Source organism: Salvelinus namaycush, chromosome 8 (genome assembly GCF_016432855.1).
Source record: "Salvelinus namaycush isolate Seneca chromosome 8, SaNama_1.0, whole genome shotgun sequence".
NCBI classification, from domain to species: domain Eukaryota; kingdom Metazoa; phylum Chordata; class Actinopteri; order Salmoniformes; family Salmonidae; genus Salvelinus; species Salvelinus namaycush.
In genome coordinates, this window is record NC_052314.1 from 24,915,864 (window position 1) to 24,976,811 (window position 60,948).

At 40.9% G+C, this 60,948-nt stretch overlaps 4 protein-coding genes and 1 pseudogene across 5 annotated transcripts; 1 reads left to right on the plus strand and 4 right to left on the minus strand.

The window, feature by feature from the left end:
* Nucleotides 1-10,719: 10,719 nt before the first annotated feature.
* LOC120051840 (polymeric immunoglobulin receptor-like) lies at nucleotides 10,720-13,629 on the minus strand. Its single transcript, XM_038998726.1, has 6 exons — nucleotides 13,459-13,629; nucleotides 12,578-12,907; nucleotides 12,126-12,452; nucleotides 11,635-11,899; nucleotides 11,326-11,426; nucleotides 10,720-11,152 (listed from the first exon to the last, which is right to left on the minus strand). Exons 1-6 carry the CDS (start codon nucleotides 13,505-13,507, stop codon nucleotides 11,097-11,099), a joined length of 1,128 nt encoding a protein of 375 aa, XP_038854654.1. The 5' UTR covers nucleotides 13,508-13,629; the 3' UTR covers nucleotides 10,720-11,096.
* Nucleotides 13,630-19,154: 5,525 nt separating this feature from the next.
* On the minus strand, nucleotides 19,155-32,774 carry LOC120052538 (zinc finger protein 768-like). Of its 2 annotated transcripts, none has more exons than XM_038999512.1 (6): nucleotides 32,370-32,774; nucleotides 25,906-25,975; nucleotides 25,572-25,757; nucleotides 24,876-25,112; nucleotides 21,416-21,503; nucleotides 19,155-21,255 (listed from the first exon to the last, which is right to left on the minus strand). In XM_038999512.1, the coding sequence occupies exons 2-6, from the start codon at nucleotides 25,915-25,917 to the stop codon at nucleotides 20,636-20,638; spliced, it is 1,143 nt and encodes a 380-aa protein (XP_038855440.1). In that variant the 5' UTR covers nucleotides 25,918-25,975; nucleotides 32,370-32,774; the 3' UTR covers nucleotides 19,155-20,635. The 2 variants fall into 2 exon arrangements, with proteins under 2 accessions (XP_038855440.1, XP_038855439.1); XM_038999511.1 differs by having other exon boundaries at nucleotides 25,886-25,975.
* Nucleotides 32,775-36,458: 3,684 nt separating this feature from the next.
* On the minus strand, nucleotides 36,459-37,415 carry LOC120051842 (dolichyl-diphosphooligosaccharide--protein glycosyltransferase subunit DAD1-like). Its single transcript, XM_038998727.1, has 3 exons — nucleotides 37,105-37,415; nucleotides 36,797-36,957; nucleotides 36,459-36,689 (listed from the first exon to the last, which is right to left on the minus strand). Exons 1-2 carry the CDS (start codon nucleotides 37,313-37,315, stop codon nucleotides 36,827-36,829), a joined length of 342 nt encoding a protein of 113 aa, XP_038854655.1. The 5' UTR covers nucleotides 37,316-37,415; the 3' UTR covers nucleotides 36,459-36,689; nucleotides 36,797-36,826.
* Nucleotides 37,416-37,552: 137 nt separating this feature from the next.
* On the plus strand, nucleotides 37,553-39,831 carry LOC120052077 (annotated as a pseudogene).
* A 5,586-nt stretch (nucleotides 39,832-45,417) lies between these two features.
* LOC120052078 (protein-glutamine gamma-glutamyltransferase K-like) lies at nucleotides 45,418-59,931 on the minus strand. The gene is made up of 13 exons (XM_038998935.1): nucleotides 59,664-59,931; nucleotides 55,867-56,058; nucleotides 54,729-54,980; nucleotides 48,796-48,914; nucleotides 48,559-48,666; nucleotides 48,223-48,400; nucleotides 47,977-48,115; nucleotides 47,643-47,835; nucleotides 47,358-47,511; nucleotides 46,925-47,209; nucleotides 46,649-46,809; nucleotides 46,361-46,497; nucleotides 45,418-45,565 (listed from the first exon to the last, which is right to left on the minus strand). The coding sequence occupies exons 1-13, from the start codon at nucleotides 59,929-59,931 to the stop codon at nucleotides 45,421-45,423; spliced, it is 2,331 nt and encodes a 776-aa protein (XP_038854863.1). The 3' UTR covers nucleotides 45,418-45,420.
* Nucleotides 59,932-60,948: the final 1,017 nt, after the last annotated feature.

Genomic DNA, 60,948 nt, shown 5'->3' on the forward strand with positions numbered 1-60,948 from the left:
AGTGTTTACAGTCTGCTGTTTTATTCGATAAAAAAAATATGGAAGATACACACTGCCAGATTACTGCCAGATTGACTATAAAAACAGCCTGTCCCGCCAAAATGGAAAGAGACAGAGCTGAATTTGTTATTTCCAGGAAGTCAACACAACATTGGTGAAAAAGATCATAAAAAAGAAAACAAATGTTATGTAAGGCAAGGACTTTTTTTCATGCACCAGTGAGATGATACTGAATCTCAGACATTTCGGAGAGGGAGGCCATGTCAGTTCTCAAGTTCTTTGACCTTGATTTTTTTTTCTGTATTAACAGAATGTCTAACATCCGTGGGGATTAGTGGAACGTCGTTCCTGGCAGTAAGACTGAGCTTTTGACATTCACAAGAATCACAATGGTTTATTGCAACACCAGAACCCTGGAAGAACCTATAAACTGTGAATACAAATAAGTACAGTCATAAGCTATGCTAGAAAGATAAGAATGATTCCCACGTGGTTTTTTTTTTTTTTAAACCTCAATCACAATATGTCCAATGCACAATTAATTGAAATGTATTTAAGTGTGATAGCCATGTATTTTCTGCTACTCAAATAAGAAACCTGGGGTTGAGATTTGGAGTACAGACATTTTGTAAAAACAAGGGAAAACTATTTAAAACAGTATTAAAACATTCTTCAACTGCAGTTGTTTTGTTATGATTGAACTTATCATTAAAACACTTGTATGAGATCTTTTTATATTATTTAGTCAATGTATTTATTCATAGAGTATGACTGCCACAGCCTTTCTTTAAGTCTTTAACATTATTGTCAAAATAGAAGGAAGAACCCACGAGATTTAATGTGTTCATAAATCACATGCACAGGGTCCCAGATGTAATCGTCCCAGATGTAAAGGTCAAAGGTCAAAAAGAGCAGTGAATGAAACAATAATAATAATAATACAGTGCCTTCAGAAAGTATTCACACCCCTTGACTTTTTCCACATTTTGTTGTGTTACAGCCTGAATTTAGATTTTTTTGTGTTACAGCCTAAATTGAGATTTTTTTACACACAATACCCTGTAATGCCAAAGTGGAATTGTTTTCCCGAAATGTTTACATAGTAATAAAAAATGTAAAGCTGAAATGTCTTGAGTCAATAAGTATTCAACCCCTTTGTTATGGCAAGCCTACAGTAAATAAGTTCAGGAGTAAAAATCTGCTTAACAAGTCACATAATACGTTGCATGGACTCTGTGTGCAGTGATAGAGTTTAAAATGATTTTTTAAATGATTTTTGAATGACTACCTCATCTCTGTACCTCACACATACAATTATCTGTAAGGACCCTCAGTCAAGCAGTGAATTACAAACACATATTCAACCACAAACACCAAGGATGTTCTCCAATGCCTGGCAAAGAATGACACCTATTGGTAAATGTTTTTTTTTTTTTTTTTAAAGCAGGCACTGAATATCCCTTTGAGCATGGGGAAGTTATTATGGTGTATCATTACACCTAGTCACCACAAAAAAAACGAATCCTTCCTAACTCAGTTGCCAGAGAGGAAGGAAATCGCTCAGGGATTTCACCATGAGGCAAATGGTGACTTAAAAACAGTTACAGAGTCATTTAATGGCTGTGATAGGAGAAAACTGAGGATGGATCAGAAACATTCAAAACTCAGCAAAAAAAGAAACGTCCCTTTTCAGGACCCTGTTTTTCAAAGATAATTCATAAAAATCCAAATAACTTCACAGATCTTCATTGTAAAGGGTTTAAACACTGTTTCCCATGCTTGTTCAATGAACCATAAACAATTCATGTGGAACGGTCATTAACTTCTCTAGGGTAGGGGGCAGCATTCGGAATTTTGGATGAAATGCATGCCCAAATTAAACTGCCTGCTTCTCGGGCCCAGAAGATATGATATGCATATACTTGGTAGATTCGGATAGAAAACACTCTAAAGTTTCCAAAACTGTTAAAATAGTGTCTGTGAGTATAACAGAACTGATTTGGCAGGCGAAAACCTGAGAAAAATCCATTCAGGAAGTAGTTTTTTTTGTTGGTTTTGTAGTTTTCTATTCAATGCCATTACAGTATCCATTGACTTAGGACTCAAATTGCAGTTTCTATGCCTTCCACTAGATGTCAACAGTCTTTAGAAATTGTTTCAGGCTTGTATTCTGAAAAATTAAGAAGTAAGAGCAGTCTGAATGAGTGGACCCTAAAGTGTCACAGAGCTTTTTCATGCGCGAGACCGAGATAGTGCGTTTCTTGTTTACCTTTTAAATTGATGACGTTATTGTCCGGTTGAAATATTATCGATTATTTAGGCTAAAAACAACCTGAGGGTTGAATATAAACATCGTTTGACATGTTTCTATGAACTTTACGGATACAATTTGGATTTTTTTGTCTTCCTGTTTTGACTGCGTTTGAGCCTGTGGATTACTGAAGAAAATGCGCAAACAAAACAGAGGTTTTTGGATATAAAGAAACTTTACCGAACAAAAGGAACATTTATTGAGTAAATGAATGTCTGCTGAGTGCAACCATATGAAGATCATCAAAGGTAAGGGATTAATTTTATCTCTATTTCTGACATGCGTAACTGTTCTACTTGGCTGGCTACTGTTTGTAATGATTTGTCTAGTGGGCTATGTTCTCAAATAATCGTACGGTATGCTTTCGCCGTAAAGCATTTTAAAAATCTGACACCGTGGTTGGATTCACAAGAAGTTAATCTTTAAACCTATGTAAAATATGTTTTGTTTTCTGAATTTTTATAATGAGTATTTCTGTATTTGAATTTGGCGCCCAGCAGTTTCACTGGCTGTTGAAGAGGTGGGACGCTACCGTCTCACATGCCCAAGAGAGGTTTTAAGACACTAACAGCTTAGAGACAGTAGGCAATTAAGGTCACAGTTATGAAAACTTAGGACACTAAAGAGGCCTTTCTACTGACTCGGATAAACATCAAAAGAAAGATGCCCAGGGTCCCTGCTCATCTGCGTGAATGTGCCTTAGGCATGCTGCAAGAAGGCATGAGGGCTGCAGATGTGACCGGGGCAATAAATTGCAATGTCCGTACTGTGAGACGCCTAAGATACAGAATGGACAGCTGATCGTCCTCGCAGTTGCAGACCACGTGTAACAACACCTACACAGGATCGGTACATCCGAACATCTATGGTGGCAAAAGTGCAAGATTATGTTATAATACTTCTATTGCATCAAATAGTTGTTTTATTCAACAGAATAGAGTATTGTTAACTATTGTGTGTGTGTTCTACTGAGGATGGGCCTCTGGGAGATAACACTGACAGGAGATTTACAATGCCTTTTGGGTGATAAAGCGCATTCCAGAGCATGGGTTAATGTTTCTGTTCTATACCGTACCAGGGAGAGATGGTTCCAGTTTGGAGTTGTAGGGCCAGACACTGGTCTATACAATGAAAACTGTTGACACAGCAGATACTGTCTGCTATTTATTATAGGTATCTTTCATACAAATCTTAACCTTGTGACACATTCTATATATCTGTTGTTCGTCATGTAGGTTGAAAGGGGTGTAGCTTGGCTATAAAAGACCTTTGTACTTTTGTCTCGGCGCTCTCAACGGATAATCAGAGATGGTGATTCGTCGACAAGCCATCGCTATTGCAAAGTACTCACTATTAAAGATTTAGTTTAAGTATAACTCTGACTTGTGTGATAAGTTTGTCTCTCCTCATTTGATTGTAAAGAAATGAACCTGCACACATCACACCTGTGATACAGGTACAGGATGGCAACAACAACTGCCCGAGTTACATCAGGAACGCGCAATCCCTCCATCATTGCTCAGACTGTCCGCAATAGGCTGAGAGTGGCTGGACTGAGGTCTTTTAGGCCTGTTGTAAGGCAGGTCCTCACCAGACATCACCGGCAACAACGTCGCCTATGGGCACAAACCCATCGTCGCTGGACCAGACAGGACTGGCAAAGGTGCTTTTCACTGACGAGTCGTGGTTTTGTCTCAATAGGGGTGATGGTCGGATTCGCGTTTATCGTCGAAGGAATTAGCGTTACACAGACGCCTGTACTCTGGAGCGGGATCGATTTGGAGGTGGAGCTTGTTGTCATTGCAGGCAATCTCAACGCTGTGCGTTACAGGGAAGACATCCTCCTCCCTCATATGGTACCCTTCCTGCAGGCTCATCCTGACATGACCCTCCAGCATGACAATGCCACCAGCCATACTGCTTGTTCTGTGTGTGATTTCCTGCAAGACAGGAATGTCAGTGTTCTGCCATGGCCAGTGAAGAGCCCGGATCTCAATCCCATTGAGCACGCCTGGGACCTGTTGGATCGGAGGGTGAGGGCTAGGGCCATTCCCCCCAGAAATGTCCGGGAACTTGCAGGTGCCTTGGTGGAAGAGTGGGGTAACATCTCACAGCAAGAACTGGCAAATCTGGTGCAGTCCATGAGGAGGAGATGCACTGCAGTACTTAATGCAGCTGGTGGCCACACCAGATACTGACTGTTACTTTTGATTTTGACCCCCCTTTTGTTCAGGGACACATTATTCAATTTATGTTAGTCACATGTCTGTGGAACTTGTTCAGTTTATGTCTCAGTTGTTGAATCTTGTTATGTTCATACAAATATTTACACACGTTAAGTTTGCTGAATATAAATGCAGTTGACAGTGAGAGGACGTTTCTTTTTTTGCTGAGTTTAGTTGCTACACAGTACTAACCTAATTGATAGAGTGAACAATGTGTGTGTGTGTGTGGGGGGGGGGGGGGGGGTCTACATACTGAAAAAGCTGAATCAGCTAATCTGAAGCGGTGTCTGCAGTACATACTTTTGTATATATAGTGTTTTTAACAACTGTAACAATGATACATATCCATTGGGGGTGGGGGCAGGGTAAAATATCTGTTGGGGGGGGGGGGGGCAGGTAGCTGCCTAGTGGTAGCTATTCAGTAGCCTGGTGGTGTGGGGGTAGAAGCTATTGGCCAGTCTGACAGCTATAGAGCCTTGCGGTCAGTGGCTGAGTTGCCGTGTCAGTATGAACTCGATATTGTCATAAACAAAACAAGCAGCATTTTCCTAAACAACCAGAAATGGTCAGGCCTCAAACCATGTTCTGTTCACTTGGAAATAATAATTTGAGTCGCCAGAGACACAGGTGGACCTGCAAATGGAAAACAAATTGAGCAGTAGCACTATTGATATTTGTTTCTGCTCACATCAGGAAACCTTGAAATCCAATATTCTCAAGCACTCAAAATAGAGTGGTCTAGCAGCTACTAGAACTTGGTATTCTACAACCAACCTACTAGTGTTACCGACAAAACTCGTGGGTCCTTTTTATCACAAGTGTTGGACCGTAGCAGTTTTTTTGTTCATTTATGAGAATTTCACAGGAAGTACTGTATCTAAGTGATGACAATGATAATGCTGTGTGCTGTGTGCTCACATATCGTGTGTGTGTGTGCTCCTGTTGTGTTACCATGGCAATTATGCTTCCATATGACAATACATTCTGTGGTGTGAGGAAGGATAGTAGTACTTTGCTGGCAGAGAAGATTTGTGTCTCCCATGACCTGCAAACTATGAGGGGTGTAGAGTCAAATCTGAGAGTGAGGATTTCTGGTTAAAATACAGTGGGCATCTTCTTTCAATTTCTTGATGAATCAGGTAAGTAATATAGCAACACGTATTTAATCGTCATTAGTAGTCATAGTAATGGTATAGGGGTAACAAAGTAATAAAATAGTAGTCTTAGTAATAAACATATATGAGTTTGTCTAGTTGCAGGTTAAATAACTATGTGAATAAGGGGCCCAAATGGACATTTGTCGTTCTTCTGATTGTCTACCCCAGCAAAGTGGCAGAAGCTCAGGGAGAAGGTAGTAAAATATTTTCAGTAGTTTATCCTTATATAGTTCATTCGTTATGTTACACTATCATCAAGTTTGTGACAAACAGATTTTCTTTCAGTTTTCCCACAGGGAGTGAAGGCTGATGTTGTTATCCTGATGGATGAATCTACTAGCATACAATATATAGACTTTATGATGATGAAGAAGTTTCTGGATACCCTGGTGCACTCTTTGTTTGTGGTTTAGTAGTTTAGTACATCACCAGAAGTTGTGTTCTGGCTCAATGATCATATGAATAGAAGTGAAATCCTGAAGGGTATTTACTCTGTTGTACAAACGGGAGGTGACACATATACTGGAAAGGCCCTGAGGCTTTATGATGGCTCTGTTTCAGAAGGTTAAAGGCAGCAGGGCAAGTGAGGGTGTTCCCCAAATTGGAATTGTCATCACAGATGGAGAATCCACTGGTCCCTATGACATGGAAGTGTCAGCACATCTTCTAAGGAAACATGGCGTTTCTCTCATGGGCACATTGGTATTCAAGGCGCTTCAAAGAAAGAATTGTTAACGATCACTGGCAATCCAGAGAATGTGTTCCTTATTGATACATTTGGAGACATGAAGAGCAGTGTCCCGTATGTGTCCCGTATGTCGCCCAGAGGCTCTGTGACCTGGCAGAGGAGAGGGTGTCCAGCAACCTGACAGGTACTTATGTGGCCGATGTGAAATGGCTAGCTAGTTAGCGGTGGTGCGCGCTAATAGTGTTTCAATCGGTGACGTCACTTGCTCTGAGACCTAGAAGTAGTTGTTCCCTTTGCTCTGCCAGGGCCGTGGCTTTTGTGGCGCGATGGGTAATGATGCTTCGTGAGTGACTGTGGTTGATGTGTGCAGAGGGTCCCTGGTTCGAGCCCAGGTTGGGACGAGGAGAGGGACGGAAGCTATACTGTTACATTGATGCTGTTGACCCGGATCACTGGTTACTGCGGAAAAGGAGGAGGTCAAAAGGGGGGTGAGTGTGGCCGATGTGAAATGGCTAGCTAGTTAGCGGTGGTGCGCGCTAATAGTGTTTCAATCGGTGACGTCACTCGCTCTGAGACCTAGAAGTAGTTGTTCCCCTTGCTCTGCAAGGGCCGTGACTTTTGTGGCGCCATGGGTAACAATGCTTCGTGGGTGACTGTTGTTGATGTGTGCAGAGGGTCTCTGGTTCGAGCCCAGGTTGGGGCGAGGAGAGGGACGGAAGCTATACTGTTACACTTACACCAGCCTGGAGTGTGAATGAGTAGGAGTTATATTCAGGTTTCCTTCCCCTGAAATGTTTGTTGAATTAGTTTCCATTTCCATCCGTAGTGTATTCTAAACATATAAGTTTTGCTATATTACAACATAATGCCATACGTTATGTTTTAAACATTTAGGTAGACTTGTAATTCAAGTTTGTTCTGCCAGTCTGTTCCCAGGGAGCATCCATCGATATCATGATTATTCTGGATGACAGATCCCAGCGCATCATGCCTCAGGAGTTTGAGCTTATCAAAGACTTCCTCCGATCACTGCTGCACTGCTTCTACCTGGGGCAGGACCAGGTTCGAGTGGGCCTGGTTCCATATAGTCAACACAGTGACACGGTGGCGTTCAACCTCAGCACTCCCCTAAACAACAGGGAGATCCTAAAGCACATCTGGAATCTGAGACAGTCAAACAGTTCGACCACAGAGACTGACCCACACCTGGAGATGATGAGTGAGCTTCTCAGGGAGGAGAGGGAGGGTGTCAGAGGAGAATCGGTGACTAAAGTTGGGTTGGTCATTATGGGCAGTGAGCTCCATGAGAATGTGAGAGCGTCATTGGAAGAGCTCAAGAATCATGGTGTATCTCTGTATGCTATCGGGGGCGCCAATGCTTCACTGATGGGTCTGAACAAGATCACTGGCCGTCGCGAAAATGTGTTCTTCGTCCAGAAATTCTCAGGCCTGCAGGAGATCTCTGAACGTATCAGCCAGGAGATCTGTAGCTCAGCAGAGGACAGGGGACAACAGGTCATCCACGTGCCACCACCAGGTAATCTGCCCTCTTGTTATCTTGTCTTTGTCCACAGTACCCCAAGTCTTTATTACAACTACTTCCAATGAAGAACTGAGTGTCATCATCATGTCTCCCATAAACCCATGTTGATTTTGATTCAATCACCCTCCTGGTTTTTAGTGATTTAGCCCAATCTCTGCCAACATACAGTATGTAGTTGTTCTTCTCACAGGTCCAAAGAACAGTAAGGTGACAGACAGCCAGGTCACTCTCTACAGGGGCCAGTCTCTCTCTGCTCTCTGTCCCTATGACCAGAGGTACAAGGAGGATGTGAAATACTGGTGCAGGATGAAGGGAGAGTTAGACTGCGCTACCATAGTGCGTACTGACTTTCCTTTGCAACGAGAGGATGTGTCCATCACAGATGACCCCAGCCAGCATGTCTTCACTGTGACCATGCAGAACCTACAGACTCAGGACACAGGGGAGTATGTGTGTGCTGTGGAAAATGGAAGAAACCCCCTCTACATGGCATCTCTGTCACTGACTGTCACTGCAGGTGATATAATATTTATCATAGTCCTGCTTTGTCATGGTTGGATTTTAGCTACGCTTTCAAAAACAAAATGTCATTAACATCTCTGCAGGGTAAATTCCATTTCAATTGCAGTCAATTCAGGAAGTACACTGAAATTCCAATTATTTTCAATGCAGCTCCCGAGTGGCGCAGCGGTCTAAGGCATCAGTGCAAGAGGCATCACTACAGTTGCTGGTTCGAATCCGGCCGTGATTGCAAGTCCCACTGGGCGGTGCACATTCGGCCCATCATCATCCGGGTTTGGCCGTCATTGTAAATAACAATTTGTTCTTAACTGACTTGCCTAGTTAAATAAAGGTTCAATTAAAAAAATATAATAATAATTCTATGAGGAAAATTGGAATTGGAATTTGTAAGTAGCCTGCTTGAACAGCAACAGCATCCTCATTAACGGTTACAGAAACGTTTTACTTGCTATGACTGTGATATGTTGTTTATCTACCTTAATGGAATGCACTAACTGTAAACTGTAAAATTCAATATGTAAAGCTATACAGATTCCGTGATAGAAATGTGAAGGTAATTTCCGATTGAGCCAACATACAGTATGCAGCGTTTAATCTGAAGGTAGTCTCCGATAAAGCGGGAACATTGCCTTAAATTTCAGTCACGCTTTAAAGCTGAACTTCCGCGATGCGGATTGAATAGAGCCCTAAGACACTCTGGATAAGAGTGTCTGCTAAATTACCAAAATGTAAATGTATATGTGAAAATGAACATACCAAAATTAACTGCAAAATTAACTGCATTAATGGGTATTAATTATTGGCTTTGTTTCAGGGCATAGAATAATACTCAGCATCCTTTGCAATTGTTAATTTTTACATTACTACATTTCTATGTAGTTCATTTAGCAGATGCTCTCAGATGATCACATCATAGTGCCAACAGGATTCTGATACCAATGTAGGGTGAAAGGGGGCCACAGAAGTATCTTGTTACAAAATACATTGGAGTCTAGATCAGCCCAGTGTATTATAAATTACAAAATACTCTGAAGTAATTTAAATATATGTAACAGATATAATGCCCACCTCTGAATATACATTTAATTCACCCCAACCCTGGATCTCTGTGTGATGCGCGAGACAGAGCTTCCTTTGTCTGTATCGTTTCTGTGTTTCCATATTCCGGGCTTCCCAGATGTGTCAGTGAGGAGCAACATGGTGTCTGGTAAGGAGGGGAACAGCACCACAGCCGAGTGTCTCTACAGTGACATCATGGATGACAGTGAGAAGATGTGGTGTAGGAACGGGACACCTGCAGGGAACTGGAGCTCCTGCTTGACTGCAGAGGGAGAACGGGCATCTCAGGACCGCATGGATTTGATCATCAATACATGGAGTCGCACCTTCACTGTGACGATGAGACATCTGGAGATGAACGATACCGACTGGTACTGGTGCATAGCAGGAGACGAGCAGATCCCGGTGTACATCTCAGTCCTCAATGCATCTAACGCATGTAAGCTGATAGACTGTCACAGATCCACTATCCCTCACATTTAAGGCTTTGTAGCCCCCTTCAGAATACAAATAATGCAGACGAAAAACCATTGTACCTTGTACATCTTTCATTTTCAAGAGACATTTATTGAAACAAGAGAATAATAATAATTATAATAACAATAATAATAATACTTGTTTATATTTCATTTACAAGTGCTCTGCATGTGATGCTTGCTACACAAATCAATGATTCAAAGGTCCTTTCCCTCACAGCAATATCTCCTCCAACCATGAACCTGATTACTTTCCCTTTGGTCTTGACTCTGAGAGGAATGGAGGATGATAACTCAAGGTGGAGGTGAGACTATTGCTTTGTTTATTCATTAGTGTAGATATACTGTAACAGAGAGGCTCATTTAGATTTTTCTTTTAGGTTTTCTAGTTGGGACTGGGAGAGATATCTGGATATTCTGCTGAAAGGTGCTGTTGGCCTGGTATTTTTAGCATGCACCATCCTAGCAGCTCTGGTGATGAGAGACTACCAAAGTAAGTGCTATGTATTTTTTATCACTTAAATCGTTGAGTCCAAATATCTCATTAAAAATGACCATGTATGATTAGATTATACTTATTGACTTATTTAAGTGAAATTTAACACACTATTTATGTCAGACAAAAACAGGAAAGAACTCAAGGAAAACAGGAAGCAGGTAAATCAACGTCTCTGAATTTGTATTTATTCTTCATTTAATGTACAAAATTAACAGAACATGACAATGTGTGTCATTTTAATAATTTTAATCCCCCTCACGTAGGATCCATAAGATCATCTCAGTCTCCAGTATGTCAGGTTTTTGAAAGACATCTTCAAATGTTTATAGCTCTTTCAGTTCTGTTATAAAGATACACACCTTACCTAAAGATGAATGCTATTGTACAATAATGTGTAGTCACATTGCTTTTTCCTGAACTTTTAATTCAGTTATTGATTTGTTTTGTAACGTTAGCTAATTACACATGATATCTATTTGTGTGTATGTGTGCTCTTATGATTGTATGTTATTGCTACAATCCATTTACTGTACATGTGATTATTTTGGTTGATATTAAAGCAAACGTAAAGTCATTTTTATGATCCAAATGAATTTTTAGGCTCTTTGAATTTATATTATTGATCTTGATTTATCACCAGCTCAGTCATCTCTCCTTCCACAGGTCTGATATCTGACAGGAGATAAGAGAGAGACAAGTCAAGGGATGGGGTAGCTTTATAACAGTGATGAAATGGTCAGGTTAACAAATGAAACAGTATGTTCCCAAGAAAACATACTAAAAATGTATTTATTTATTTTGGAGCCGAAAGAGAAATGATAAAGTTGAAGGAGGAGAGCACTTACTATTCCTGGAAGATCTATAGATGTTAACTGCAGCCATAACAACAATAACCAACAACACCATGGCCAACACAATGAGAATAGGAGCATGCCAGGGCAGGTTTCTAAAATTGAAAAAAACATAAGATCAAAGAATGGTAACAAAAGGAAAAGTTGTAATTTGATGAAGCAGCACAAGTTAGAAACCGTAACTTGACTCACATGTAAATCAATTTTCATACAGAGGGTGACATCTTGTGGCACAACATAGAAGTAATGCAGCAAAAACAGTGAACTTTGAATAGAATTCTTTGAGTATCAATCAAAACATACCTGATTGTCTTGTTAGTAGCTGTAGATTCAGTAGCAGGACAGCATGTAGGTAGTACTGTTGTTAGTGAAGAAGTCAGTGTGGAAGAATGGATTGTGATGTATGGAACTGAGACGGATGGATATGGAGTTGCAGAGCCATAGGATGTTGTCAGAGCAGAGTCTACTGTGGCGGAAGGGTTTGTCTTTGAGGCAGAGGTAGCTGTGGAGTCTGTGAATGTCGAGAATGCGGAGTGTGACATGGGCAGCGTTGGAGTAGTCACTGCTTCTGTGGAAGGAAACATGGGTAGGAAGTCAGAAATGAAACAAAAAAAATATCTTATTTTGCTTCTGAAATAATACTGCAAATATCAACTTCAGTGTTGGTGTTTTCAGTATAACAATGTTCTCAATGATGAAGAAAAAAAACTTCAACAGAATACTACAGCACAAGCATAAGGTGGTGCAAACAAACTACAGTGTAACAGTGCTTCACTCTACCAGCATCAACTGACCTGCAGTGTTCCTGTGTGCTGTGGATCTCTGAGTGACGTTGATATAAACTGCAGCCTGTAGGTCTCCAACAGAGCACCAATACCAGCCTGCATCTTTCTTCTCTAGTTCTTTCATTGTCACATTGAACACTCCCCTCTTGCCATCACTGATCACAACAGATGCATTCTGGCTAGTGTCTGTCTGTGTCTGACAGGAATGCCGGTCCCCACTCCTGCACCACTTCTTCTCTTTGCCTCTGAGTGTGTCACTGTAGAGACACTGTACACTGACACTGCCCCCCTCCTCACCAGATACCAGCTCATCAACCACTGACAGATCAGGAGAGCCTGATGGAAAAGATATACATTATTATTACTTCTGTAATATGCTACATTTCCCCAGACTTTTTACAGAAATTATGCAATGCAAAAAGTAGTGTAAGGTCAAAAATGTACATTCAAGTGGAGCTTACCTTGGGTGACTGTGAGGTCCACGGAAACTTTAACATCCGGCTTGCCTATCCTGCCCACTTTCAGAGCACACCAGTACCTGTTGGTGTCAGTCTCCTGTAGGTTCTCCATGGTCACAGTGAAGACCAGCTCCTCTGGGATGTCTGTGATTGACATGCCTCCTCTGCTCCGCCTTGGGTCGGTGCTTGCCATCACTGTACATAAGGGCCAGGTTCTGCCCTTACACCAGTATTTGGCATGGTCTCTGAACATGCGGTGGTAGTGACAGGGGATCGTGATGGCTCCACCACTCTTTGCAGTACTTTTTGTCACCGTCCAAAGGCTGTTGCAACCTGTGTTGAATGAATAGATAGTAGACTGCTCAGTGCCATCCATTTCAAATATATTTGTGAAAGCTGTATTAGAATAAGCTGGATAATGGTTTATTCTGTCTATTGAAAAGCTAAAATATCAAATATTTGTTTGTATCTCTAAAAACATGATTTATGAGTATAATACAATTTTTACTCAAAAGAAAAGGGGGGATATCGGGTGGACAGTGAGGTATTAAGGCACCACAGGCCAATAAAACATTGCACAACAATTTCCTTTTTCTTCACAGTATGCTAATACTGCTTCCTCTAATACAAGAGAACAGTATTGAATGTAGCAACTATTTCTAAAACATAGATTATTTTTCACTATGTGTAGGCCTATATTTTGTTGTTTAGGGAATGCAATATTTAGAAAGTACCAAGGCAATTATTTTAGGGCTTTTGATGCAATTACCACACCCAAGACTTAAAAACACTTTAGAATCTGATTAACTATGAAAAGTTAGAGACCCCCAAGACATCCATCAACATACAGTATAATACATATTCATTGTAAATGAGAGGCTCACCTGATGGTCCATGGACAAAGACAAGGATGAGAAGATAAAGGGAAACCATGTGTACTTATTTGTTCTAATTGTGTCAATACCAATGTTAGTCTTCTCTCTCCTTAGTCAAATAGACGTGTACAGCATGTCAAAGTAATATGTAAATGTGTGAGCTGGTGCAATCCGCATCAGTGTGTCTGCTCACAGTGTCTCCTAGTAAATCAATCTTAACATATCAGTGGGTCTGATTGCTTTTGCAAGAACATTGACTCTCACTTCCTAATCAGTGCGTCAGACACACAATGAAACTTCCTGTGAGTAACAGGTCCGTGCGTTATAGTAACCCATTACTGGGCAACACTGTACTGGAATGTCTACATGTGTTCATAAGTGTTGCAACTTACAAATACCACAGTCTGTTTGGTCAGAATGAGGTTAGAAGATTATCAAGTTAGTCAATGGACAACCACCAATGGAAGTCTGTCTAAATCACATCACAATGAAAGATAATTGTCTTTTAGTGTATTGGGAACCGAATTAGATGATTTCACTTAATGATGATCCAATTCATACCACTCTAATATAACTAATGTTGTGTTATTGTAATTCATTATAATTCATAATAAATTGTTTATTCACCTACTACTCACATTCATCATCATATCTGTACTTCTACAGATGGAGGTTCATTACAACTTTACTCTAATGTTGATTTTCTACGTTTCATTCCTGATTGAGCCTTTTCCCACAGTTAGAGCAGACTAGTGTTTTGGTTCCACTGTGACTGAGGAGATGGGTTTTCAGGTGAGCCGCTCTGAAGAAACTCTTGTCACACTGACAGCATTGACACGTATTCTTCCTTGTGTGGCTCTGCTGGTGGCGTTTAAAATCTCCCCTTTGACATTTTCTCTGCTTCTGTGCTGGAGCTGTCTCCCTGTTGCAACTTGTATGAAAGTAGATTGATTTTGATAGACTTTATATGCGACTGCTCTTCTCTTTTATTCACCTTGAAATCCCCATTATAGATGGCGATGAGGATGGGATGCTAAGGTTTTCACCAGTGCTCGGTGAGCAACGCTTCAGAATTAGCTTTCTGGAGGTGAGTCAAACGTGTTCTCTTCTTTTGTGGAGCATTCCGTGCATGGTTTCTCTCACTGAGAGGTTGTCTTCCCTTGGTACAGTGCCTTCAGAAAGTATCCCTTGACTTATTCCACATTTTGTTCGTTATACAGCCTGAATTCAAAATGGAATCTTTTTTTTTCTCACGCATCTACGCACAATACCCCATAATGACAAAGTCAAAACATGTTTTTTGAAAATGTTAATCGTGTGAATAACAATTTACATACAGATTCACACCACTGAGTCAATACTTCTAGAAGCAACTTTGGCAGCAATTACAGCTGTGAGTCTTTCTGGGTAAGAAAGACTAAGAGCTTCCACTCCTGGATTGTGCAAAATTTGCCCATTATTGTTTTCAACATTTTTCAAGCTCTGTCAAATTGGTTGTTGATCATTTCTAGACAACCATTTTCAGGTCTTGCCATAGATTTTCAAGTAGATTAAGTCAAAACTGTAACTCAGGGCCTCCCGAGTGGCGCAGTGGTCTAAGGCACTGCATCACAGTGCTAGCTGTGCCACTAGAGATTCTGGGTTTGACTCCGGCCGCGACCAGGAGACCCATGGGGCGGCGCACAATTGGCCCAGCATCGTCCGGGTTAGGAGAGGGCTTGGCTGGCAGGGATGTCCTTGTCCCATCGCGCATTAGGTACTCATGTGGTGGGCCGGGCTGACACGGTTGCCAGGTGTACAGTGTTTCCTCTGACACATTAGTGCGGCTGGCTTCCAGGTTAAGTGGGCATTGTGTCAAAAAGCAGTGTGGTTTGGTTGGGTTGTGTTTTGGAGGACGCATGGCTTTGACCTTTGCCTCTCCCGAGTCCGTACGGGAGTTGCAGCGATGAGACAACTAACTACTAATTGGATGTTGTTGATCCATCCTCAGTTTTCTCCTATCACAGCCATTAAACTCTGTAACTGTTTTAAAGTCACCATTGGCCTCATGGTAAAATCCCTGAGCAATTTCTTTCTTCTCTGGGAAAATACAGGCGTCGTTCCTCCGGTGAGGAAGGACGCCTGTATTTTTGTAGTAACTGGGTGTGTTGATACACCATCCAAAGTGTAATTAATAACTTCACTATGCTCAAAGGGATATTCAATGTTGGCTTTTTTATTTTGAACCATCTACCAATAGGTGCCCTTTGCGAGGCATTGGAAAATATCCCTGGTCTTCATGGTTCAATCTGTGTTTGAAATTCACTGCTCAACTGAGGGACCTTACAGATAATTGTATTTGTGGGGTACAGAGATGAGGTAAGCATTCAAAAATCATGTTAAACTCTATTATTGCACACAGAGTGAGTCCATGCAACTTATTATTTGACATGTTAAGCAAATTTGTACTCCTGAATTTATGTAGGCTTACCATAACAAAAGGGGTTGAATAATTATTGACTCAAGACATTTCAGCATTTAATTTGTAATTAATTTGTAAAAAATGTGGGGGAAAAAAATCCAATTTAAAATTATGGGGTATTATTGTGTCTAGGCCAGTGACCAACAATCTAAATTGTATCCATTTTAAATTCAGGCTGCAATACAACAAAATGTGGAAAAAGTCAAGGGGTGTGAATACTTTCTGAAGGCACTGTAGACTACATGACCAAAAATATGTGGACACCTGCTCATTAAACATCTCATTCCAAAATCATGGGCATTAATATGGAGTTGGTCCCCCCTTTGCTGCTATAACAGCCTCCACTCTTCTGGGAACACTTTCCACTAGATGTTGGAACATTGCTGCTTCCATTCAGCCACAAGAGCATTAGTGAGGTCGGGCACTGATGTTGGGTGATTAGGCCTGGCCGCCGTAACATAAAGCTCCCGACTAACAGTTATTTTAAAGTCTTGTGCTGACGTTGCTTCCAGAGGCAGTTTGGAACTCGGTAGTGAGTGTTGCAACCGAGAACAGATACATTTTTACATGCTACACGCTTCAGCACTTGGCGGTCCCGTTCTGTGAGCTTGTGTGGCCTAACACCTCGCGGCTGAGCCGTTGTTGCTCCTGGACGTTTCCACTTCACAATAACAGCCCTTAAAGTTGACCGGGGCAACTCTAGCTGGGCAGAAATTTGACGAACTGACTTGTTGGAAAGGTGGCATCCTAAGACGGTGCCACATTGAAAGTCACTGAGCTCTTCAATAAGGCCATTCTGCTGCCAATGTTTGACTATGGAGATTGCATGGCTGTGTGGTCGATTTTATACACTTGTCAGCAACGGGTGTGACTGAAATAGCCAAATCCACTCATTTGAAGGGGTGTCCACATACACTATATATACAAAAGTATGTAAATTTCGGTATAAAGAGCCTCGTTGTATCATCAAGTAATAATATTGGTCTTTAATATTGGTCTTGTTGTAGTCGACTTGGTTAAAAATGTATACCAGTATCAGACACCAATGGCCTTTCTGTACCGTGGCAGTCTGAACAAAGTCAGGAATTGTGTAAGTACAAGGTCAGCAAAGTGGAAAACCAAATCAGCTGTGTGGTTTGTGCGGTGGAGCTGCAAAACTACATCTTTAAAACTCGAGTGACATCTGCCTTGGCGGTGTTGGCCTGGTGGAAAAGTAACCAATCGGTTTACTGACCACACAATCGTTAGAGCTCTCCGGGACCAGCGATTAGCAACCACCGGCTGATCTCCTTTGTGATACTGCTATACCAAAAAAAAGTGTTACTGTGTGTATTTTGTTTAGCAGGGTAGTGAAATCTTGTTCAGATTAATTTTTAAAAGTCAGCCATAAAGAGCCTGTGTTCAGTGTCACGTTGTTGGTTCATTTTAGTGACTAAGGTTGAGAAGCCCTGGGGGCGGCGTGACCACTCGATCTGGTTCTGTGAAACCAGACCGGCCCGTTTAAGGTAGAATTGTGATTACTTCACTTCAACAAGCCGTTTACATCTCTAGGAGGTGCAATCTGCTGGGTTCTGTCTCTAATCTGAAGACTGATGGTCACAATTGTGAATTCTGTGAGTTTCGCTGTCAGGGACCAGGGTTTAGCAACCCCCGGTCTCCTTTTTGATACTGCTATGCAACGCTTGCAGTTAGCCACTGATTCCTTCCAAACCAATCATTGTAGAATTTGCTATTTCCAACTTGTTGTGTAATGTTTATGGCCGATGAGCACCAATACGTTTTATCTATAATTTCTCTTCATATGACAAGGATTTTCCAGTAGATTTTCAACTTGAATCATGAAGATGACTGCTTGTCTAGCTTGCTAGCTAAGATTTTGAAAGTATGATGTTGACATGATCAATCCAATCAAAGCTTCGGTAGATATAACGTGACTTGACGTCATTTTATCTGTGGCCAAACTTCTTGGATGGGGACTTCTAATGTAAATCTATGGCAGAACCCAAGGGGCTTGAATTTCCGAGCTCTCCCTGTAGATTTTGTGGTGACGTAGTGTCCCCATGAGTGACAGAACACTGAGCCAATCACAGCACAAGTAGAGAACATTACCAACCCCTACTCTCTGTATTTTCCGCTGGCTGCCCCACCACCACCGAAAGCACTGAGCTAGGCTGAAACACCTGCATTTTGGAGCTGCCTTACTCAAGAAAGCAAAAAAGAGACCATGTTTGTACGCGGCTTTATTAACTCAATGTTGTTCTTTTACATTGTTTGCGAACTGATATGTGACACGTATTAATGCCAAAATAACATGCAAAACCGGCAACAACAAAAAATATATATATAATCGTATTTATTTTTTGCTAAACAGGTAGGCTCTACCCCACATGCCCTGAATGATGGGTTGCCACTGGTCTACTTTCGGAACTATGGTTCTATATTTGTGAATTGCCTTTCACCCTCCAATATTAGATGTCTGCTTCTTTTGTCATGGTAGAACAAAGTTACAAAAACATGGAGAAAAGATGGTGGTTTGTGAAGGGCCAGCCGTGCGAATGGCTGGAGCTTTTGGTCGAAATATAAGATTAGGCTGAGAAGGCAGCCGTGTTGATATGTGAAATTTCTCTGACAGGACAATAAATAAATAAAAATTTCACTCAAAAAGACAAGAGTATTGAAGCCCTTGAGCTGCCTGACAAATTGCATGACTGTGATTGGTTTTGAAAAGCTGTAAGGAGTAGTTCCTTACAACTTGATAGTTACGTTTTTAATTAGTTGAACATTGATATATGGCTGATGTATTTTATAGTTACATATGAATCAAAAAATAACAGACATTTATAATATAGCAAATAAAGAATATCCAACGGAGATTGGTAATACATATCTACAGTAAAACTTTAGACTAAAATACAAACCATGCCTTCCAATAATGAGAAAGTAAAGGGTGCTGTCCTCCCTGTGAACAAAAGTGTTTCGTTTTTTTTTAAATCTGTTGGGAGCCACACTTGGGGCTCCGGGTTAGAGTAAATGAAAATAGGAGTATGTGTAATTTGAGACACTTATTGGATAATCCTGGAGTATGGAATGTTTTACTTTTAGGTGGACAAATGAAATAGAAATTATAACTAATATGACTTTTTGTTTGGTAAAAAGGATATCATTATAAATAAGAATTTGATCTTAATTGACCTGCCTGGTAAAATAAAAGTAAAATAAAAAATATACAGACAGCTCAGCACTGTGTACTTAAAATGTAATATATGCTGTATTTGTTTATCCTGAAGGAGATATACAAAAATGATATTACATTTACATTCACATTTTAGTCATCTAGCAGATGCGCTTATCCAGAGTGACGTACAGTGCTGAGTGCATACATTTTCATATTTTTTCGTAGCGGTTCCCAGTGTGAAACAAACCCACAACCCTGGCTTTGCAAGCGCCATGCTCTACCAACTGAGCCACACAGAACCATATCTACATATCTAATGAAAAGGGGTTTAACCTCGTTCAAAACCAGGGGAAAAAATAAAATCAATGGGGGATCTGACAGTTCCAGTGGGAATGGTAGATAATTTTGTTGTGAGACAGAGTATAACTATGCCTGTGTTTAATCAAGAACGGAGACACGTGTTGATGACTAATCATGTGTATCTTGTTAAAGATTATTGTGTCAAGAATGTACTTATGGTAATATGTATTTGTAATGGTCTAATTAATCTTTTCATTTTTTCGAGGTGATGGCCATACAGCCCCCAGAGGGTACCTATATGCATCCGATTAATTTGACCAGATCAGTGCAAGACCCCAGCCTCCCTAACCAGCTGAAAAACCGCATCCACAAGTGCCCTGTCTCTCAACTACTAGCCTGAGTGAAGCAACCTGTGTACAGCATCTGAGCTATCGATGCATGTGTCCTGAGACTAAGAACGTGGAGCTGGCATGGGGAGATCTAATCGAAACTTCTATCATGCTACTGGTGTGTGGGAGAATCTGACGAGGCAGAATGTGCAGCAGGTGATGGTGGTGAAAGCTTGTCTGGTTGGTTAAATACAATCTCCTGGACATTGACATCGGGACATCATCATCAAATCCCATCTCTAATAGTCATACATTTCATTTGTGCTGTTGTGAGTCTGAACTGTAAACAATTGGAAGAAGCCTGCCTGTAATTGATTTGGGATTGCAAACAATGTTGTTGTTGTTTAAATGGCAGGTTGATTGTGGGGGTCTACACACTGAAATGTGTAGTAATCTATATGCATTAAGGCATCTGTGGTCATAGGGCGCGACACGTATGTTTTATGTCTGTTTGACCAAAGGGGGACTGTAAAAATTAATTGATAAATTATTTCCCAGTATTTGATTTACTGATTATATTAATTGGTATGTAATAAGCATGATTGTATGTGTGGGAAGACATTTCCCTTATTAGTCTACAATTATCTGTTGGAACTAAGTAAAGATGTTCATACTTTTGACCTGTTTAACTACCAATATCAAATGTCTACCAGTGTTGAATGTTATGGTTAAAGTTTGACACCAGACTGAGTCGAGGGCACACATCTGTGACACTTTGCGATTCTGTAGCAGATGATATTGTGACTTCCTTCAAGCCTCTCAGGCTGGTGTTTATAGGACATTAGGTGCTGTGTGAACGATTTCTCCCCTGTATGTGTCAACTGATGTATGGTATGGTCTCTGAAAAATCCAAAACAATTGTCACACAGAGCATTGAAAAGGCTTTTCTCCTTTGTGTGTTTTCTGGTGTGCTTTGAGAGCTTCTAGCTGGCCAGAGGACTTCTTACACCTGTGGACATTATAGGGTCTATGTCCAGTGTGGGTCTTCTTATGTGTCAACTGATGTCTTTTAAAGTCTCTGGAAAAGCAAAAACATTTGTCACACTGAGCGCATTTATATGGTCTTCCTGTGTGGATCATTTCATGTCTAATCCGTTGGGATCGTTCTCCAAATCCTTTCCCACACTCAAAGCATTTATATGGTCTCTCCCCAGTGTGAGTCCTTCTGTGTGTTTTAAGTGATTCAGCGCAGACATAGCTCTTCCCACAGTCTACACAATGATAGGGTTTCTCCCCTGTGTGAGTCCTCTGATGCGTTTGCATGACATATTTATTGTAGAAGCTTTTGCCACATTGCGGGCAGGTGGCTGGGGTCAGCTGTACACTGTTTTCTTTTTTTGCTATGATTTTCCCAGACTTCAACATTGAAATGTACTCTTCAGGGTGGTCCCTCTTGAGGTGCCCATGGAAAAAGCGCTCTATGGTGAAGCCGAGCGCACATTGGGGGCATGGATAGAAGGAGGACACACCTTTAGAGTCACCTAAAGGAAAGAGAAAAACAAAATACATTTTAGTTCTATTACATTAAAGAGCCGTAGCTAATGAGCTAATGTAACGCAATCATATCTTTACACAATAACTGCAATCCACCCCACTTATGTTACACACTAATATCAACATTATTCGCTTTCTCATCTGTACCTGGTGCAGTCCCTTGATCCAATGATGTCCTGCTGCAATCTTCAATCTTCAATCCTACTGAAACGTCATGCTCATCGTTTTCACAGTCCTTTGAAGCAGAGATGAGGGTGAATTCAGTTGAGTCCGAAAGTCAGTTAACTTCAACAATTGGCTAAATACTAACTAGCCCCAGCACTCAAGCTAGTATCTGCTCAAGAAAGCTATGCTTTGTGTTTGTGAAATCTTAACTTTATTATGAAGCTATAGGCTTAACAAGCGACTGAACGGACCGATTCCACGTTTTTCTGTTGCTCATGAAGAAAAACAAGATTTCAGTCTTGGGGGTGTGGTTCAATGTGGCGGTTACTGATGTTTGTCCCCCATGAGACACCATAGGAACAAAGCTAGTACCACTTCCTCAAAACAGTCAGAATGAATCTAAGATAACTCAAGAAATCTGGAATCAATTCTTACCGAGGAGGTTTTAGTGGCCCAATTTTACATCTAGCTAAGGTGTTTGGTGCAGTATATCTTAAGTACAAAAACGCGCTACGTGTTGCCTTATGAAAACAAATTCCCAGCCAATCTGCTGCGCTGCTGGACAGGTCTGTCTCACTAGGCAGGTTTCTATTGAACCAGGTTAATTTGACAAAAGAAATGTTGCAGCAAAAAAAAGCTCTAAAGAGCGACATTTCTCCATTTGACAGGGGTGAATTTTCTTTATCACAACAAATGATGATGGAAACAGTGTTTTTCGAATAAACGCTTGACGAATAGTTTTGATGGTGCACGTGATGTCATCGCTTGACATAAAGCATCCACTCCACTCCACATTTAAATCTAAATTCCTACTCCTTTCTACAGTTGAAGTTTACATACACCTTAGCCAAATACATTTAAACTGAGTTTTTCAAAATTCCTGACATTTAATCCTAGTAAAAATGACCTGTCTTAGGTCAGTTAGGACCACCAATTAATTTCAAAAATGTGAAATGTTAGAACAATAGTAGAGATTTATTTATTTCAGCTTTTTTTATTTCATCACATTCCCAGGGGGTCAGAGGTTTACATACACTCAATTAGTATTTGGAAGCATTGCTTTTAAATTGTTTATCTTGGGTCAAACGTTTCAGGTAGCCTTCCACAACCTTCCCTCAATAAGTTGGGTGAATTTTGGCCCATTCCTCCTGACAGAGCTGGTGTAACAGAGTCAGGTTTGTAAGCCTCCTTGCTCACACACACTTTTTCAGTTCTGCCCACAACTTTTCTATGGGATTGAGGTCAGGGGTTTGTGATGTCCTCTCCAATACCTTGACTTTGTTAAGCCATTTTGCCACAACTTTGGAAGTATGCTTGGGGTCATTGTCCATTTGGACCAAGCTTTAACTTCCTGACTGATGTCTTGAGATGTTGCTTCAATATATCTACATAATTTTCCCTTTCCTCATGATGCCATCTATTTTGTGAAGTGCACCAGTTCCTCCTGCAGCAAAGCACCCCCACAACATGATGCTGCCACCTCCGTGCTTCACGGTTGGGATGGTGTTCTTCGGCTTGCAAGCCTCTCTCCTTTTTCCTCCAAACATAACGATGGTCATTATGGCCAAACAGTTCTATTTTTGTTTCATCAGACCAGAGGACATTTCTCCAAAAAGTACAATCTTTGTCCCCATGTGCAGTTGCAAACCGTAGTCTGGCTTTTTAATGGCGGTTTTGAAGCAGTGGCTTCTTCCTTGCCGAGTGGCCTTTCAGGTTGTGTCGATATAGGACTCGTTTTACTGTGAATATAAATACTTTTGTACCCGTTTCCTCCAGCATCTTCACAAGGTCCTTTGCTGCTGTTCTGGGATTGATTTGCACTTTTCGCACCAAAGTACGTTCATCTCTAGGAGACAGAACGCGTCTCCTTCCTGAGCGGTATGACGGCTGCATGGGTCCATAGTATTGTTTGTACAGATGAACGTGGTACCTTCAGGCATTTGGATATTGCTCCCAAGGATGAACCAGACTTGTGTCTTGGCTGATGTCTTTTGATTTTCCCATCATGTCAAGCAAAGAGGCGCTGAGTTGGAAGGTATGCCTTGAAATACATCCACAGGTACACCTCCAATTGACTCAAATGATGTCAATTACCCTATCAGAAGCTTTTAAATGCATGACATAATTTTCTGGAATTTTCCAAGCTGTTTAAAGGCACAGTCAACTTAGTGTATGTAAACTTCTGACCCACTGGAATTGTGATACAGGGAATTATAAGTGAACTAATCTGTCTGTAAACAATTGTTGGAAAAATTACTTGTGTCATGCACAAAGTAGATGTCCTAACCGACTTGCCAAAACTATAGTTTGTTAACAAGAAATTTGTGGAGTGGTTGAAAAACAAGTTTTAATGACTCCAACCTAAGTGTATGTAAACTTCCGATTTCAACTGTATATGTATATTTCAACTATAAAAACAATGCTTCATTGCAGGATAAAGATTGCCTTGACTTTCATGAATGCCTAAATTGCTTCAACTTTGTTTTCTTGTTTGCTTAATGCATGTTCCACCATCCAAGTATCATTTCAGATCTACAGGAGTGCAAGTCTCACCATGGAACAGACCGTAGCGATACGTTGGCTCATGAGAATTATTAGAATATGGCAAATATGAGTAAATTCTCACATTCTATCCATTCTGGCTTTTGCTCGCAACCTGAGACATGAAACAGATAGGTGGGAGGGCACACAGGCTGTCGACAATTTCTTTTCCTAAATGGATAATGAAAACACTTTAACCGCTTAATTTTTATTCGACACTAGGCTTTTGCAAAACTTTATTTTTTTGTTGTTGATGTGATTTCATTATGTCCAGCTGTTTTTAATCGACACAAGACAGTTCAATGGAATTTTCTATGTGAACTTTCTAAATTTCAACAGGACAAGTTAATGACAAAATAGCTAGAGTCTGTGTGCTCTGCCGTGCAATTGGATAGAGCGCAATCACCGCAGCTCTTTATCCCATGTTAGTGAGCATTGTTGAAATCAAAACCCAACCCTCAAGTAAGTCATGACGAACTCTTGTACTCAAATCTCACAAAACTCAGTATTGGAAGATACTGACTTTATGACCAAAATGTACCTACTGGCAATTTTTTGGCAATTTTGGCAATGGAATAAATGTTCCTGACTAATCTCGATGTCACATATGCTGTTTTCAATGAGAGAAGTTGGTTCTCGAGTTCAGATCTGGTTTAAGTTTAGACATTTTCGCTACACCTATAGCCTACTTCTTGTATGTCAGTAGCACACTCCAAATGCAGTCACATAGTGTCAGAAAACATGAAGGTTGAAGGTTAGTTTTGTGGTTTGGTGTACACAGCTTATAATAGGTAGGGTAAAGAATGTTCAGAACAACTAGTGGAACAAAAAAAACTTTCAGTTTGACCATACAAAACATCTCAAAGTGTTTATTTCACTGTTATTAAATGCTTAAACTCACCTGCACATTATCACCTTCCATCTCACTGTCCTCTGTATCATCTGTATCCGAGTATGATGGTGATGTTTCCAACGGCTCCCAAGGCACTGACACTTTCACAATATTCTCATCTGCTGACTTCAACCCATCTTCATTCTCTTCTTCCTTCACTGTAATTAAGGTAACCTCCTCTTCATCTACTGGCAGAAGGGAGCATTCTTCAGACTCCTCTTTGACTGGGACTGGTGAAGGCAGCACCTTGCACAGAGAAAACATCATTTATTCAGTCTCAAGCTTATATCATAAAATTCATGAAATGTTGATGTTAGCTAAAGGGCAAATCCATAGTAACGGAATGATGATGAGACTCCAAGCATTAAAGATATACATGCATGTACAATTATATTCGTATTCCTGGATTATTTTACTTCTGATGCCTTGCATTCTTTTTTCAGTAATCGAAAACCTTCATAAAAGGCATTGGGTAAAGGTAAATTAATTTACAAATATAATTGTATGTATATCTATACATCGGCTAATGTAAAAATGCCTTTATAAACACATTTGATTGACGCCATTTTCATGTATTTGGTGATAAAAGCTTCAAAAACAGTTCAAAAACAGTATGAGACTTGCACCAGGAAGCAGGCGGGACTTTTATAGGGTATAACTCCTGGCTTTGCAACGGTGCTTGCACAGTGTTGAGGAGCTACTTACCTTGCCTTTAGGTCCACGCTCTTGCTCTGCGACTCCATGGACGTCTGAAACTGTTTCAAAGGAAGGATCTTGTCCATCAGTGTCCTCTTTTTTAAAAACCTGTGACGTTTCAACTCCTAATGGCACAGCTGAAATCTGACATTCTTCAGCCTCCTCTTTAACCTCACTCCAATGCAATGATTGATCCTAGAACAGACCACGTTTGGTGTTAGAATAAACCATATATCAATAAAACATGTAGCTGATTATTTTAGATATTGTATAATTCAATTGTTTCTCATTTTGAAGAATGGATCAAATTTGGCTCAACCTACAAAAAGCTCTTCTGACTGACCAATGTTTCCATATCTCACATATTGTTCCATTGGATCCAATTTTCAGCAGATGATGATCAGACTCGTGACCTGTCAATAACAAAATAAACCACCCAAATGTTGAGTTAGATCAAAAGGCTTAACAACAAAGCCAAAATAAAAGGCAACAACGGCACCAATGTTGATGTTAGCTAAAGGGCAATTCCATAGTAACGGAATGATGATGAGACTCAGATTTTTCACTTGAAACATACATCAAACAAAACAAATGAATTGCAAGTTAAGTTTAAGTCAATGTGTTTTTGTAAAATCTTCAAAGCTATACATAGCATTGTGAATGCAAAGAGGACTCGGCCCACCAAATAGGTTGAGTGAACTGGCAAAAGAGTTGATTCCTCATTCAAAGTCAAGGGCAGTGTGAATAAAATGAATAATAGTGAAGACATCAAAACTATGAAATAACACATGGAATCATGTAGTAACCAAAAAAAAGTGTTAAATCAAAATATATTTTATATTTGAGATTCTTCAAAGTAGCCACTCTTTGCCTTGATGACAGCTTTGCACACTCTTGGCATTCTCTCAACCAGCTTCATGAGGCAGTTACCTGGAATGCATTTAAATTAACAGGTGTGTCTTGTTAAAAGTTAATTTGTTGAACATATTTCCTTCTTTTAATGTGTTTGCGCCAATCAGTTGTGTTGTGACAAGGTAGGGGTGGTATACAGAAGATAGCCCTATTTGGTAAAAAGCCAAGTCCATATTATGGCAAGAACAGCTCAAATAAGCAAAAAGAAACAACAGTCCATCATTACTTTCAGACAGGAAGATCAGTCGATTCGGAAAATGTCAAGAACTTTGAAAGTTTCTTCAAGTGCAGTCGGAAAAACTATCACGCGCTATGATGAAACTGGCTCTCATGAGGACCGCCAAAGGAAAGGAAGACCCAGAGTTACCTCTGCTGCAGAGGATAAGTTCATTAGAGTTACCAGCCTCAGAAATTGCAGCCCAAATAAATGCTTCACAGAGTTCAAGTAACAGACACATTTCAACATCAACTGTTCAGAGGAGACTGCCTGAATCAGGCCTTCATGGTCGAATTGCTGCAAAGAAACCACTACTAAAAGGACACCAATCATAAGAAGAGACTTGCTTGGGCCAAGACACAAGCAATGGACATTAAACCGGTGGAAATCTGTCCTTTGGTCTGATGAGTTCAAATTTGAGATTTTTGGTTCCAATTGCTATGTCTTTGTGAGACGCAGAGTAGGTGAACGGATGATCTCTGCATGTGTGGTTCCCACCGTGAAGCATGGAAAAGGAGGTGTGATGGTGCTTTGCTGGTGACACTGTCAGTGATTTATTTAGAATTCAAGGCACACTTAACCAGCATGGCTACCACAGCATTCTGCAGCGATACACCATCCCATCTGGTTTGTGCTTAGTGGGACTATCATTTGTTTTTAAAAAGGACAATGACCAAACACACTGCCAGGCTGTGTAAGGGCTATAAGACAAATAAGGAGAGTGATGGAGTGCTGCATTAGATGACCTGGCCTCCACAATTACCAGACCTCAACCAAATTGAGATGGTTTGGGATGAGTTGGACCGCAGAGTGAAGGAAAAGCAGCCAACAATTTCTCAGCATATGTGGGAAATCCTTCAAGACTGTTGGAAAAGCATTCCAGGTGAAGCTGGTTGAGAGAATGCCAAGAGTGTGAAAAGCTGTCATCAAGGCAAAGGGTGGCTACTTTGAAGAATCTCAAATATAAAATAGATTTTGATTTGCTTAACACTTTTTGGTTACTACATTATTCACCATGTGTTATTTCATAGTTTTGATGTCTTCACTATTATTCTACAATGTAGAAAATAGTACAAATATAGAAAAACTCTTGAATGAGTGGTCGTGTCCAAACTTTTGATTGGAAATGTATATATAAATCATTGCTTAGAACGCAGCTGTCATTTTCTGACCACGTGGCTAGAAAAACATTGGGTGCTCCTACCATCTCCCGCCTCACATGAATTCATGGATTTGAGGGATAGACTAGCATTCAAATGAAAGCCAACCCTGTTGTTATTTAGAAACCCAAATAATTTTTGAGAAGTTGATAAATAGCTTCAACTGTGTATGTATGTATGTATGTATATATATATATATATACATACACAGTTGAAGTCGGAAGTTTACATACACTTAGGTTGGAGTCATTAAAACTCGTTTTTCAACGACTCTACAAATTTCTTGTTAACTATAGTTTTGGCAAGTCGGTTAGGACATCTACTTTGAGCATTACACAAGTAATTTTTCCAACAATTGTTTACAGACAGATTATTTCACTTATAATTCACTGTATCACAATTCCAGTGGGTCAGAAGTTTACATACATTAAGTTGACTGTGCCGTTAAACAGCTTGGAAAATTCCAGAAAATTATGTCATGGCTTTAGAAGCTTCTGATAGGCTAATTGAGATAATTTGAGTCAATTGGAGGTGTACCTGTGGATGTATTTCAAGGCCTACCTTCAAATTCAGTGCCTCTTTGCTTGACATCATGGGAAAATCAAAAGAAATCAGCCAAGACCTCAGAAAAAAAATTGTAGACCTCAACAAGTCTGTTTCATCCTTGGGAGCAATATCCAAATGCCTGAAGGTACCACGTTCATCTGTACAAACAATACTACGCAAGTATAAACACCATGGACCCACGCAGCCATCATACCGCTCAGAAAGGAGACGTGTTCTGTCTCCTAGAGATGAACGTACTTTGGTGCGAAAAGTGCAAATCAATCCCAAAACAACAGCAAAGGACCTTGTGAAGATGCTGGAAGAAACAGGTACAAAAGTATTTATATCCACAGTAAAACGAGTCCTATATCGACATAACCTGAAAGGCTACTACTCAGCAAGGAAGAAGCCACTGCTCCAAAACCGCCATAAAAAAGCCAGACTACGGTTTGCAACCGCACATGCAACTGCACATGGAGAAATGTTCTCTGGTCTGATGAAACAAAAATAGAACTGTTTGGCCATAATGACCATCGTTATGTTTGGAGGAAAAAGGAGGGATGCTTGCAAGCCGAAGAACACCATCCCAACCGTGAAGCACGAGGGTGGCAGCATCATATTGTGGGGTGCTTTGCTGCAGGAGGGACTGGTGCACTTCACAATATAGATGGCATCATGAGGAAAGGAAAATTATGTGGCTATATTGAAGCAACATCAAGACATCAGTCAGGAAGTTAAAGATTGGTCGCAAATGGGTCTTCCAAATGGACTATGACCCCAAGCATACTTCCAAAGTTGTGGCAAAATGGCTTAAGGACAACAAAGTCAAGGTATTGGAATGGCCATCACAAAGCCCTGACCTCAATTCTATAGAAAATTTGTGGGCAGAACTGAAAAAGTGTGTGTGAGCAACGAAGCCTACAAACCTGACTCAGGTACACTAGCTCTGTCAGGAGGAATGTGCCAAAATTCACCCAACTTATTGTGGGAAGCTTGTGGAAGGCTACCCGAAACGTTTGACCCAAGTTAAACAATTTAAAGGCAATGCTACAATATACAAATTGAGTTTATGTAAACTTCTGACCCACTGGGAATGTGATGAAATAAATAAAAGCTGAAATAAATCATTCTCTCTACTATTATTCTGACATTTCACATTCTTAAAGTGATCCTAACTGACCTAAGACAGGTCATTTTTACTAGGATTAAATGTCAGGAATTGTGAAAAACTGAGTTTAAATGTATTTGGCTAAGGTGTATGTAAACTTCCAACTTCAACTGTATATATAGTATGACTTTACTCGCATAAAAACTATGGATGGAAACGTGGTTAGCAGCTTTGTTTCCATCCAATTGGTGACAGATTTTCATGCGAATATTCAAAAGAAATTATGCACATTTTCCCACCAGTGGTGTGTTTTCACCAAACAGACATGCGGATAGACGTCACAAAATGTGTACATTTTCATTTACTGAATAGAAACCTCAAGTTCAATGTTTTTCCATCGCATTTTCAACTCTACCGATAGTTTTGTCACAAAAACTGTTGCATTAAATAGCAAATGTGCCTACTCTAGCCAACAACTCACAGATACAGTGCAGGTAGGCTAGTCTTAGTCTACATTAGATTATTTTGGATAAGAGCGAGAATATTTGTATTTGTCAAACTGCAGCCAAGCATCAATCATCATGTCACCAGAATAAGAACCTCTATACTTATTGGAAAGAAGCATCAAGATCACCAAGCACTTTCACCACACTGTGAAGTTAATACTTTAATTCATCTGTATCATAATAAACTGCATGGTTTCACTAGTCATAGTGGGAGGACCTCACACCATATCACCACGTGACTCCAAATTTACTTTGATATGGTTATATCAATATTTGTGCATAATTAATTTTACCAACACAAAACGATCCCAACATGTCAAACGAACCAATTATCTGTCTGCGTTTGTAAAACTGAACCGAAACTACCTGTTTCCTTTCACAGCTGTTGTGATTTTTTATATGGTATGAGTCTACTCACATAAAAACTGTGGATGGAAACGTGGCTCTTGGCTATGACTGGTTGCCATCTATAGACAGACATACACTACAAGTATGTGGACACCTGATCCTCAATTATCTTATTCCAAAATCATGCGCATTAATATGGAGTTGGTCCCCCCTTTGCTGCTATAACAGCCTCCACTCTTCTGGGAAGGCTTTCCACTAGATGTTAGAACATTGCTTTGGGAACTTGCTTCCATTCAGCCACAAGAGCATTAGTGAGGTCGGGCATTGATGTTGGGCGTCAGGCCTGGCTCGCGGTTGGCGTTCCAATTCATCCCAAAGGCATTCGATTGGGTTGTGGTCAGGGCTCTGTGCAGGCCAGTCATGTTCTTCCACACTGATCTCGACAAACCATTTCTGTACGGAGATCGCTTTTGCACGGGGGGCATTGTCATGCTGAAACAGGAAAGGGCTTTCCCCAAACTGTTGCCACAAAGTTGGAAACACAGAACATTCTAGAATTTCATTGTTTACTGTAGCGTTAAGATTTCCCTTTACTGGATCCAACGGGGTCTAGCCCAAACCATGAAAAACAGCCCCCAGACCATTATTCCTCCTCCACCAAACTTTACAGTTAGCACTAGGCATTGGGGCAGGTAGCGTTCTTCTGGCATTCACCAAACCCAGATTTGTCCGTCAGACTGCCAGATGGTGAAGCGTGATTTATCACTCCAGAGAACGCATTTCCACTGCTCCAGAGTCCAATGGTGGCAAGCTTTACACCACTACAGCCGACGCTTGGCATTGCGCATGGTGATCTTATGCTTCTGTGCGGCTACTCGGCCATGCAAACCCATTTCATGAAGCTCCTGATGAACAGTTATTTTGCTGACATTGCTTCCAGGGGCAGCTTGGAACTCGGTAGTGAGTGTTGCAACCGAGGACAGATGATTTTTACGCACTACACACTTCAGCACTCGGCAGTCCCGTTCTGAGCTTGTGTCCTACCACTACACGGCTGAGCCGTTGTTGCTCTTAGACGTTTCCACAGCACTTACAGTTGCCCGGGTAGATCTAGCAGGGCAGAAATGTGATATACTGACTTGTTGAAAAGGTGGCATCCTATGACGGTGCCACAATGAAAGTCACTGAGCTCTTCAGGAGGGCCATTCTGCAGCCAATGTTTGTCGATGGAGATTGCATGGCTGTGTGCTCGATTTTATACAACTAGCAACAGCTGAAATAGCCAAATCCATTAATTTGAAGGGGTGTCCACATGTAGTGTATATAGTATACACAAGTTCATTGAGGGTTGTCTGTTAGAAGAGCGCAAACGGTACATGTCGCTGCTGTTATTGTCCCAGTTCCATTAATTTCAATATCGTGAGTGATTCATTTGGGCGCGCTATTAATTATACAGTAGAACAAGCTAATCAATTCCAGAATTGAGTGACCATTTGGTAAATATTGGTGCGTATGCAGTTTCTAAAATACAAATTCAGAAAAACACAAGTAATCTGAAAACGTGTCTTCGAATAACTTATGTATTGGTCTTAAAAATATCACGACTTGTTTCAGCATATTGATTATGAATTTAAAAAACAGTTACTCGGCCATATCATAAAGCCATGACAACAGGAAGCAGCAACAGTATCATTTAATGCATGTTTAAGCAATATAAATTATTTTTAAATTCAACAGGATACTACATTCAAGTAAAAACTACTGAATGAGCCCAAAAACGTACTTTGATTTATTGATTTTGATGATATTAATTCAATTATAATGTTAAGTGTACGTGGAATTGCCCTAAACTAACTATAACGTTAGCTAACGTTAACGTAGCTAGCTAGTGTAGATAATTAGTTCTAGATGGCTTTTATAGTTAATGTTAGCTACACACCCAACGTATCAAATGGCAATATTATAAAGCTCATATGTTTAGAAAGATATATATGCAGAAAATGTATTTACCTGTCTGTAGCTAGCTACATGGACGCTTTTCAGAATTATCTGTGAGGGTCGGGTAAAAGCGGTTATGTCTAGAAGGGATACAGCTTTTGTCAAATGGAATTTTCGTAGTAGAGTTTAGGGGAATATACGCAGCAGGTTATGAGAATTAAAGTAGCACGTTAGGGTCATTAGATTAAGGTTAGGAAAATAGTTGGGGTTAGCTAAAATGCAAAAATATGTACGTCAGTTTGACAGAATCTGTATCCCATCTAGACATGGCCGGGGAAAGCAGGGTAAAACAGATATCTGTATATAATGACGAGATGCTCATGTCTCCGCCCTAACAATGGGAGTTGGTTGTCCGAAAGTCGTGAAGGAAGGCGACAAGCTTAGATCCAAAATAAGCCCATAGAAACGCATCGTGCTTATTTTTGGACAGACGTTGGCGAGAGTGAAACCTCTCACTTTGCCTCTTCCTCTTTGATGAAAAGTGTATTATTTACATACGGAAACTCGAGAAGACCAAATACCACCGAGTTTGAAAATACTTTCCTATTTTACTGCCAAGTGCTGTGCATACATGAAAGTGAATCCTACTGCCCTACATTTGTCATAGAACGAAAAGGCCCGTCGAATGATTTAACTAGAGACCAATGTACGAAGAAGAACATACTTATAGGGGGTATTTTATTACATTATATATACACTGAACAAAAATATAAACGCAACATGTAAAGTGTTGGTCCCATGTTTCTTGAGCTGCAATGAAATATCCCATAAATGTTCCATATTCCATATGCACAAAAATCTTATTTCTCTCAAATGTTGTGCACACATTTGTTTACATCCCTGTTAGTGAGCATTTTTCCTTTGCCAAGATAATCCATCCATATGACAGGTGTGGCATTTCAAGAAGCTGATTAAACAGCATGATCATTACACAGGAGCACCTTGTGTTGGGGAAAATAAAAGGCCACTCTGAAATTTGCAGTTTTGTCACACAACACACTGCCACAGATGTCTCAAGTTTTGAGGGAGCGTGCAATTGGCATGCTGACTGCAGAAATGTCCACCAGAGCTGTTGCCAGAGAATGTAATGTTTATTTGTCTACCATAACGTAATTTTTGAGAATTTGGCAGTACGTCCAACCAGCCTTACAACCGCAGACCACATATATGCAGTCATGTGAGATAGGGGTTTGCTAATGTCAACGTTGTGAACAGTGTGCCCCATGGTGATGGCCGAGTTAGGGTATGGGCAGGCATAAGCTACGGACAGCAAACACAATTGCATTTTATAAATGGCAATTTGAATGCACAGAGATACCGTGATGAGATCCTGAGGACCATTGTCATGCCATTCATCCGCCGCCATCACCTTATGTTTCAGCATGATAATGCATGGCCCCATGTCGCAAGGATCTGTACACAATTGCTGGAAGCTGAAAATGTCCCAGTTCTTCTATAGCTTGCATACTCACCACACGTCACCCATTGAACATTGTTTGGGATGCACTGGATCGACGTGTACGACAGAGTGTTCGAGTTCCCGCCAATATCCAGCAACTTCGCACAGCCACTGGAGAGGAGTGGGACAACATTCCACAGACCACAATCAAAAGCCTGATCAACTCTATGCAAAGGAGATGTGTGATGCAAATGGTGTTCACACCAGATACTGACTGTTTTTCTGTTCCATGCCCCTACCTTTTTTTAAAGTATATGTGACCAACAGATGCATATATTTATTCCCAGTCGTGAAATCCATAGATTAAGGCTTAATTTCTTTCTTTCAATTGACTGATTTCCAAATATGAACTGTAACTCAGTAAAATCTTTGAAATTGTTCCATGTGGCGTTTATATTTTTGTTCAGTATACATAGCCTAGTGGGCATCTTCACAATATGATCTGGTCATTAAATAACATGACAAATACATGTTGGTTTCCATCGTACACATTGATCTGTTACAACAATACAAGTGGCTTGAAGTAGCCCACTTGAACTTGGATTTGGAGCTCAGAATTTCAAGTACTGGAATAGGCCTACCTTGAAAATCTGACATTTACTCAATTTGGTGCTTGAAATGTCTGGTTTTTGATCGCTTTCTCTGGGCTCCCGATTTGCTCAGCGGTCTAAGGCACTGCATCTCACTACAGACACCCTGGTTAGAATCCAGGCTGTATCACAACCGGCCGTGATTGGGAGTACCATAGGGCGGTGCACAATTGACCAAGCATCGTCCGAGTTTGGCTAGTGTAGGCTGTCATTGTAAATAAGAATTTATTCTTAACTGACTTGCCTAGTTAAATGTAAAAATAAAAGCAGCAATGGTCACATAGGCTACAGAAAAATTGCCATGATTGCATACAATTTATTTAGTCAAGCAAGTCTACATTATTCTCACATATTTTAGAATGTAATAACAATTTGAATATCAATGCATTGGCAAGGCCTAAAAAATTCATTATTCTTAAAGTGGTAATGGCCAACTTATTTTTTTTTTTAAATTTTTGCATGTTTAAATATTTTTTTTGTGTGGGGGTTCTATTATTGAGTTGCACCATATATTTTAGAAGATGAGACGTTTAGGATTAGCCTATAATAAATAACGCTTTGATGACATACTAGCAAACCAAACACCAGTGAGTTCAAATGTGCACTTCACATCTCCAACACTCATGTCATATACAGTGTCAACGTTTACGATAACTATGTTTGATGTACAAGTTACAAGATGACATGTCGTCATACCCTGGATTGTTCTGAACAGAATTAGCCTGTTTGTTTAAAGTGAAGAAAATTTGCCACGGCACACGCAATCATGATTCCTTTCTATGCGCACCAAAATTACAATCTGTTTCTCTGACTTGCCTTGTGAAAGCCTAACAATGTAATATATTTTCTAACTTGGCAATATCTTTTATTTAACTAGGCAAGTCAGTTAAGAACAAATTCTTATTTACAATGACAACCTAGGGTTAAACTGCCTTGTTCAGGGGCAGAACGACAGATCTTTACCTCGTCAGCTCGGGGATTCGATCTAGCAACCTTTTGGTTATTATTAACGCTCTAACCACTAGGCTAACTGGGGCTTAGGCCATTACTGTCATTATTGAACTGTCCCTGCACTTCCAGTCAGGGTAAATTACAGGGGCACAATCAAATTATATGAATGTTGTCTTGAAATTTCAGGTGCATAGTTGAGGACTCTTCTTTGAGTCATAAAAGTGCATTGAAATTGCTTAGGAATTATGCACTCTTTGGAGTGGTGTGTGGCCACTTGGAGACACCAGTTAGTCCTCTCACTCAAACCCTTGTAATTGTTTTGTTGCACCTACCCCACATTTTCCAGGAATCATCTTATCATGTTACTGAATGTATCCAGAGTATTTTCAGATTTTGTAATCAACAAATGTGGCGTTAACTACAGTAGAATACACGTAAAATCAACAGTGTAATGTTTGGATTCAGTGTACACACCTTTGGTCTAATCATTTTCCCATAATCTCCAAACTGTGCCTTATCAATCGCTACCATGGTTATGCATATGCTTTTCATATTTCTTCTGTAAGAAACATTTCAATTTAGCCCTATACATTAAGGCCAATTCCCATATAAAGAGTTAATATGTATTTTTAACACTATAATTTGTTTGCGAGCATGATAGCTGTACTTTAAGTTTATAATTGACGTAGCTTGTTTGCCATCAGCCAATCGGCATATCTCAACAAGTTCAAAGCACGTGAATGCATCCAACTCGTATTTACGACTTCACAACTGATAATTACCACCTTCCCACTTGGTTATGAGCACAGCACAAGGTCAACTTTGGATAGATAGTTGATATCCCATTGGGCTGTGCACAATAACCTGGGGACAAGTTTACAGAGAAAAAAAGCATCCTTGAATTTAGTGTATGCCTCTGCCTTTAATATTTGAAAACTACAAGTCTAAAGATAATCATTAGGTCACAGCTATTGCCCTACAATGCAAGTAGCTTTATTACAATAAGTCCAAAATGTGGAGTCTTCTCCAGTGCTAGCAATGGAATGATGTCTCCTAAGAAAATACTGTCAAGGAAAGACATTTCATTAAATCACAACTCAGTAGCTTTTCAACAGAATTCTGTTTCATTTATTTCAATCTCAAGTGGATTGCAACAATCATACAAACAGTACAAAATAATTATTTCAGAAACACAAATGACAGGAATTTGTAGAACATATAGGCCATTACTGTCATTATTGAGCTGTCCCTGCACTTCCAGCCAGGGTAAATCTAATTGTATGAATGTTGTCTTGAGGTGACAGGTGCATTTTGGTCATGTCGGTTGTTCATCTGTGAAATGAAATAAACATGAATCATGTTAGTAACATAATGACAAATAACACTGGATAACAATTAAAAACATTGATGGTGTGTGTGTGTGTGTGTACTGTTCACACCTGTTCTGAAGATCCAAATCATTGGTTTTCTCAACCAATGAAATTAATAACCACGAGGTGCAAGACAGTGTGGGCTAATAAAAAATCTGCAAAGGCCCTCTCCTGGGAGATGGACAGGAAGTCTCCTTTGTTATCTGGATTAATCTGGATACGTAGGCAGACTGTAGGCAGGGATGGACCACAGAGAAGATCGATTAATCAGCAATGATGGTTGCTACCATTGATTATCTTCATATTTCAGTGACGTATAATACTGCTGAATGTCACAAGATTATGCAAATAAATTGACCGTGAAGTGTGTCAATTACCTCCCAGGATGAAGGCGCCAACACATGATATGAACCCGGCCAAGAAGCTGTTGAATGGGAAGGTGCCAACCAGCAAGCAGTACAGAAACTGCAATGCACCGGTTAGCAAGATGTAGAAAAGGTACGCGTCGACCACTTTCAATTTATTCGATGTTTTGGTCGTGTATTCTTCCAGGAATCGAGAAATAACTGAAATTACCGAGTTGGACATGTTTTCTTATGAACAAAAAGCCCCAAAAGGTGCGGAGAGAATCAAACTGTTTGTCAAATACGCTTCCGTCAGACGTAGCACAAAAATGACGTGTCAATAAAACTGGTGTAACAATAACAACATTCCCTCCTGCACATATAATCCACTGTACAGTAGTTCCATATTACAAAACAACGACCATCGGTCGACTTTGATTCTACGTGTTATGACTATGTCCCTGTGTGCCTTTAGTTTGCGATGAACGATATTGAACCAATGTAAATTAGTGGAATGAATTAAGAAAAGTGAGCACTTTGGTTTGATAACCGTTTTGCATGGTAGACACTAAGGATTGAGTATTTTATTTTTATGAATTTGTCAATTCTAGTGGCAATTTGATTTATGCTGTTGATCATAAAGTGTGTACATATAATAATAAATGTTTCCTGAACTTTCTTATATCTCTAAGATATAGGACAGACACTTCGGAACAAACTTCCTTTAAATACTTTTTTGGAGTGTGCACAGCTGTCATCAAGGCAAAGGTGGCTACTTTGAAGAATCTCAAATATAAAATATATTTAGATTTGTTTAGAACATTTTTGGTTAATACATGATTCCCTATGTGTTATTTCATAGTTTTTATGTCTTCACTATTATTCTACAATGTAGAAAATAAGAAAAATAAAGAAAAACCCTGGATGGGTAGGTGTGTCCAAACTTTTGACTGGTACTGTATATATTTATTTTACTTTAAGGGATCTTAAAATTCAAAACCAAATAGCAAATTATCCTTGATATGACCTTCTTAAAGCAATTCTATATAGCTTAGTAGAGCATTTTCAAATCAAGTATTAATTGACTCTTAGACAGTGCTTAGACTGTTCAGTGATGAAAATAAGGGGTTAAAAACATGTTAAAAATAAATAATGTTTCCTGATCTTTCTTATATCTCTCACATATAGGACAGACAATTCCAAACAAACTTCCTTTTGAATCTTTTGCAGACTATCTGTTCCATGTAGTGAATTTGTTATGCAATGCTTTTGTATGGGTTAATAGATGTAAGGCCCAAAATAATTTTCCTAATTGGATATTTTTAATACTTTTTATATTCTTAAAATAATACAAACTCAAATAGCTAAATGTTTCTTGGTATGACCTTCTTAAAACAATTCCATATAGCTTAGTACAGATAACAATACTGAGCCAAAGTAAGTTTGTGGAAATAATCATGAATAGTGAGCACTTTGGTTTGATAACAGTTTTGCATAGTAGACATTTAATGAAAATGTAGTATTTTGTTTTTGAAGTGTGTGTCCTCTCTGTAAGTCAGTATCTGGCTGGGAATGGTGTGCCCTCATGGTGCCCCACGTCCATGTCCATTCTGAAGAGCACAGAAGCCAAGATCCTTGACAGTGAGTTCCCTTATCTAATATGTCTGAAAGCATTTCACAGGTACCCACCAGTCCTGACTTAACTACTTGATTATGCCACATTGTATCACCTGTACTTTTTGTTGTCTCACCTCCCTTCCTCTCCTTTTCCGAGACTCAAAATGATGTGTGGGCTCATTTTGTGTCCCTACCCAATCAGGATCTGGACCCTAACTGTCACCAACAGGAACCAGCTAAATGCTCCCAAGCCTGGTACTGTCTCTCCCCTTCTCTATAGTGTTTTTGTCAGTCAGTACCAAATACTCACTTTTCCGGTGGAGCGGACATACCTTTTGTACTACATTGAGTCCGCCTAACCATTTCCCTTTTCCTCCACTCTTCCAGTTGCACAGATACCTCTTGGGATGGTCCATAATATGGATTTGGGGGAGGGGGAGGGTTTTGGATACTTAACCTAGACCCTTCTGTCACTATCAACCACTCTTTGTGTTTGACTTGCTGGGTTTCGGACATAGCTCCAGACCCCAATTCTCCATGGTCTCAGCTCTGGCTGAGGAGCAGTCAGTCAGAACTGGAGGCGGGCCCTTGACCTGGACTGCATGCTCCTATTGGGTCACAGTCTGGACGACTACTTGGCAACATCTTATGCCATTCAATACCCTGAGAGGTCAGAGGAGAAGTTTACATTGACACACTCTTTAGAGGCTAATATTTGGCTTTTTGATGAAAAGCATATGAACTTGGCGTAACATGGCTCTTTCTTCCTTTCCCTATCAAAGTCAGTAACCTGATTCTGGTTGACCGCTGGGGCTTCCAGCCCATGCCTGTGGATGCAACCTCAGGATTGACCAGACCAGGCTGCCCTTGGGCCCTAATAGCCTTTTCCACTCTCTTCAACCCACTGGCATTGATCCGAGCCGCAGGACCCTGGGTTGAGAGGGGACTGGTTGTCTGAGTGGCATGGCCTGTGGTTCAGGGATGAAAGTTAATATAGGTTAACTCTTTCTTTTGATATTTTGTCTCCTTTTTTCCCTAATCTTTACTACCCCATCTCTCTTTCCCAGGTAAAAAATGAGTTAACAGATTTAGTCCGGATTTCAATGGGAGGTTTCAGGGCCTACTTGATAAAGACACTATAGACAGATTGGCTGACATTGTCATGAAAATGATGCTCTCACATTGATGTGGCTGGAAGATGTGCTTTGTTATGATACTGAACAGTCATATATCTAGCAACAATGACAAGAAGCTGCCTTGTGGGGAATCGTAAGTGGCTCATTTCAGCCCGTTGTATCTTGTTATTGATACCATGTCTTGTTTTGGGGTGTTTTGGCTGATGTCATGTCTATGCTAATATAGCAAAAATTCACTAGCTAGCTAACCAACAACTGTAAGGATGTATTTGAGAGACAAGTGCTCATTGTGCAAATTTATTTATGTTTTCAATAAACATTTTCAGACAAAATATAGTCTGGTGTTTAACCTTCCCATGTTACCCCGCTCCGCCGCAGACAACTGGCTTCCAGTCGAAGCGCACATCAACTACAAGACCATGGTACTTGCCTACGGAGCAGCAAGAGGAACTGCCCTTCCCTCCCTTCAGGCTATGCTCAAACCTTACAACCCAACCTGAGCATTCCGTTCTGTCACTGCTGGTCTGTTGGCCCTCCTACCCCTACGGATGTTCCCACTCAGCCCAGTACAAGCTTTTCTCTGTACCCCAGAAGCTAGGACAGCAGAGCCCTTGCCCATCTTCCTGAAAACATCTGAAACGCTACCTCTTCAATGAATATCTTAAATAATCCCAAAGTACCCCTCCTCGCAGACCTTCCTGGTAAAATGTCGCGTAAAAGTCACCTATCACCCATAGTGCTAGGAGAAATATTTGTAAATAAGAAATCATAGCCAAGCCCATACTTAATTTAGGATTTTTTAACCTTTTATTTTAACAGGGAAGAATGTGCTCTGTATAATATATTTATATATATATATATATATATATATATATATATATATGTGTGTGTGTGTGTGTGTGTATATATATATATATGTATATGTGTATGTGTGTATATATATATATATATATATATGTGTGTATGTTCGTAGGTGGCTCGTGTGTGTCCTCATTCAATACTTTAAATTGCCCAAAAGGCACCAGAATATCAAGATAAAATGTGTTTTAGAATTTTGTTCCAGCAATACGGTGCATTAAAACTAATAGCAGGTTTACCCATCTCGGTGGAGACCCTAGGAACCTGAAGAGTTAACCAATCCTGTGAACGGGTTAGGTGACTCAGGTGTCTATACTTCAACAGAAAAGTTAGATAAGATGGAAGTTTATGAAGTAGGGGCTTGTAAACAAAAAAGGGAGTAATGTAGAGATCTACGGGTCTTTAGCGAAGTCCAGATAACCTTTTGATACAGGATGCAGTAAATGAGTATCAAAACTGTTGCCTGTAACAAAACGAAGGGCACTATTGTAGGTGGCATCCAAAGGTTTAAGAGTAGTAGCAGCTGCACTTTGATAAATAATATCACCAGAATCAAGAACAGAAAAAAAGGTTGACTGAATAATCTGCTTGCTATTGCTTAGAGAAAGACACCATATGTTTCTGTAGAAAAAGCCAACCTTAAATCTTAGCTTCTTAACCAGCTCATCTATAGGTTTTTTAAACTTCAAATCCATTTCCATCCAAATGCCTAAGTATTTATATGCATGAACACATTCAAACCATCTAATGAGTAAACATGTAGTTCATCTGAAACATTCATACGAGAGTTTAAAAACGACATGTATTTTGTTTTAAATTAGCAAGGGATTCTGGCATAGCTATACAATCTGACTGTAGTTTTGACACAGCCAGATCAACAGTTGGGGCAATAGCATACATAATAGTACCATCCACATTATAGATTAAATTGACAGTTTTTAACAGATTGACCAATGGTGTTTATAGAAATAGTTAAGAGAACAGGTCCCAAAATTGACCCCTGTGGTGCATCTTTATGTACAGTACTTCAAGAAATGAACTTAACCCCGTCAATCACAATGGCATGAGTTCTGTCACTAAGATAATCATGAAACCATGAACAGGCATCAGAGATCAGGCCTATCGAGGACAACTTATTCAATAAAATAGCATGATCGACAGTATGAAAAGCTTTTGACAGGTCCACAAACAGCACATTTCATTATAGCGTCTAAAGTATTGACAAGATCATTAACAACTAAAATGGTTGCTGTAATAGTGTTATGCCTAGGCCTAAAACCTTATTGGTTTACATTCAAAATACATTTCTCAAATAAAAAAGAGCAAAGTTGTACATTTACCAAGCTTTCAAGAATCTTAGCTAGACAGGAAGCCTTGAAATGGGCCAATAATTATTAAGATCACTACTAACCCAGCCTTTATGGAGTGGCAGCACTGATTTCCATACTTTTTGAATATTTCCTGAAACAATGTTTAAAAATGTGGGTTACTGAGCCAACAATGATGGGCGCTGCACACTTCAGCAGACCAGGATCCAATTGTTCGGCCCATCTGGATTTCTTATTGTCTATTGCTAGCAAAACATTCAGGACTTGTTTTTGTGTAAATAGCCTAAAATAATAATTTCTCTGATCATTCAACAAGTTTCCCCTATCAGCATCCAGCCCAACATCATTGTGAATAGGCTTAGAAGTTATTTCAAAGAGAGAGCCTGCTGAAATAAAATGGTGATTAAATGCATCAATGATGGAATTTTTTCCTGTAATGAGGCCAGTGTATGAATTAATTTATTGTGGCAGAGAGGAGGAAGTAGAACTCTTCAGGGATTTGACAGTTTTCCAGAATTTTGCCTGGTTCCCATTACAATTCGATCTACCTTTAACCATACATTTTTTGAAGGGAACATGATTATCCACAATAGTATAGAAGGCTCAAAGCTAAATCAGGGTCAGGGATAGCTGAACTACAGTCAAGGTCACTAAAATAAAGATCATGTGAAAAAGCCTGTTCACTGAAATTGTTGAAGTTCCTCTGTGTGCTGACACAAACAACTGGGCAATGGTTACTAATGTCTTCGGAAAAGACACCAGTAGAAACATATTTCTCTGATGTATTCGTTAAAATAAGACCAATCAGAGTTGATTTTGAAGGATTTTTAGGGTTGGACTGTGTAGGCTTAGACATCAGCTGGGTTAGGTTTAGATTATTACACATGCATTTTAGGTTGTCTGAGGCCTGCATTTCCCAATCATAATTTAGGTCAACCAGGATGATAACTTCTGATTTAGTAAAAAGAGAAAAACGAGTTAATTCCTCAAGTGCACAAAGGTTAGCAGAGGGAGGACGGTAGACCCCAATAACAGTTATGGAGCAATTATTCCCCAGACAAAGACTCAATATTATTATTATCAGAATGAGTCTAGAATGTCCCCAGAGATCCAAGTTTCAGTCAAAACGAGAATGTCCGGATTCGTTTGCATAGCCCAGATCTTGATTTAATCCAGTTTAGGAAGTAAGCTCCTGATGTTCAGATGCATCAACCCAAGTCCTTTACGATTTTTAGTCACAAGGAGTCTCCAATTCAAACAAGCTATGTTCAATAGGCAGTTGCAGGCCCTGTCTGACGGTTGATATTGATATAGTTGGTATGGCTATAAGATTGCACCATTTGGTCTACCGAGGGGGTAGACCAAACCGAGGGGGTATTCAAGTTTATGGAATTCACATTTGACCTAAAAGCACTGGGTGAGCAGACCACAGTGGGCTTCTCTTTTGAGCTAACAATAGCAGACCTAAGAGTGGAGTTCAAACGAATGGGTACAAGATTACAACTGACAACACACCTGAAATCATCCTCACAGTCCCTCACTCCTCCCCCTTCTCTTTCCCTGTCTCAGGTGGTTGAGGGAGCTGCTCATCAGGTCTATGTTGATCAGCCTGAGGAGTTCAGAGTTGTGTAGACCATCTGTGATAATGTAGACTGAGACTGAGTGATTGCGTGTGTGTGACTAATTTAACAATGCTGCTTAATTTTATTTATATAATACAGCCTACTGTGTGAGTTTTGTTGGCAGAGGCTGATTAGCTCAGTGCCAACCACTATAGGCTTTTAAAAAAGTTTTCCTTTTCAAGAGGCTTGACATGTCATGACATGTCATGAGTCATGACTGACAATAAGACCACCATTATAGTATCTTGACTTTTTTATGAAGGGGTTGACTTATGACTGCCAATATCATGTGTTTTAATGAACTAATGAATATGAAAAAGGCCAAATAAATGTAGAAAGATGTGATTTGTACATTACAGTTTATGTATGTGTATGAGGGAGTGTGTTCATAATTGTGCATGATGTCAAACTGAACACTTACATCATTAAAATATCAACTCTTTCATAACATGTACTTGGGTAAACCTGTTGCTGTCACTCTACCAATTCTCTCTCTCTATCTCTCTCACACACACACACACACACACACACACACACACACACACACACACACACACACACACACACACACACACACACACACACACACACACACACACACAGAATAAGGACAAAGTATTGAAGTGGAATTAATTTACTCACATAGTATAAAAAAACGTAAATAGCACACAAATACAATACACTATTAAAACAGTTACAGATTATATGCTGTTTGTGAAAAACGTGTGTAGCTGCCATTTCAGCATTTTTGTCATAAACCTCTACCTTGGGTGCTTCATTTAGTTCAGCTCTAATTGTGTACTTAATATTGAGATGCAGAAGTGCAAAAAAACAGAACATCTGATGTTAATACAAAACCTGGATCCAAAAACCATGGGATGGAGCAGATTTAACTTGACTTCCTAATACTGATTTGTTCATCCAGTTCAAATAGAAAGACTTTTAGACATTCACACTACATGTAGTGCATTTTTTTATTTTACCTTTATTTAACTAGGCAAGTCAGTTAAGAACAAATTCTTATTTTCAATGACGGCCTAGGAACAGTGGGTTAACTGCCTTGTCCAGGGGCAGAACGACAGATTTTTACCTTGTCAGCTCGGGGATTCAATCTTGCAACCTTTCGGTTACTAGTCCAACGCTCTAACCACTAGGCTACCTGCTGCATAAGCATGAATATGTGTTTGAAAGAACTGATCTCTTAAAATCCATAACAATGTTTATAAGTTAATAATAGCACCAAATTATTTGATAATTGTACAGTGTTAGTTAACACAAAGCCCTTCTAATAAGTGATAAATAATAGCTGAGATAAATCTGATGGTGTCATAGATAGTGTATAATGTTCTGTCAACATAACATGCAACACATTCTGTATAAGGTATTATTGCTGCACTGTACAGTATGCTGAGCAAACATTATTGTTCCCATGTGTCATATAACTAACGGGTGCTCTGTTCAGTAGGTATGCTTCAAGTCCTAATATTAGTCTTGTAAAGGCTGCAATCATTCGTTTAGCCACTTTTCAAGGCACATTATACAGGTCCAATCTGATTTTGAGAGGGAGGAATGGAAACATTTGTGACAACATGACTATTGAAAATGCTTGTTTTGCATGGTGTATGGTTTTCCTGTCTCACAAGCTGTACTTTCGAACATCATAATTGACTCAACAGCAACACCAGCGCTCTGGTAGGGGGAAGAGGAAGGGAGATGATTTCTTCTGACCTCCATAGTGATTATGCCTCAATAGTCAAGCAGACCGAGAGGTCTATGATGTCTGAAGACTTATTTCTCCTTCACGTTGATGTCAGCAACACCATGAACCTGTGTGAGCTGTTTACAGTCCAGTGAAGCCAACAGTTTCCTGGGTCCAGGCAGGGTGGGGACAAAGACCTCCGTCTGAACCACAGTGGCGCGACTGGCCACGTCACTGAGAGATATGATAGAGACACTCAATATTGCGCTTGTTCAAAACATGAAGGAAGATTGACTACATGCACCACAGATTGACAGAGAGTATAGTGTCATACAGAATTATGTTGTGTTCAGATGAACTCATAGGCATGTTTTGCTGATGTTACACTCAGGGTTGGGGTCAATTTTACAAATTCAATTCTAATTAAATTCTCTCTCCCTGTAAATTCCATTTAAATCGATTCAAATTCCAGGTCAGTCTTTGAATTCAGAGATAATTCAAGTCCTCTGAATTACAATGTTAGGTAAGTTCCAAGAATTGAATTCCCAATTCAATGTTATCCCCAACAGTTCCACAAATTCCAATTTGAATTCAATTCCCTCAGGCTTTCAGGCTTCAGACAGTCTAGCTGTCTAGCTACTGGAAATATAGGAATACAGCTTGAAATGATTAAAAACAAATCCTAGGGTCAATTTGTTGAAACTACGTCCATTAATTCCCTTAACTGGGAAATGTAAATATATAGAATTCCAATTCAATTACATTCCAAAGATTAAATGTTTTACAATTCCAATTAAATTCCTATTCAAAAAGTTAAAACAGTATAATTCCAATTCCAATTCCATAATTTCAAGTGTTATTCAGTGTAAATTCTCCACTTCATGAGTGAATTCAAGAATTGAATTGGAATTTCAAATGAAATTGGATTTGACCCCAACCCTGGTTACAGGACATTTGTATATGCCCATGTGATGAATGGAGTGACAAAGAGATATGGCAAGCAGAATGTATGTGAACATAGTTTCTCACCCAACAGTGATCTGTCGAACACTCTGCAGGCCCAGCCCCTCTACACGGAACACCACTCCCTTCAGTGTGCATGGCAGAGGGTTGGTGAAGGAGATCTCAGCCGCCATCTTTTCCCCCACCACAGCCTCCCCTACTGGCTAGGAGGGAAAAGTATATGGAAACCTTATCATTACAGAACATCTCTGGATTATGTTGTCAACAGACAATATTCAGATGGACAGACAGACACAAATATGGATGCTGTGGATGAGATTTATGGAGATATTCATTCATTCTGTTTCTGCTTACCTTAATGATGAGGTCAGGGGTGCGGAGGCGGAAGCTGAACTGAGTTGCCAGAACCTGCTGTGTCTCACTGACCCTGCCCGACAGGGTCAGCATCAGAGCAGCCTGGTCCACAAGCTGGTCCTGGTAGTTCTGGTACTGAAGGATCCACTCCAGGTTCTTCACTGTTAGGAGAGGGAGGCAGGACTAGGGTGAGAAAAACCTGGACATGCAATGAATAACACTGTCTGACTGAACATCACTGATATATGTAACACAAGACATTTCCCAGTGGCTCACCTTCATTGGGTAGCAGCTCCACAGGAATTTGGTCCTTCTTGACAGTAGCCTTGACCACACCAGTGTAGTACATGACTGCCACCTGGCTGTGGAGGTTGATAGTGCGTGGTAGAGAACTAGTGTTGCGCATGACAATGGTCAGTTCTGCATCTCCCCCCATGCGTGGCCCCTCCCCATCCATGGTCACCTCTATGGATACATCCTGAGCGATGGGAGAGGAGTAGGCATCTGGTTTGGAGCCATAGCGACTTGCAGTCTCCACAGCAATGCGTTCCTCCTCTGTGCCTGGAGAGAATAACAATAAGAAAAAATAGAATAGATATTAACCTCTGGGTTCTTATACAGGAGTCTGCTTGTATAGGTATGGCAATGAAACTATGATATGCAATGCTACCCAGTGTTTGTTAATGTTTGCACAGCTATGTGAAGCTACCTTCTGGGTGCTTGTAAAGGTCTGTGATGTCATTGCGTTCATCGGAGCCCACAGCCTTGGTGCTGATACAGTGGCCCACTGCATTTTTCTCACTGTGGATCTGGGTGAAGGTGCCATCCAGGTTCCTCTGCCAGTAGATCTTATCACTGTTCACCTACAGTACAGGTACAGCAGAGAGAGAGAGGTAGAGATGGTTGAGATGGAGGACATCTGAGACTAGGGGCAAGTGAGGTCATCACTGTGCGTCTGAGAGAAAGGAAGGGAGAAGACACACTAGAGACCCACCTCGGCAAAGACGAATGGTGAGTCATGCTTCAGGAACACTTGTCCGTTACGGATGGCATTGACGGAGGCGGGGCCACAGCGGTATGTGCCCTGACTGGTCTCCTGGGGGGTGGAGTCTACTACCTGCCAGCCGCCATAACCAGGTGGCAAGTCTGGACGAGCCATCCAACAGTCGTTCCACACATGGAAGTTCCTAAAGCAGGAATGGGTTATAATTAGATGTAATCAAGTAAATCCACATTGTATTTACATAAGTGGTGTGTGATGACATGACTAAGATGATGTAGTACTGAATGATACCATGAGTAAGAGAGTATGATTATGTTCTACTCACCAGATGGAGTCAGAGTTGAGGTGATCTATAGACTCCAACTTCTCATCGAAGTACACATCTGTTGTCAAGGAGACATCTGTGTCGTGGGCGGAGTTGAAGTTGGACACACTACGGGAGGGAATGCCCAAACACCTCAACACTGGAAGAGATTGGAGGGTGAGAGGTTAGGGGTCAATGCATAGCAACATGGCACTCAAGTTTCCCTCAGATAAGTCATTTGATTTATCCAAAGACATACAAACACACCTGTGGTGGTGACCCCAGAGAAGACCCAGCACTGGCCATATCTGACCGGTGCACCTCCGTCCTTATGGTACATTTTCAGGATGTCAACACTGCCACTCCAGGATGTAGGGGAAGTCCCGCCCACATAGTTCCCTGACCAGTTCCCCTCCAGGATCCCACAGTCATCTGGGGAGTTGATCTGGGATAAAGGAGAGTACAGGTTCACTTTGGATTCAGTTTAGAGTTGGAATAATGAGGTGCCAGTTTGGTTGGACATTGGTTGGACTTAGAGGCGAGGTTAGAGGTGATACTGTGAAGTTCTAAAGTGTAGGCCCTGTGTTTGCGAGGAGGACTCACCATGGCTGAAATGACTCTCACCACGTTGACAGAGTCTCCCCAGCCTGAGGGGGGGGTCGCACTCTTCTCCAAAGCATAAAGACAGGCATCCAGGATCCCCTTGTCAAACTGAGAAATAGAGAGGGAGACATGAAAGGAGAGAGAGAAGCAGGGGCAATGATAGAAAGATGTTAGTTAGGTCTGTCCTACTCAGGACATTTTCCCATCAACTGACTTATAATCTTCATGTTCCTTCACCTGTCCATAGTTCCACGTTCTTGAACCAATCTGGTTCTCTGTGCCGTAGTAGAGCCTTCCAACATCATTCAGGATATACTCGTTCTTCTCATCGCCATTGTCCATGTACACTGTGTCATCTGACGAAGAAGAAGAGAGAGGTTAAATCCAGTTGTTCAAAAGGAAAATAATTCCATTGTGTGATGTCATCAGCCTGAAATGAGGGTGAAGACTATGGAGAGTCTCTGAGCTTACACTGTTAGAAAATAAACAGTGCTATCTAGAATCTAAAAAGATTATTCGGCTGTCCCCATAGGAGAACCCTTTGAAGAAACCTTTTTGGTTCCAGGTAGAACCCTTTTGGTCCAGGTAGAACCCTTTTGAGGTCCATGTAGAATCATTTCGACAGAGGGTTCTACCCTTTTGGAACCCTTTTTTCTAAGAGTGTAGGGTTGGCTGAGGACAGGGACAAGCTCTCTTTGTATTATCGGCTATGAAAAGCCAACTGACATTTGCTCCTGAGGTGCTGACTTGTTGCACCCTCGGCAACTACTGTGATTATTATATTTGACCATGCTGGTCATTTATGAACATTTGAACATCTTGGCCATGTTCTGTTATAATCTCCACCCGGCACAGCCAGAAGAGGACTGGCCACCCCTCATCGCCTGGTTCCTCTCTAGGTTTCTTCGTAGGTTTTGGCCTTTCTAGGGAGTTTTTCCTAGCCACCGTGCTTCTACACCTGCATTGCTTGCTGTTTGGGGTTTTAGGCTGGGTTTCTGTACAGTACTTTGAGATATCAGGTGATGTAAGAAGGGTTATATAAATACATTTGATTTGATTTGTATTAGCTAATTTACTTCTTCCTTCTCTCCTTCCTACCATCTCTCTCTCTCTCTCTCTCTCTCTCTCTCTCTCTCTCTCTCTCTCTCTCTCTCTCTCTCTCTCTCTCTCTCTCTCTCTCTCTCTCTCTCTCTCTCTCTCTCTCTCTCTCTCTCTCTCTCAAAGGCAACCTGCCTAAATGACTACAGACTCGTAGCACTCACGTTCGTAGCCATGAAGTGCTTTGAAAGGTTGGTAATGGCTCACATCAACACCATTATCCCAGAAACCCTAGACCCACTCCAATTTGCATACCGCCCAAACAGACCCACAGATAATGCAATCTCTATTGCACTCCACACTGCCCTTTCACACCTGGACAAAAGGAACACTTGTGTGAGAATGCTATTCATTGACTACAGCTCAGCGTTCAACACCATAGTGCCCTAAAAGCTCATCAATAAGCTAAGGAACCTGGGACTAAACACCACCCTCTGCAACTGGATCCTGGACTTCCTGACGGGCCGCCCCCAGGTGGTAAGGGTAGGTAGCAACACATCGGCCACGCTGATCCTCAACACTGGAGCTCCTCAGGGGTGCATGCTCAGTCCCCTCCTGTACTCCCTGTTCACCCACGGCTGCATGGCCAGGCACGACTCCAACACCATCATTAAGTTTGCAGACGACACAACAGTGGTAGGCCTGATCACCGACAACGATGAGACAGCCTATATGGAGGAGGTCAGAGACCTGGCCGGGTGGCGCCAAAATAACAACCTTTCCCTCAACGTAACCAAGACTAAGGAGATGATTGTGGACTACAGGAAAAGGAGGAACGAGCACACCCCCATTCTCATCGACGGGGCTGTAGTGGAGCAGGTTGAGAGCTTCAAGTTCCTTGGTGTCCACATCAACAACAAACTAGAGTGGTCCAAACACACCAAGACAGTCGTGAAGAGGGCACAACAAAACCTATTCCCCCTCAAGAAACTAAAAAGATTTCACATGGGTCTTGAGATCCTGCAACATCGAGAGCATCCTGACTGGTTGCATCAATGCCTGGTACGGCAATTACTCGGCCTCTGACCGCAAGGCACTACAGAGGGTAGTGCGTACGACCCAGTACATCACTGGGGCTAAGCTGCCTGCCATCCAGGACCTCTACACCAGGCGGTGTCAGAGGAAGGCCCTAAAAATTGTCAAAGACTCCAGCCACCCCAGTCATAGACTGTTCTCTCCACTACCACATGGCAAGCAAGCGGTACCGGAGTGCCAAGTCTAGGACAAAAAGGCAGTTTTTACCCCCAAGCCATAAGACTCCTGAACAGGTAATCAAATGGCTACCCGGACTATTTGCATTTTGTGCCCCCCCCCCAACCCCTCTTTTACGCTGCTGCTACTCTCTGTTTATCATATATGCATAGTCACTTTAACTATACATTCATGTACATACTACCTCAATTGGGCCAACCAACCAGTGCTCCGGCACATTGGCTAACCGGGCTATCTGCAATGTGTCCCGCCAACCACCCCCCGCCAACCCCTCTTTTACACTACTGCTACTCTCTGTTCATCATATATGCATAGTCACTTCAACCATATCTACATGTACATACTACCTCAATCAGCCTGACTAACCGGTGTCTGTATGTAGCCTCACTACTTTTATAGCCTCGCTACTGTATATAGCCTGTCTTTTTACTGTTGTTTTATTTCTTTACTTACCTATTGTTCACCTAATACCTTTTTTTGCACTGTTGGTTAGAGCCTGTAAGTAAGCATTTCACTGTAAGGTCTACACCTGTTGTATTCGGCCACGTGACAAATAAACTTTGATTTGATTTGATCAATTCGATTCAAGGGGCTTTATTGGCATGGGAAACATATGTTAACTTTGCCAAAGCAAGTGGAGTAGATAATATACAAAAGTGAAAAAAACTATAAAAATTAACAGTAAACATTACACTCACAGAAGTTCCAAAGAATAAAGACATTAAAAATGTCATATTATGTATATATACAGTGTTGTAACGATGTACAAATGGTTAAAGTACAAAAGGGAAAATAAATAAGCATAAATATGGGTTGTATTTACAATGGTGTTTGTTCTTCACTGGTTGACCTTTTCTTGTGGCAACATGTCACAAATCTCTCTGCTGTGATGGCACACTGGTATTTCACCCAGTAGATATGGGAGTTTATCAAAATCAGGTTTGTTTTCGAATTCTTTGTGGATCTGTGTAATCTGGGGGAAATATGTGCCTCTAATATGGTCATACATTGGGCAGGAGGTTAGAAAGTGCAGCTCAGTTTCCACCTCATTTTGTGGGCAGTGTGCACATAGCCTGTCTTCTCTTGTGAGCCAGGTCTGCCTACGGCGGCCTTTCTCAATAGCAAGGCTATGCTCACTGAGTCTGTACATAGTCAAAGCTTTCCTTAAGTTTGGGTCAGTCACAGATATTCTGCCACTGTGTACTCTCTGTTTAGGGCCAAATAGCATTCTAGTTTGCTCTGTTTTTTTGTTTATTCTTTCCAATGTGTCAAGTAATTATCATTTTTTTTAATGATTTGGTTGGATCTAATTCTGTTGCTGTCCTGGGGCTCCGTGGGGTGTGTTTGTGAACAGAGCCCCAGGACCAGCTTGCTTAGGAGACTCTTCTCCAGGTTCATCTCTCTGTAGGTAATGGATTTGTTATGGAAGGTTTGGGAATCGCTTCCTTTTAGGTGGTTGTAGAATTTAACGGCTCTTTTCTGGATTTTGATCATTAGCGGGTATCGGCCTAATTCTGCTCTGCATGCATTATTTGGTGTTCTACATTGTACACGGATTATATTTTTGCAGAATTCTGCATGCAGAGTCTCAATTTGGTGTTTGTCCCATTTTGTGAATTCTTCGTTGGTGAGCGGACCCCAGACCTTACAACCATAAAGGACAATGGGTTCTATAACTGATTCAAGTATTTTTAGCCAGATCCTAATTGGTATGTCGAATTTTATGTTCCGTTTGATGGCATAGAATGCCCTTCTTGCCTTGTCTCTCAGATCGTTCACAGCTTTGTGGAAGTATAGTTATTTGTGTGCTCTAGGGCAACAGTGTCTAGATGGAATTTGTATTTGTGGTCCTGGCGACTGGACCTTTTTTGAAACACCATTATTTTGGTCTTACTGAGATTTACTATCAGGGCCCAGGTCTGGCAGAATCTGTGCAGAAGATCTAGGTGCTGCTGTAGGCCCTCCTTGGTTGGTGACAGAAGCACCAGATCATCAGCAAACAGTAGACATTTGACTTCAGATTCTAGTAGGGTGAGGCCAGGTGCTGCAGACTTTTCTAGTGCCCTCGCCAATTCGTTGATATATATGTTGAAGAGGGTGGGGCTTAAGCTGCATCCCTGTCTCACCCCACGGCCCTGTGGGAAGAAATGCGTGTGTTTTTTGCCTATTTTAACCACTCACTTGTTGTTTGTGTACATGGATTTTATAATGTCGTATGTTTTTCCCCCAACATCCCTTTCCATCAATTTGTATAGTAGACCCTCATGCCAAATTGAGTTGAAGGCTTTTAAAAAAATAAACAAAGAATGAGAAGACTTTGCCTTTGTTTTGGTTTGTTTGTTTGTCAATTTGGGTGTGCAGCGTAAATACGTGGTCTGTCGTACGACAATTTGGTTAAAAGCCAATTTGACATTTGCTCAGTACATTGTTTTCACTGAGGAAATGTACGAGTCTGCTGTTAATGATAATGCAGAGGATTTTCCCAAGGTTGCTGTTGACACATATCCCACGGTAGTTATTGGGGTCAAATTTGTCTCCACTTTTGTGGATTGGGGTGATCAGTCCTTGGTTCCAAATATTGGGAAGATGCCAGAGCTAAGGATGATGTTAAAGATTTTTTTTTTTTTTTTTTTTTTTCCCCTTTTCTCCCCAATTTTCGTGGTATCCAATCGCTAGTAATTACTATCTTGTCTCATCGCTACAACTCCCGTACGGGCTCGGGAGAGACGAAGGTCGAAAGTCATGCGTCCTCCGAAGCACAACCCAACCAAGCCGCACTGCTTCTTAACACAGCGCGCCTCCAACCCGGAAGCCAGCCGCACCAATGTGTCGGAGGAAACACCGTGCACCCGCCCCCCTTGGTTAGCGCGCACTGCGCCCGACCCGCCACAGGAGTCGCTGGAGCGCGATGAGACAAGGATATCCCTACCGGCCAAACCCTCCCTAACCCGGACGACGCTAGGCCAATTGTGCATCGTCCCACGGACCTCCCGGTCGCGGCCGGCTGCGACAGAGCCTGGGCGCGAACCCAGAGACTCTGGTGGCACAGCTAGCGCTGCGATGCAGTGCCCTAGACCACTGCGCCACCCGGGAGGCCCTAGAATTTTAGTATAGCCAACTGGAATTTGTTGTCTGTATATTTGATAATTTCTTTGAGGATACCATCAACACCACAGGCCTTTTTGGGTTGGAGGGTTTTTATTTTGTCCTGTAGTTCATTCAAGGTAATTGGAGAATCCAGTGGGTTCTTAGATTTTTCCATTCTTCATCAAACCATTTGTCATTGTTGTTCATTTTCTTCGGTTTTCTATTTGAGATTTTCCGATTGAGATAGGGAAGTTGAGAGGTCAAATATACTGTTAATATTTTCTACTGCCAAGTTTACACCTTCACATTTACAGTGGAACATTTTGTCCAGAAAGTTGTCTAAAAGGGATTAAATTTGTTGTTACCTAATTGTTTTTTGGTAGGTTTCCAAACTACATTCCTTCCATCTATAGCATTTCTTAATATTACTCAGTTCCTTTGGCTTTGATGCCTCATGATTGAGTATTGCTCTGTTCAAGTAGACTATGATTTTGTTGTGGTCTGATAGGGGTGTCAGTGGGCTGACTATGAACGCTCTGAGAGACTCTGGGTTGAGGCCAGTGATAAAGTAGTCTACAGTACTACTGCCAAGAGATGAGCTATAGGTGTACCTACCATAGGAGTCCCCTCGAAGCCTACCATCTCTCTCTCTCTCTCTCTCTCTCTCTCTCTCTCTCTCTCTCTCTCTCTCTCTCTCTCTCTCTCTCTCTCTCTCTCTCTCTCTCTCTCTCTCTCTCTCTCTCTCTCTCTCTCTCTCTCTCTCTCTCTCTCACCTTTACACCAGGGGTTAAACAGCATGCAGATGTCATTCCCAGGGTCATGTGTAGATGTGGCCTCCCCCTTTGGGCTTTGCGTTGCCACGGTGAGCTGGTATCGGCCAATCACGGCTGTGGGCGGGGAGTTGATGGACAGCTTGAGCCTGTTGCCGTCCCGTTGCACAATCTTGGCCTCCCAACGGTCATCCTCCAGCTCCTCAACCAATGGAATGATGACATGGGTGCCCTTTGCCACTGTAGGCAAAGGTCCTATCCCAGACAGACACACACAAATATTACTCAGTATCATAAGAACAAAATATGTTGAAATTCTGTCGTGCAATTTCTCTTACTCCTATTTTAGCTGAATTTTTCTGTCATGAAAAAAATTACATGATGTTGGTTGTTGGCAACACTGACAAAAATATGTATTTCATTCGGTAATAAAACACGTGTTGATTCATAATCTGTAGTTAGTTATTAACGGCATCAAGAAATTCCTTCCTAAAAGAGTTCTATGTCAGACTGGTGACTGCACCCAAGGTGTTAACAGGGTGTGTTTGAGACAACAAGCAGAGCAACATTCTCATCCTCAAACACACACGCACACACAGACACATCTACAATCCACCCGCAGTACACTCATTCTGCAGATCCATACAGTATCTGTCCTGAATGTTGATTTGCTGCTTGTCTATTAATACATATCTCTCATTCAGTACACACTCATATTCAATGAATCTCTAAGATAAATATTACAATCTAGAAGCTGAAAGTGCATGGTGAAATGAGTTGGTTGGTGGCGAAGCTGTTTATGGTAGGAATGAATTGTCAGTGGAAAGAGGGGATTTTGCAGGACTGTGAGAGAGGCAGGCTCCTGTAAAACACTGGAGGCTTGCCACAAACCACATGCATGACTCCAGTTACCATGGTGATAATCCCCAAAACAAGACACAAGCACACTGACACACAAGCTCATGCCAATAAACAAAAACACACAACCAACTAGTTACTCTGTCAGTTCCCATGATTGGTTATAAAGGGCTTACTGTTATCATGTGCACTTGTTAGCCCTAGGGCTTCCCATCAGGGGAACAAGGGAGGACATTTTTGAGTCATTGTAACCCTTCATGATTCAGCAGAATGTCTCACTGACCTGTCCTAAGCTCCAGGTGGAGTTTCTCCGTGTTGGAATTGTAAGGTCGCGAGAGGTCAAGCCACATCATGAAGATCTGACCCCTGCGGATGATGAGGCCATCACCGTAGTAACGGTCTGTGTGATGCTCCATGCGGTTCTGACCTTTCTTTTTTTTCATCAGGTCTATGGACCGCACCATCAACAACAGCTCTGAGACAACAGGAAGAGAGGGAAGTTCATATTAAAGTCAACCATTCTGTCACAAATGTCACAATGTCTTGCGTAGTAACAATGAAATACAGTGCTCACATTTTGCTGTCTTGAAATTAAATCTAAAAAAGGATCAAATTCGTTTTTTTCTTACAGATCTACACAACCTACTCCACTTTCTTTAAGTGAAAGAAAATTATCTAAAATGTTCCAAATGAATAATACATGTAAAAAAAGATTACGTTGTTATGATTGCATATGTTTTCACACCCCAGAGTTAATACACTGACCAAAAATATAAACACAACATGCAACTATTAAAAGATTTTACTGAGTTACAGTTCATATAAGGAAATCAGTCAATTGAAATAAATTCATTCAGCCATAACATGTGGATTTCACATGACTGGGAATACAGATATGCATCTGTTGGTCACAGATAGCTTAAAAAATGTAGGGGCATGGATCAGAAAACCAGTCAGTATCTGGTGTGACCATTTGCCTCAGGCAGTGTGGCACATCTCCTTCACATAGAGTTGATCAGGCTGTTGATTGTGGCCTGTGGAATGGTGTCCAACTCCTCTTCAATGGCTGTGCGAAGTTGCTGGGTATTAGTGGGAACTTGAACACGCTGCTGTTCACGTCGATCCAGAACATCCCAAACATGTTCAATGGGTGACATGTCTTGTGACTCTACAGGCCATGGAAGAACTGAGACATTTTCAGCATCCAGGAATTGTATACAGATCCTTGCGACATGGGGCCGTGCATTATCATGCTGAAACATGGGGTGATAGTGGAGGATGAATGGGATGACAATGAGCTTTAGGATCTCGTCTTGGTATCTCTGTGCATTCAAATTGCCATTGATAAACTGCAATTGTGTTCGTTGTCCGTAGCTTATTCCTGCCCATACCATAACCCCACCGCCACTATGGGGCACTCTGTTCCCAATGTTGACATCAGCAAACCGCTCGCCCACATGATGCCATACACGCTGTTTGCCATCTGCCCGGTACAGATGAAAACGCGATTAATCTGTGAAGAGCACACTTCTTCAGCTTGCCACTGGCCATTGAAGGTGAGAATTTGCCCACTGAAGTCGGTTACGACGCCAAACTGCAGTCAGGTCAAGTCCCTGGTGAGGACAACGAGCACACAGATGAGCTTTACTGAGACGGTTTCTGACAGTGTGTGCAGCAATTCTTCGGTTCTGCAAACCCACAGTTTCATCAGCTGTCCTGGTGGCTTATCTCAGACCATCCCGCAGGTGAAGAAGTCAGATTTGGGTGTCCTGGGCTGGCGTGGTTACATGTGGTCTGCGGTTGTGAGGCCGGTTGGACGTACTGCCAAATTCTCTAAAACGACGTTGGATGCGGCTTATGGTAGAGAAATTAACATTGAATTCTCTGGAAAAATCTCTGGTGAACATTCCTGCAGTCAGCATGGCAATTACACACTCCCTCAAAACTTGAGACATCTGTGGCATTGTGTTGTGTGTATGGAAAATGTATGGGATCTTTTATTTCAAGATTCTACCAACTTTGCACAGCTGTTAGGTCAACATTGTGGTAGCCTTGATTACAAAATGATGTTATATTTATGCACCAAATGGTTGTTTTATGAAATAGAGTAAGGTTCATAGAACTCTCTCTCTCCCTTTCTGAGTTAACTGAGAGGAGTCTTTTGCAGCTTGGGCTGGCAACTGATTAAGTGATGACTTGGTGATAAAAAACCTACAGCTGGCATTCCATAGATCAGATGTGGTGGGTGTCACCGAGATAGAGATAGCCTGGAGGAACAAAACAGGCCTCAGTATTCCTAATTATCCTGGCATCTGGGAGACAACACCAGAGGCAGATGACCAGAGGATGAACCCAAAGTGACTTATGGTGCCCCACAATCTATATGGGAGGGGTGGAACCAAGCATTCTTGGTATCAGCTATGTAAACTGATCATTGCCTGTAAAGGGTAGGCTCTCGGCTCAACAGTCAAGACTGTTGGGTCGACGGATTCATTATTTCAATAATTAATCGATATTGAATAAAGATGATTGTTTGAAGAAATGACAAAGTCTCTCTCATTTGAATACAATATTCCACCACAACATATATCCATTGTCTTTGGCACAATTACTCAAGCCCAGTAAATTTGATTGAGAATAATTCAAGGACATCAATATTCAAACTCTGTCTCTGATTTTCAAGCTAATTTAAGTCAGGAACGAGACTGGACCACTCATGGAAACTCAGCACCCCTTGGAAAGCCATTCTGGTGTGTCATTGGCATTAAAATGTGAGTAATTGTACCACTGAAAAAGAAAACTCTATCCCAGGGTTAGGTTTTCAGTAGACTGTGGTGAGTTTTCCTCTGACTTTTTTTTCCTCCTGGGCTTAGCTCCTTTCATATTTATTTTTGATCCTGACAAACTCCCCAGTCCCTGCCGGTGACAAGCATACCCATAACATGATGGTGCCACCACAATACTTGAAAATACAGAGGTTTTTACTTTGTGTTGTGTTGTATTGAATTTGATCCAAACCTGTATTTTTTTATTTAGGCCAAAAGTTAATTTATTTTTCCTGTTGTCTTGGACTATTACTTAATGGCCTTGTTGCAACCAGAATAGAGTGGATATTTAAACACAGGCTTCCTTCTTTCACTTTGTCACACAGGCCAGTAATTTGGATCCTTACAGAAAAACCACATGATTTCACACATGGAAAATCACATGACCCCACATGAAATTTAATGTGAAATCATGTGAAAACATGTATTTTTGGAACACTTCACATGTGATTACATGTTTTCACATGTGTAGTTTCATGTTATCACATGTTGCTTTACATGTTGTCACATGCTATCATATTAACTAAGATCACAGATCACGTTTCTTTCCATAAGGGGAGTGAATGCAATGTTCTTGATCCTCTGTATTTTTAATTTGTGTGGTGGCAGCATCATGTGATGGGCATGCTTGTCACCGGCAGGGACTGCAGAGTTTGTCAGGATCAAAATAAATATGAATGGAGAAAAGCCCATGTAAAAAGTTACAGAAAAAAAACCTCAGTCTTCTGAAAACCTAACCCTGGGTAAGAGTTGTATTTTTTAGTGGGACAATTACACACATGTTAATAACAAATAGACACCAAAATGGCTTTCCAATAGGTGGTGAGTGTTCCTGAATGGTCCAGTCTCAGTCCTGACTTAAATCTGCTTGAAAATCAGAGACAGGGTTTGAATATTGCTGCCCACAATTTTAATGAGCTTGAGCAATTTTGACAAAAACAATGGATATATGTTGCGCTATGAGTTGTGAAAGGTTGGTAGCATCTTATTAAAAATTATTCACAGCTGTAATGGCTGCCAAAGGTGCTTCCACCAAGTATTAACTCTGGGGTGTGAAGACATACGCAATCAATACATCTTAATTTTTTTAAACTTTCACTTTGAAAATGTGGAGTAGGTTGTGTAGATAGGTAGGAAGGAAATCCAATTGAAGCCCTTTTTAGATTTAATTTTTAAGGCAGCAAAATGTAAAGACTGCAAGGGGTGTGTAGACTTTCACTAGCGACTCTATGGTAATTTTAAAAGTATAAATTACCTTCAAGGTTACTTCCATTAGTGACTGGCTTGTCACCATTCCCCACAAGCTTGTCTACATCATCGATCCCTGTGACAACCTTATCTGCGATGTCATCATCTTTGCTCGGTCTTTGACAGCAACAAGGACAGATCTTACGTAACCATTGTCGACACCCCCCTTCTTCCGTGTTCTTCTCTGGCTCCTCATCTTTCCCCAATCCCAGTGTGACTGATGGGAAGCGACCAACTGTAGACGTGTTTCTGACTGATGGTGTTTCCACAGGCATCCTGAGAAACAAAAGAAAACAGAGAGTGGCATGTATTGTTGTCACTTTGCGTGTGCTTAGAATTCTATCCTCAATCCAGATCCATCCAATAACTTTTTGAACAATTGTCATTATAATTGGCCAATGTGCATCACAAATCGAATGTAGTCCTCTCATCTAATGAGTGAATTAAAGCTATGCTATACTCATTACTTGTGATCACATCAATATATTAATACCCCTCCTAACTCTCCTATTATGTGTCCAGTCTCTCCCATAAACTCCTCTTCTTCTTCCACTCTCTTTTATCCAAGTCCTTTTAATTTCATTCCCCCCACCACACACACACACACACAATTGTCATACTTGAGTAAAAGTAAAAATACTTTAATAGAAAATTACTCAAGTAAAGTACATTATTTTCTATAGAAATGTAGTGAAGTAAAAGTAAAAGTTGTCAAAAATATAAATAGTAAAGTACCCATACCCCAAAACACTGTAGTACTTTAAAGTATTTTTACTTCTGTACTTTACGCCACTGGTAATAATCATCTTTGTAGATTCCTTTCCAGTAACTTCTTTAGTCCTACTGAAAGCCTTTCCCACAATCTATCTGCATTCCTACTTTGCACTGACTGTTACTACACAGTGACAGAGCAGAGTCTCAATAAGGAAACACTGCAAGGTCCAATGTAGCCCTTTTTATCTCAATATCAAATCATTTCTGTGTAACAATTTACCCTTGCCTACAATTTCCGCGGCCCCGCTGAAATCTAATTCTCATAATACAGAAATCCCCATCAAAATCCATCTGTTTAAGATAGAGATATGTATTTTTTCCATGGGCTGCGTGTCAATCCCGCATCTACGGTGAAAGGTGGCAGAGCTAGTGCAATGCTTGTCAGACCATGAGACATCCCAAAAATCAGTCTTCTCAGGAAAACATCTGTAGTGTCCGAACGGTTTGTTCTACAAACTACACTGAACAAAAATATAAACGTAAGATGTAATGTGTTGGTCCCATGTTTCATCAGCTGA

What these genes read in the sequence shown, in the direction of transcription:
- LOC120051840 (XM_038998726.1), bottom strand. Translation starts at nt 13,507, where the DNA reads ATGGTTTCCCTTTATCTTCTCATCCTTGTCTTTGTCCATGGACCATCA. An exon ending in GCTACTAACAAGACAATCAG is followed by an intron (nt 11,427 to 11,634) that starts GTATGTTTTGAT and finishes TTTCAATTTTAG; the next exon opens with AAACCTGCCCTGGCATGCTC. An exon ending in CTATAGATCTTCCAGGAATA is followed by an intron (nt 11,153 to 11,325) that starts GTAAGTGCTCTC and finishes ATCTCCTGTCAG; the next exon opens with ATATCAGACCTGTGGAAGGA.
- LOC120052538 (XM_038999511.1), bottom strand. Translation starts at nt 25,936, where the DNA reads ATGGAACAATATGTGAGATATGGAAACATTGGTCAGTCAGAAGAGCTT. An exon ending in GTCAGTCAGAAGAGCTTTTT is followed by an intron (nt 25,758 to 25,885) that starts GTAGGTTGAGCC and finishes GGTCTGTTCTAG; the next exon opens with GATCAATCATTGCATTGGAG. An exon ending in AGCGTGGACCTAAAGGCAAG is followed by an intron (nt 25,113 to 25,571) that starts GTAAGTAGCTCC and finishes TCTCTGTGCAAG; the next exon opens with GTGCTGCCTTCACCAGTCCC.
- LOC120051842 (XM_038998727.1), bottom strand. Translation starts at nt 37,315, where the DNA reads ATGTCCAACTCGGTAATTTCAGTTATTTCTCGATTCCTGGAAGAATAC. An exon ending in TGGCGCCTTCATCCTGGGAG is followed by an intron (nt 36,958 to 37,104) that starts GTAATTGACACA and finishes CCCTGCCTACAG; the next exon opens with TCTGCCTACGTATCCAGATT.
- LOC120052078 (XM_038998935.1), bottom strand. Translation starts at nt 59,931, where the DNA reads ATGCCTGTGGAAACACCATCAGTCAGAAACACGTCTACAGTTGGTCGC. An exon ending in TAATGGAAGTAACCTTGAAG is followed by an intron (nt 56,059 to 59,663) that starts GTAATTTATACT and finishes CTGTTGTCTCAG; the next exon opens with AGCTGTTGTTGATGGTGCGG. An exon ending in TGAGAGTCATTTCAGCCATG is followed by an intron (nt 48,401 to 48,558) that starts GTGAGTCCTCCT and finishes CCTTTATCCCAG; the next exon opens with ATCAACTCCCCAGATGACTG.